Below are 63,598 nucleotides of genomic sequence, written 5' to 3'. Positions count from 1 at the left end.
GTTTTTCAAACAAAGTCATCACCGCAGCCATTGCTAGCTAGCCAACGCTACCAGCTAGCAGTACTATAGCAACTAAATACAATATAATTTTAGCCAGCTACATTCGTTCGCAGCGACGCCGTTTTTCAAACAAAGTCAACACAGCAGCCATTGCTAGCTAGCCAACACTACCAGCTAGCTGTACTGTAGCAGCTAAATACAATATATTTGTGCTAGCTAGCCAACGTTTAATTATTGCTGCGTTATGAAAGGAACTAGACACGGACACGAATTATCTGTTTAGTGTGTTAACACACTATTGGTAGTTTGTTGTAACCAAGTATTGGTGCTAAACTGTGTGTTATTGGATGCTAGCATGCTAGTTAGCTATGGCGTCATAGTTAGCTAGCTGAATAAAGTAAGTTGAGTCTATTCCTTGAAACATTGAACCGCTGTAGTTTACAACAATTCTAATTTCTAAAGTGGAAGTTGGGAGAGTTTTATTCGGGTGGTTCAGTGAAACAATTATAGTTTCTGAGGTGGAAGTTGGGAGAGTTATATTTGGGAGTTTTGGTGAGGGGAGGCCCTGCTCTCTCCTTTCCCAGATGTTTAGTTCATTTCATTCCGATCTCCTCTGCATTATTGTAGCCATCTGCTACAGCCTGTCAACTATGCCTCTGCCTATCCCTGTTCTCTCCTCTCCGCACAGGCTACACAAACGCCTCACACCGCGTGGCTGCTGCCTCTCTAACCTGGTGGTCCCTGCACGCACCACACACCTGGAGTTCCAGGTCTCAGGCAGCCTCTGGAACTGCCGTTCTGCTGCCAACAAGGCTGACTTCATCCCAGCCTATGCTACCCTCCAGTCCCTCGACTTCCTGGCGCTGACGGAAACATGGATTACCACCCTACTGCTCTCTCCTCGTCTGACCATGTGTTCTCGCATACCCCGAGAGCATCTGGTCAGAGGGGTGGTGGCACAGGAATCCTCATCTCTCCCAAGTGGACATTCTCAATTTTTCCCCTAACCCATCTGTCTATCTCCTCATTTGAATTACATGCTGTCACAGTCACTAGCCCATTTAAGCTTAATATCCTTGTCATCTATCGCCCTCCAGGTTCCCTTGGAGAGTTCATCAATGAGCTTGACGCCTTGATAAGTTCCTTTCCTGAGGATGGCTCACCCCTCACAGTTTTGGGGGATTTCAACCTCCCTACGTCTACATTTGACTCATTTCTCTTTGCCTCCTTCTTTCCACTCCTCTCCTCTTTTGACCTCACCCTCTCACCGTCCCCCCCTACTCACAAGGCAGGCAATACGCTTGATCTCATCTTTACTAGATGCTGCTCTTCTACTAATCTCACTACAACTCCCCTCCATGTCTCCGACCACTACTTTGTATCCTTTTCTCTCTCGCTCTCCTCCTACACTACTCACTCTGCCCCTACACAGATGGTAATGCGCCGCCGCAACCTTCGCTCTCTCTCTCCCACTACTCTCTCCTCTTCCATCCTATCATCTCTTCCCTCTGCTCAATCCTTCTCCCTCCAATCTCCTGATTCTGCCTCCTCAACCCTCCTCTCCTCCCTTTCTGCATCCTTTGACTCTCTGTGTCCCCTATCCTCCCAGCCGGCTCAGTCCTCCCCTCCAGCTCCGTGGCTTGATGACTCATTGCGAGCTCACAGAAGAGAGTTCCGGGCAGCTGAGCGGAAATGGAAGAAAACTAGACTCCCTGCGGACCTGGCATCTTTTCACTCCCTCCTCTCTACATTTTCTTCATCTGTTTCTGCTGCTAAGGCCACTTTCTACCACTCTAAATTCCAAGCATCTGCCTCTAACCCTAGGAAGCTCTTTGCCACATTCTCCTCCCTGCTGAATCCTCCTTCCCCCCCCCCCCTCCTCCTCCCTCTCTGTGGATGACTTCGTCAACCACTTTGAAAAGAAGGTTGACGACATCCGATCCTCGTTTGTTAAGTCTAATGACACTGCTGGTCCTGCTCACACTGCCCTACCCTATGCTTTGACTTCTTTCTCCCCTCTCTCTCCAGATAAAATCTTGCGACTTGTGACTGCAGGCCGCCCAACAACCTACCCGCTTGACCCCATCCCCTCCTCTCTTCTCCAGACCATCTCCGGTGACCTTCTCCCCTACCTCACCTCGCTGATCAACTCATCCTTGACCGCTGGCTATGTCCCTTCCGTCTTCAAGAGAGCGAGAGTTGCACCCCCTTCTCAAAAAACCAACACTCGATCCCTCTGATGTCAACAACTACAGACCAGTATCCCTTCTTTCTTTTCTTTCCAAAACTATTGAGCGTGCCGTCTTTAGCCAACTCTCTTGCTATCTCTCTCAGAATGACCTTCTTGATCCTAACCAGTCAGGTTTCAGGACTGGTCATTCAACTGAGACTGCTCTTCTCTGTGTCACGGAGGCTCTCCGCACTGCTAAAGCTAACTCTCTCTCCTCTGCTCTTGTCCTTCTAGACCTATCTGCTGCCTTTGATACTGTGAACCATCAGATCCTCCTCTCCACCCTCTCCGAGCTGGGCATCTCCGGCGCGGCTCACTCTTGGATTGCGTCCTACCTGACCGGTCGCTCCTACCAAGTGGCGTGGCGAGAAGCTGTCTCCGCACCACTTGCTCTCACCACTGGTGTCCCCCAGGGCTCAGTTCTAGGCCCTCTCCTATTCTCGCTATACACCAAGTCACTTGGCTCTGTCATATCCTCACATGGCCTCTCCTATCATTGCTACGCTGACGATACACAACTAATCTTCTCCTTTCCCCTTCTGATAACCAGGTGGCGAATCGCATCTCTGCATGTCTGGCAGACATATCAGTATGGATGACGGATCACCACCTCAAGCTGAACCTTGGCAAGACGGAGCTGCTCTTCCTCCCGGGGAAGGACTGCCCGTTCCATGATCTCGCCATCACGGTTGACAACTCCGTTGTGTCCTCCTCCCAGAGTGCGAAGAGCCTTGGCGTGACCCTGGACAATACCCTGTCGTTCTCCGCTAACATCAAGGCGGTGACCCGATCCTGCAGGTTCATGCTCTACAACATTCGGAGAGTACGACCCTGCCTTACACAGGAAGCGGCACAGGTCCTAATCCAGGCACTTGTCATCTCCCGTCTGGATTACTGCAACTCGCTGTTGGCTGGGCTCCCTGCCTGTGCCATTAAACCCCTACAACTCATCCAGAATGCCGCAGCCCGTCTGGTGTTCAACCTTCCCAAGTTCTCTCACGTCACCCCGCTCCTCCGCACACTCCACTGGCTTCCAGTTGAAGCTCGCATCTGTTACAAGACCATGGTGCTTGCCTATGGAGCTGTGAGGGGAACGGCACCTCCGTACCTTCACCTCCGTACCCTACACCCAAACGAGGGCATTGCGTTCATCCACCTCTGGCCTGCTGGCTCCCCTTCCTCTGCGGAAGCATAGTTCCCGCTCAGCCCAGTCAAAACTGTTCGCTGCTCTGGCACCCCAATGGTGGAACAAGCTCCCTCACGACGCCAGGACAGCGGAGTCACTCACAACCTTCCGGAGACATTTGAAACCCCACCTCTTTAAGGAATACCTGGGATAGGATAAAGTAATCCTTCTACCCCCCCCCCTCTTAAAAAAAAAAAAAATGTGTAAAGTGGTTATCCCACTGGTTATAGGGTGAATGCACCAATTTGTAAGTCGCTCTGGAAAAGAGCGTCTGCTAAATGACGTAAATGTAAATGTAAATGTACGGGTGGGTGCTGCTATGGTGACCAATGAGCTAAGATAAGGCGGGGATTTGCCTAGCAGTGATTTATAGATGGCCTGGAGCCAGTGGGTTTGACGACGAACATGTAGTGAGGACCAGCCAACAAGAGCGTACAGGTCACAGTGGTGGGTAGTGTATGGGGCTTTGGAGACAAAACGGATGGCACTGTGATAGACTACATCCAATTTGCTGAGTAGAGTGTTGGAGGCTATTTTGTATATGACATCACCGAAGTCAAGGATCGGTAGGATAGTCAGTTTTACGAGGGCATGTTTGGCAGCATGAGTGAAGGAGGCTTTGTTGCGAAATAGGAAGCCGATTCTAGATTTAACTTTGGATTGGAGATTCTTAATGTGAGTCTGGAAGGAGAGTTTACAGTCTAACCAGACACCTAGGTATTTGTAGTTGTCCACATACTCTAGGTCAGACCCGTCGAGAGTGGTGATTCTAGTCGGGTGGGCGGGTGCCAGCAGCATTCGATTGAAGAGCATGCATTTAGTTTTACTAGTGTTTAAGAGCAGTTGGAGGCTACTGAAGGAGTGTTGTATGGCATTGAAGCTCGTTTGGAGGTAAGTTAACACAGTGTCCAATGAAGGGCCAGATGTATACAAAATGGTGTCGTTTGCGTAGAGGTGGATCTGAGAGTCACCAGCAGCAAGAGCGACATCATTGATATACACGGAGAAAAGAGTCGGCCCAAGAATTGAACCCTGTGGCACCCCCATAGAGACTGCCATAGGTCCAGACAACAGGCCCTCCGATTTGACACATTGAACTCTATCTGAGAAGTAGTTGGTGAACCAGGCAAGGCAGTCATTTGAGAAACCAAGGTTATTTAGTCTGCCAATAAGAATGCGGTGGTTGACAGAGTCGAAAGCCTTGGCCAGGTAGATGAAGACGGCTGCACAGTACTGTCTATTATCGATCGCTGTTATAATATCGTTTAGGACCTTGAGCATGCTGAAGTGCACCCATGACCAGCTCGGAAACCGGATTGCATAGCAGAGAAGGTACGGTGGGATTCGAAATGGTCGGTGATCTGTTTGTTAACTTGACTTTCAAATACTTTCGAAAGGCAGGGCAGGATGGATATAGGTCTGTAACAGTTTGGATCTAGAGTGTCACCCCCTTTGAAGAGGGGGATGACCGCGGCAGCTTTCCAATCTCTGGGGATCTCAGACGTTACGAAAGAGAGGTTGAACAGGCTAGTAATAGGGGTTGCGACAATTTCGGCGGCTAGTTTTAGAAAGAAAGGGTCCAGATTGTCTAGCCCAGCTGATTTGTAGGGGTCCAGATTTTGCAGCTCTTTCAGAACATCAGCTGTCTGAATTTGTGTGAAGGAGAAGCGGGGGGGGCATGGGCAAGTTGCAGCGGAGGGTGCAGAGTTGGTGGCCGGGGTAGTGGTAGCCAGGTGGAAAGCATGGCCAGCCGTAGCAAAATGCTTGTTGAAATTCTCGATTATTGTAGATTTATCGGTGGTGATAGTGTTTCCTAGCCTCAGTGCAGTGGGCAGCTGGGAGGAAGTGCTCTTATTCTCCATGGACTTTACAGTGTCCCAAAACTTTTTGGAGTTAGTGCTACAGGATGCAAATTTCTGTTTGAAAAAGTTAGCCTTTGCTTTCCTGACTGCTTGTGTATATTGATTCCTAACTTCCCTGAAAAGTTGCATATCGCGGGGGCTATTTGATGCTAATGCAGTACGCCACAGGATGTTTTTGTGCTGGTCAAGGGCAGTCAAGTCTGAGGAGAACCAGGGGCTATATCTGTTCTTAGTTCTTTATTTTTTGAATGGGGCATGTTTATTTAAGATTGAGAGGAAATTACTTTTAAAGAACAACCAGGCATCCTCTACTGACGGAATGAGATCTATATTCATCCAGGATACCTGGGCCAGGTCAATTAGGAAGGCCTGCTCGCTAAAGTGTTTTAGGGAGCGTTTGACAGTGATGAGGGGTGGTCGTTTGACCGCGGACCCGTTACGGACGCAGGCAATAAGGCAGTGATCGCTGAGATCCTGGTTGAAGACAGCGGAGGTGTATTTAGAGGGTAAGTTAGTCAGGATGATATCTATGAGGGTACCCATGTTTACGGATTTAGGGTTGTACCTGGTAGGTTCGTTGATAATTTGTGTGAGATTGAGGGCATCTAGTTTGGATTGTAGGATAGCCGGGGTGTTAAGCATATCCCAATTTAGGTCACCAAGCAGTACGAACTCTGAGGATAAATGGGGGGGCAATCAATTCACATATGGTGTCCAGGGCACAGCTGGGGGCTGAGGGAGGTCTGTAGCAAGCGGCAACAGTGAGAGACTTATTTCTGGAAAGGTGGATTTTTAGAAGTAGAAGCTCAAACTGTTTGGGAACAGACCTGGATAGTATGATAGAGCTCTGCAGGCTATCTCTACAGTAGATTGCAACTCCACCCCCTTTGGCAGTTCTATCTAGACTGAAAATGTTATAGTTGGGGATGGACATTTCAGAATTTTTGGTGGCCTTCCTAAGCCAGGATTCAGACACTGCTAGAACATCAGGGTTGGCGGAGTGTGCTAACGCAGTGAATAACTCAAACTTAGGAAGTAGACTTCTGATATTTACATGCAAGAAACAAAGGCTTTTGCGATTACAGAAGTCAGCAAATGATAGCGCCTGGGGAGTAGGAGTAATACTGAGGGCTGCAGGGCCTGGGTTAGCCTCTACATCACCGGAGGAACAGAGGAGGACTAGAATAAGGATACGGCTAAAGGCTTTAAGAACTGGTCTTCTAGTGCGTTGGGTACATAGAATAAAGGGGGCAGATTTCCGGGCGTTGTAGAAAAGATTCAGGGCATTATGTACAGACAAGGATATGGAAGGATATGAGTAAAGTGGAGGTAAACCTAAGCGTTGGGTAACAATGAAAGAGATAGCATCACTGGAGGCACCAATTGAGTCGGTCTCCGCGTGTATGGGGGTGGGACAAAGGAGCTATCTAAGGCAGGTTTAGCTGGGCTGGGGGATCTACAGTGAAATAGTACAATTAGAAATAACCGAAACAACAATAAGCTAACCATATTGACATGGGAGAGAGGCATAAAGCAATCACAGGTGTAATTTGAGAGAGCTAAGACAACAGCTGGTAATGACGACACAGTTTGGGCTGAGGCTAAACATAAACAGGATGCTGTACCGTAAAAAGGAACAGTCCAGCAGACATCAGCTGTATAGCTGAGTTATCATAAGGTCCGGTGAACAGCAATAGGATAGTTCGGAGGTAGTTCGGGGGCTGCTAAAGCACTAGCGAGCAAGAGGCCACGGCTAGCGTGTGCTAGCGGGCCGGGGCTAGCAGATGGAATCTTCATGGTCGACGTCGTAACGGGAAGCCTGTTGTAACCACATCAGACGATTTCGTCGGCAGACCAGTCGTGTAGGATCGGCGGGGCTCCGTGTCAACACTAGGTGGTCCCGTCCGGTTGACAGAGAGGTAGATAGCCGGGAGATGGGCCTAGCTCAGGATGATTAGCCAGACCACAACGTCCATTTTGTTGCAGCTAGCTGGTAGCGATGAATCCGGAGTTAAAGGTCCAGTGATTCAGTGATTCCGGCAGAAAAACTGATATGTTCTGGGTCGATAACGCGCTGTGCAGACAGTGCAGACTGGCCGAATAATAGTCCAGACTAGAGCTGGCTGGTAGGTGGTGCAGGCCACGGACAATGGTGAAAAACCGCTAATGGTAGCTGATAGCAAGTAGCTAGTTAGCTGGCTACTCCTGTCCGGTAGACCTAGAGGTAGATAGCCGGGATATGAGCCTGGCTCTAGGCTAGCTCGAGGCTAACTGGTGCTTGCATCGGGGCCAGTGGTGATTAGCCAAACAGCAACATCCATTCGGTTGCGGCTAGCTAGTTGCGATCCGGTGATTCATGTCCAGTGATTAAATTATTCAGGCAGAAAAATCCAATGTTCTGGGTGAAATACCGCTAACTGTGGCTAATAGCAAGTAGCTGGTTAGCTGGCTAGCTAGTTTCAACTGGAGATTCTAGATAAAAGGTAAGTCAATAATAGAATCCGTTCCACATTGAGTGAGGCGGGTTGCAGGAAAGTATATTTTGTAGAAGGATGAAAAGTCTGATAGGGAAATATGTACGAAAAATACAAAAAAACAGGGTATTTACAGGCTATTTACAGACACACGACAAAAACAGGACTGCACCACTACTACTACTGCACTACTACGCCATGAAGGGCTTGTCATTAATGATTTTTTACTTGGTCTGTAACACCATGGGCCAAATAGGTGACTGTAAATTGCATTGTGTTGTATGATGCAAGAAACCACTTACACAATGCAATTAATTATTATTACCATACAGAGAATTAGACAATGTAGGCTACCCCTCTGCCTATTGGCTTATTTGCATATTCACGCCTGTCTCAAAATACAACACTGCCCCTTTAATTAAGACAAAAGCTTTTAACCTGACTAGCTTTTCAAAGACAACTTGAAAAGTAGCCTACACGTTTTTCGCTCTTGTAGGAAGCAGTAACTCCCCATTGCTGACCTATACTTACAGTGGAAGTCGGAAGTTTACATACACTTACTGTGAGGGAAAAAAGTATTTGATCCCCTACTGATTTTGTACGTTTGCCCACTGACAAAGACATGATCAGTCTATAATTTTAATGGTAGGTTTATTTGAACAGTGAGAGACAGAATAACAAAACAAAAATCCATGTAAAAAATGTTATGAATTGATTTGCATTTTAATGAGGGAAATAAGTATTTGACCCCTCTGCAAAACATGACTTAGTACTTGGTGGCAAAACCCTTGTTGGCAATCACAGAGGTCAGACGTTTCTTGTAATTGGCCACCAGGTTTGCACACATCTCAGGAGGGATTTAGTTCCACTCCTCTTTGCAGATCTTCTCCAAGCATTAAGGTTTCGAGCCTGACGTTTGGCAACTCGAACCTTCAGCTCCCTCCACAGATTTTCTATGGGATTAAGGTCTGGAGACTGGCTAGGCCACTCCAGGACCTTAATGTGCTTCTTCTTGAGCCACTCCTTTGTTGCCTTGGCTGTGTGTTTTGGTTCATTGTCATGCTGGAATACCCATCCACGACCCATTTTCAATGCCCTGGCTGAGGGAAGGAGGTTCTCACCCAAGATTTGACGGTACATGGCACCGTCCATCGTCCCTTTGATGCGGTGAAGTTGTCCTGTCCCCTTAGCAGAAAAACACCCCCAAAGCATAATGTTTCCACCTCCATGTTTGACAGTGGGGATGGTGTTCTTGGGGTCATAGGCAGCATTCCTCCTCCTCCAAACACAGCAAGTTGAGTTGCCAAAAAGCTCAATTTTGGTCTCATCTGACCACAACACTTTCACCCAGTTCTCCTCTGAATCAGTCAGATGTTCATTGGCAAACTTCAGACGGCCCTGTATATGTGCTTTCTTGAGCAGGGGGACCTTGCGGGCGCTGCAGGATTTCAGTCCTTCACGGCGTAGTGTGTTACCAATTGTTTTCTTGGTGACTATGGTCCCAGCTGCCTTGAGATCATTGACAAGATCCTCCCGTGTAGTTCTGGGCTGATTCTTCACCGTTCTCATTATCATTGCAACACCACGAGGTGAGATCTTGCATGGAGCCCCAGGCCGAGGGAGATTGACAGTTATTTTGTGTTTCTTCCATTTGCGAATAATCGCACCAACTGTTGTCACCTTCTCACCAAGCTGCTTGGCGATGGTCTTGTAGCCCATTCCAGCCTTGTGTAGGTCTACAATCTTGTCCCTGACATCCTTGGAGAGCTCTTTGGTCTTGGCCATGGTGGAGAGTTTGGAATCTGATTGATTAATTGCTTCTGTGGACAGGTGTCTTTTATACAGGTAACAAACTGAGATTAGGAGCACTCCCTTTGAGATTGTGCTCCTAATCTTAGCTTGTTACCTGTATAAAAGACACCTGGGAGCCAGAAATCTTTCTGATTGAGAGGGGGTCAAATACTTATTTCCCTCATTAAAATGCAAATCAATTTTTTTTTGGTTTTTATGGATTTTTTGTTGTTATTCTGTCTCTTGCTGTTCAAATAAACATACCATTAAAATGATAGACTGATCATTTCTTTGTCAGTGGGCAAACGTACAAAATCAGCAGGGGATCAAATACTTTTTTCCCTCACTGTACGTTGGAGTCATTAAAACTTGTTTTTCAACCACTGCACAAATGTCTTCTTAACAAACTATAGTTTTGGCAAGTCGGTTAGGACATCTACTTTGTGCATGACACAATTCATTTTTCCAACAATTATTTACAGACAGATTATTTCACTTATAATTCACTGTATCACAATTCCAGTGGGTCAGAAGTTTACATACACTAAGTTGACTGTGCCTTTAAAAAGCTTGGAAAATTCCAGAAAATGATGTCATGGCATTAGAAGCTTCTGATAGGCTAATTGACATCATTTGAGTCAATTGGAGGTGTACCTGTGGATGTATTTCAAGGCCTACCTTCAAACTCACTGCCTCTTTGCTTGACATCATGGGAAAATCAAAAGAAATCAGCCAAGACCTCAGAAAAAACATTGTAGACCTCCACAAGTCTTGTTCATCCTTGGGAGCAATTTCCAAACGCCTGAAGGTACCACGTTCATCTCTACAAACAATAGCACGCAAGTATAAACACCATGGGAGCACGCAGCCGTCATACCGCTCAGGAAGGAGACGCGTTCTGTCTCCTAGAGATGAACGTACTTTGGTGCGAAAAGTGCAAATCAATCCCAGAACAACAGCAAAGGACCTTGTGAAGATGCTGGAGGAAACAGGTACAAAAGTATCTATATCCACAGCAAAACGAGTCCTATATCGACATAACCTGAAAGGCCGCTCAGCAAGCCACTGCTCCAAAACCACCATAAAAAAGCCAGACTACGGTTTGATGAAACAAAAATAGAACTGTTTGGCCATAATGACCATTGTTATGTTTGGAGGAAAAAGGGGGTTGCTTGCAAGCTGAAGAACACCATCCCAACCGTGAAGCACAGGGGTGGCAGCATCATGCTGTGGGGGTGCTTTGCTGCAGGAGGGACTGGTGCACTTCACAAAATAGATGGCATCATGAGGAAGGAAAATTATGTTGATATATTGAAGCAACATCTCAAGACATCAGTCAGGAAGTTAAAGCTTGGTCGCAAATGGGTCTTCCAAATGGACAATGACCCCAAGCATACTTCCAAAGTGGCAAAATGGCTTAAGGACAACAAAGTCAAGGTATTGGAGTGGCCATCACAAAGCCCTGACCTCAATTATATTGGACATTTGTGTGCAGAACTGAAAATGCGTGTGCGAGCAAGGAGGCCTACAAACCTGACTCAGTTACACCAGCTCTGTCAGGAGGAATGGGCCAATATTCACCCAACTTATTGTGGGAAGCTTGTGGAAGGCTACCCAAAACGTTTGACCCAAGTTAAACAATTTAAAGGCAATGCTACCAAATACTAATTGAGGGTATGTAAACGTCTGACCCACTGGGAATGTGATGAAAGAAATAAAAGCTGAAATAAATCATTCTCTCTACTATTATTCTGACAATTCACATTCTTAAAATAAAGTGGTGATCCTAACTAACCTAAGACAGGGAATTTCTACTAGGATTAAATGTCAGGAATTGTGAAAAACTGAGTTTAAATGTATTTGGCTAAGGTGTATGTAAAATTCTGATTTCAACTGTATCTATAATTGAGCTAATAACTTGCTAACTGGCAAAGAATATCAACAAATGTGCGCACGCGTGGCTCTCACCTCTGATCTGAACTGATCTGAAAAGCGCATTCACTTGCAGGTGATTGAAAGACTGCTGGTGGGCTAACCTGCCAATAGAATTCTACTCAGTTGTGTTCTGGCTCTGCCTACAACAAAATCACTGACTCAATCTTACAAAGTTAGGTTTGTTTAGTTGCATTGAAGGGACTGATATAATGTTGATTCGATCACAGAATTTTTTTTGATCTATATAGTGCAAACTAATGGGGCGAACTCAGTGAAGTTCAATCTCTTGCTTCTCTGTGCGGCATGGCATAATCTTCTACCCGGCATTCCTGCATGTCCCCCCCACATTCTGAAGATGCAATTTTGTCCCCCCCAGTTTTATCATTGGAATGTGATACAAAATGAGTCAACGGTGTGCTTTAGGACCATGCGGATGCCTCCGAGCGGTCGGGTAGGCTGTTTGGAGTGTTTATCTGACTGGATAAAAATTACAAAAAAAGAATTAATATTTATGTCTCCCCCACTTCTAAAACCAAAGTTGCGCCCCTGGTTTCATGTATAAGGGTCAGACCTGGTTATACCAGGTGCTGTAAGCTTTTTGCTCCAGTAGAGTGCCCTGTTGTTGCATCAAGCAACTGAAACACATTTGAAATGTCCAATGCAGCCATTTGTATCTCAATATCAAATAATATCTGGGTAAGTACCTTACTGTGATTTCTTTCAATTAAAATGGTCAAAAAGAAACAAAAATAGCTTCTTAGCAAAGAGCAATTTCTCAAGCAAGAATTGTCTAGGACTGTCTGGGAGTGCAACCTGGTCTCAGAGCATTTCGTATTGTTCTGTTCGTAAATTCGAGACACTCCATTTAGAATGATGTTACATTTGGTATGATTACATAAGACAGCTGGTTACTTAAGGCAAAAACGAAAGTAGGGGGGTTTGACGGAGTGGATGGGAACTACACTGGACTTTGTGCAAACTGGAAACGGCATATCCTGAGGTTGCATTTATTGTAGCTGGAGACTTTAACAAAGCAAATCTGTGGAAAAAGCTACCGAAGTTATATCAACACACTGCCTGTAGTACTCGCGCTTCAAAAACTCTCGACCATTGTTACTATCCCTTCTGTGATGACTACAAGGCCCTCCCTCACATTCCCTTCAGCAAATCAGATCCCGACTCCATTCTGCTCCTCCCTTCCTATAGGCAGAAACTCAAACAGGAAGTACCCATGCTAAGGTCTAGTCAACGCTGGTCTGACCAATCGGAATCCATGCTTCAAGATTGTTTTGATCACGCGGACTGGGATATGTTCCGGGTTGCCTCTGAGAATAACATTGATGTATACACTGACATGGTGACTGAGTTCATCAGGAAGTGTATATGGGATGTTGTTCCCATTGTGACTATTAAAACCTACCCAAGCCAAAAACTGTGGATAGATGACAGCATTTGGACAAAACTGAAAGTCCGAACCACTGCATTTAACCACGACAAGATCACTGGGAATATGGTTGAATACAAACAGTGCAGTTATGCCCTTTGTAAGGCAATCAAACAGGCAAAAACTTCAGTACAGAGACAAAGTGTAGTCGCAATTCAATGGCTCAGACAAGAGACGTATGTGGCAGGGACTCCAGACAATCACGGATTACAAAGGCAAAACCAGCCACGTTGCAGACACCGACTTCTTGCTCCCGGACAAGCTAAACACCTTCTTCGCCCGCTTTGAGGATAACACAGTGTCACCGACTCGGGCCGCTCCCGAGGACTGTGGGCTCTCATTCTCCGTGGCCGACGTGAGTAAGACATTTAAGTGTGTTAACCCTAGCAAGGCTGCCAGCCCAGATGGCATCCCTAGCCTCGTTCTCAGAGCATGCGCAGACCAGCTGGCTGGAGTGTTTAAGACATATTCAATCTCTCCCTATTCCAGTCTGCTGTCACCACTTGCTTCAAGATGTCCACCATTGTTCCTGTACCCAAGAAAGCATGCTAGAACGTGCCAATAGGATCTCGCTAGCTTGTGCTTGGCCCTGCCCACCTCCATGCTTGTTCTGCCCACTATGATTAATTTGCTCCCATTGGAAACGACAGGTTGTGGTCTATCTTGGGTTAGTTATACAACATCTTTGGTATTATTCCAACCTCATAGTGTGAAAATAAATATAAAACATGGGAAAATCATGTTTTTGACTACCCTGGACCTTTAACCCGCAGTAAATGCGAAATATTTATGAATATTATGCAGCTTTTGTGCTGGCCTCCTTGATTTCCTGGTCAAAGCAAATCATTTTAAATGTGTGCTGTCTGCTAATGGTGGCACTTATGTGTATGCAATAGACCCCCACAGTGGAGGTGTCATAATACCCATAAAACCTAGTGGTCAAACAGTGAAATGGTTCCAATAGTTTTTCCACCATACATTTTTCCCATAGGGAATTTTAGACTGTTAAAATAAGGGTTGTGTTTCGTGTCGTTTTGATAACCATGTAAATCTCTCTCGGACAAGGTGACTGATCAATATATTCGGCTCTATTTACTCTCCGATTCGAAAATGCTAATTAGCATCAAAGTAAACATCATGCAAGACTACAAATCCCTGCAACCTCTGCACGTCAGAATTGACAGATCATAGAATTGTCAACTTAAAGAAATGTACCCAATTTATTCATTACTAAATGTAGCTAACATTAGATAGTTAATCCAGAGATTCTTACCTTTGCCTCGTTTCGGCAGTCTCGTCCAGATCACCATGGTATTTGTAGTTCTTTATGATAGCCACATTAGCATCTAATTAGCATTTCCTTTTCTTGCGGGTAAATACAGGCGAATATATTGATAAAAGTCACCTTGACCTCGAGGGTTATCAAAACGTCACACCATTGTAAGCCTACACCAAACACTGCCCTTATTTTAAATGTTTCTAAAATCTCCTATGGGAAAAATGAAAGGTGGAAAAACGATTGGAACCATTTCCCTGTTTGACTTCTAGGTTTTATGGGTATTATGACTCATGCTGTGGTACTCTATGGTGTTAGTGCATTATATTTATGTCCTCTACTTCTATACTGATCTGACAACACAGAGCAACACCACATCTCACACACATTGGTATCCTACACAACCTGGTCACTCCAACAATCCTTCCACCCAAAACGAGCTAACTTTGCAATTTAAAAACATAATAGTATGTCTAGCTCCACTTTATATATAGTATGCCTTTTCATGTTTTTTTCGTATTTGTATCCGCCAGAGGGCACACTTGCCTCAGAAATGTTTGGGCCAAATATATATGACTTCAACAGCAAACCGTACACTAGACCGTGCTGGACGCATGACGCTCTTTTCTGATCAAGCCAGTGAGGGTGAGGGGACTCCGTTGTCTTTGTGTCGAATTCGAAACTTCAATCCGACAAAATGATCATCTACAAGGACATCATCACTGGTATGGACAAATATCTCGTATGCCCATGAAATGATGTTGTCATGCTATCTATATTCAGAATCAACTGGGTTGGTCTTTAATGGCTCCCAGTGTTGTGAAATCAAAGGCAAAGGCCTTGCACAGGGCCACACGTAACCTCAGCTGTGTATGTTTTTACTATAAACTGTTTTACCATTACACACGCTGGGGCTTTTAATAAAGAAAAAGGCAACGTTTGGTAATGTAACCACAGGAGAATGTTTACTTATCGTGATGGCTATTAGCTAGGCCGCGCGCTTCCCATTATAAACAAAACAGGTGCAGCTAACGGCACAGGAGAAATGTGGATATTAGCTTGTTAGTTACCCAACCTGCAGCTACTTGTGTTCCATGCGCGGGCTGACAAATTTGACAGCTGTCAAAAGGCGCTGTCAACTAACAGCAAACGTTATCAATCACTCAATAGTTGAACTGTACATTCGTTGATTATCCACCCACTAACCATTTGCACACATACTATTATCTTAATGTTATGCTTCTAATCCAGTTATACTAGCTTTGTAAACCTAGCAGATCTTGCTAGTACCACAGCAGTAGCTGTAGCATATCTGTCAGCCATCTAACAAATAGGATTAGTGGGCAAGCTCAGCTATGTTAGCCGGCGGCAGCAAGCCCTGGCCTGGGGAAAGTCTGTTGAAGGCCTGAGGCTACCTGACAACAATGTAACCTTGTGACTGTGAACTATTATTGTGGTTTCTATTAATTCTGTTTTATTGCAGGGGATGAAATGTTCTCGGACATTTACAAGATCAAAGAATCACCAAATGGGATGTTATTCGAAGTTGAGGGAAAGGTGCGTCTCCACTGCAGGTATAAGCTCTCTGAGTTGTGGTGGTGAGAGGTGAGGTGTATTAGGATTTGGAGCCAGTTATTGACTTGGGTATCATCTTAACTCAATTAATAGTTTTTCAGTATGCCTGAGTTTACATAGACAAGTCCTATCAGATGGTCCTGAAGTAGAATAAGGTGTTTGACAGTAATGGGACCCAACCACTGAGTGACTCAGCACTCACTCTCCTTTCTCCTCCCACCCTGCCCCTTTGTATCTTCCTCCGGTCTTTCCCTTCAGATGGTTAGTAGAACAGAGAATATCGATGACTCTCTGCTGGGGGCGAATGCGTCGGCGGAGGTGCAGGATGACGGCTGCGAGTCCAGCACGGTCAGTGGAGTGGACATCGTCCTCAACCACAAACTGCAGGAGACATCCTTCACCAAGGACTCATACAAGGGCTACATCAAGGACTACATGAAGGCGTGAGTGTGTGTTAGTGACGGGTGTGTGCGCATGCATCCAGGCTAGCCCCATCAGACGCCCTGTATGCCCCTCAAAACTGTGATTGTACTTATGTAGATGAAAATGTCCCTATTTGACATTAAATGCATTTGTTGAAGGTGTGGGTGTGGGTGTGTGTGCAGGATCAAGGCTAAGCTGGAGGAGAACAACCCACACAGAGTGAAGCCCTTCATGGCTGGAGCTCAGGAGGAGATCAAGAAGATCATGGGCAACATGAAGAACTACCAGGTAACTAACTACTAGTTACAGCTATACATCTACTACTGCCTACAGCCCATTCAGCTACACATGCATTCCTCACATCACATCAACTACTTGTGCACAGCCAAGCTGTGATGATTGGAGGTCCAGGCCTATGAAACTAAACAGTTATGAGCTTGCAAAAAAAAGAAGACCTAGATTGGAGAAGAACCGTGTGGATGTAGTTTCACTGACTTCATTTCTCTTCACCCCCCTTACACTCGCTCTCTCTGTTCCCCCTCCCTCTGTAGTTTTTTACAGGTGAGTCCATGAACCCAGATGGTATGGTTGGTCTGCTGGACTTCCGTGAGGACGGCATCACTCCCTTCATGACATTCTTCAAAGACGGCCTTGAGATCGAGAAATGCGTGAGTCCCTTTATCCCAGTCTACTCATGTCTAATAACATACTAATTATGTTATAACTTAGAACCAGTCTACTCGTGTTATAACCACTGACCTTCCTCTCTCCTCGCTTTCACAGTAACACTCTGGACTAAGAACTTTGTTTCTATTGGCTGCTCAGCTGCATCTCACCTGACCCACGACCACCAACCAACCAGACGACTCCTCTGCATTATGTTTGGATTGAAAGCATTTCGTTACAATTATTGTATTATATCTGAGTGGAATGGAAGTATTACTTTAAAGTATTATATGATGCCCAAACCATGTCATGTCTATGGGGTTGACTGAAGGGGTATTGTGACAGTATTTTGCTGTTAATTCTGTAATTGATCTTACTGATTACTGTGTTAAACTCTGAGTATTGCAGAGGTTCTGTTAACTGGTATATTCAGGAAAACACAATCAGAACATTCAGATAGAAATGTATATATAGAGTAGAGCAGATATGCCTCTGTCATGCAGAATAAGGAATTGTGTCAGCTCTAATATGTTACATTTCTACCTGGGACATTATATATGTCACACACAGTTTGCTGGGATAATTTGTTTATCTCTGCAAAGGCAATTTTTCAGTCCATTGATTAGTTATTAATTCATTGGTTATTTATTGTTGATTGATTAACTCTCAGGCTTCCATTTGCTTGGTTTACAGTTACATTAGATGTGACACCCTTACTAAAAGTATTGGGATAGCTTAGGACTTCCTGATTTGAGTTGTGAAAAATAAAGCTGACACTGGGTAAAACATTTCCAGTTGTGGTGTTATTTTGTGTAAATTTAGATGCTACAATCATTGGATACATCAAAGATATTTGACGTTAGCGCCATTGGCCTTTTTGTTGAAAAGTTCATCTCTAAAGCTTGCTCTGTCAAGTAAGTAGGCCTACATATTTAGAGAAAGAAAATGTAAAATATGCAAATAGCAGTCGTTCCATTATTTTATGAAATCTTTATTGCACAATTGCAGCTTCTGTAAGTAAGGTGAAGGATCAAATCCAAAGAACACATCCAAAGTACAGTGTTGCTTTAAGGCAAGTGCTTCACATGGTATGGTTCATAGTGCAAGATCCCCACACCATCCTACATCTCTCTGGATCTCCTTTACATATGTCTATAGGAGAGGAAGTTTAGGGCTGGACTCTTCACAGTATATGTTCACACTGCTACTGCCTGCACCCTTATTCTGAAAACTAGAATAAGCATCTACCTGTCTACTTCTAGTGTCAAAAGCCATGTGTTGTAGTTGATAACGTCCTCTAGATGTCAGAAGTGGTTGGGTAACAGTTGATGCTTCTCCAGATAGAATAGATCTGTGTTCGGATTCTGTCCTACTTATTATGTGTGACTACTCAGGCCTCAGGTAACTATAGTTCACTTGGACATGCTTCAGGAGTATGCAAGCAGGCAGATACACACACACACTGCTTTTTAATATGTGATATGGCAGTGTTGTTACATTAGCAACATGGTTGGATACAGGTTTGAAGTTGTTGGTGACAGCCCTGTCTATCTGCTCGGTCAGATGCTGGGGCTTGGTAGACACCTCGATCTGTAATCTGTGGAGAGAGGGATACAGAGGAATATACATGATAACATTAACACACATACAAACACCTCGGAGTAAAGCAGAGAAATGAATGAAGATATAGGGTCTCATTGAGAGAAGCGTCCCAGCGGGTAGAGCAGTGGATGAAGACACAATGGCACACACTATGTTGTACAATGGTTGAATAGTGAATATAGCCTACTAGTATAATGCACAGGACTGTCACTACTGTACATATACAGACACTCAGGCAAGTATGCATGTTCTCAAACACACAGTGAGAGAGAAGAGTTGCTATAGCACACACAGAACAGTTACTATAGCAATCCCTGTCAACCTCAGCTACCATAAAACAGTTTGGAAGACATTTATTCCATTATTAGATATTCTCCTGGACTTAGATATGGCTACTGTTCCTCCACATCTACTAAACTCACTCAGAAAGGAAGCCAGGAGAAATAGCCCATCTATCAGTGATGCTTTATTTCACAGTCGCCTCATTATATTCAGTTGTATTGAATTTTGTTTCACTCACTTCTTCAATTTCATGTAGTTTTCACTGACGGCAGGTCTGCACTCTGCTCTCTGTACCACTATGCCCTCCAGACTGATCTTATCTGAAACAAAGGTAATTCAATCACATGCACACACAAATCAATAACAGAATGCTGGTTTTAATCAGATTGTATTCTTTATTTCAATACAACAGGGCTAAAAAGTGTTACTTAATATCCTTCAGCACTGGACTGAACATGCAGCCAAAATTATATTTGACTGAATTGAACCACGTGTCTTGTTAGAAACAAGGCCTTTTGCTGTTTGCTGATGTCAACGTTGTGAACAGAGTGCCCCATGGTGGCGGTGGGGTTATGGTATGGGCAGGCATAAGCTACGGACAACGAACACAATTGCATTTTATCGATGGGAATTTGAATATACAGAGAGACCCTGACAAGATCCTAAGGCCCATTGTAGTGCTATTCATCCGCCGTCATCACCTCATGTTTCAGCATTATAATGCACGGCCCCATGTCGCAAGGATCTGTACACAATTCCTGGCCTGCATACTCACCAGACATGTCACCCATTGAGCACGTTTGGGATGCTCTGGATCGACATGTACGACAGCGTGTTCCAGTTCCTGCCAATATCCAGCAACTTCGCACAGCCATCGAAGAGGACATTCCACAGGCCAAAATCAACAGCCTGATCAACTCTATACGAAGGAGACGTGTCCCGCTGCATGAGGCAAGGAGATGTGTTGCGCAGCATGAGGCAAATGGTGGTCACACCAGATACTTTTCTGATCCTCGCCCCTACCTTTTTTTCAAGGTATCTGTGACCAACAGATGCATAATCTGTATTCCCAGTCATGTGAAATCCATAGATTAGGGCCTAATGAATTTATTTCAATTGACTGATTACCTTATATGAACTGTAACTTAGTAAAATCTTTGAAATTGTTGCATGTTTCGTTCATATGTTTGTTCAGTGCTACAAGTGAACAAAAACTCAAGAGGTAGGCTATGTGTTTTCGGCTTTTTTACTGAACAATACAGTTAGGCCTAGTTGAAGACAGAATGCACATAAAAAGCTGACTGCCTGGCCTAAACAGTTGACCCATACAATTAAAATACTGTGTCTGTGTTTTATAAATGTGTTGTAATCCTGATCGAGAACAGGGCAATAACATTTCTGGAATCCAGCCTATTCATTGGGGAGTGGTTATAACCTTTCGTAACAGCTCAACTGGGGCCGCCCACTGGTCTGATGTGGGGGCGCATGCGCTCAAGTCAGCTCATAAGAGAAGGAGATGAACTGAACAATTACTTTTTTTTGCTAGAGCGTTTGAAGGAGCAACATGAATATCAAATACCAATTTGTAGTTATGGCTAGGCGAATACTGGTATGGAATCAGTACATACATATTTTATAGTTTATTTAGCTAGCTAAAATTTAGTAAAACAGTTGTAGCCTGCCAAGATATTGAGCAAGATGGCCAGCTAGCTAGCAACAGTCACAAGTGCCGTCTCCGAACCTAGCCAGTTTGTTACTAAACTTTTGCAACTTCTGAGTTGACAGAGATGGTGAGTCAAAAATGTACTTCAATAGCGGTGAGTCATTGGTGATACATTAAATATTGTAATGTGTGTGTTTGTACTAGAAAAAGGATGTGTTTTTGTTGGTTTGAGAACAACACCAGCTGGCTAACTGGCTTGTAGCTAACTGGCTTGCTAGCTCAGTGAGCGGGAGACGGACAACTCCTGAGTGCCCCCCTCCCCCACTGTACTGTGCGTTTTAGACCTGCACAGAGAGAGACTACACAGAGCATGCTTGTACAAGCTTTGCCTACAGACGTTTGTTTCAGTGTGTGTATATATACAGTGGGGAAAAAAAGTATTTAGTCAGCCACCAATAGTGCAAGTTCTCCCACTTAAAAAGATGAGAGAGGCCTGTAATTTTCATCATAGGTACACATCAACTATGACAGACAAATTGAGAAACATTTTTCCAGAAAATCACATTGTAGGATTTTTAATGAATTTATTTGCAAATTATGGTGGAAAATAAGTATTTGGTCAATAACAAAAGTTTCTCAATACTTTGTTATATACCCTTTGTTGGCAATGACACAGGTCAAACGTTTTCTGTAAGTCTTCACAAGGTTTTCACATACTGTTGCTGGTATTTTGGCCCATTCCTCCATGCAGATCTCCTCTAGAGCAGTGATGTTTTGGGGCTGTCGCTGGGCAACACGGACTTTCAACTCCCTCCAAAGATTTTCTATGGGGTTGAGATCTGGAGACTGGCTAGGCCACTCCAGGACCTTGAAATGCTTCTTACGAAGCCACTCCTTCGTTGCCCGGGCGGTGTGTTTGGGATCATTGTCACGCTGAAAGACCCAGCCACGTTTCATCTTCAATGCCCTTGCTGATGGAAGGAGGTTTTCACTCAAAATCTCACGATACATGGCCCCATTCATTCTTTCCTTTACACGGATCAGTCGTCCTGGTCCCTTTGCAGAAAAACAGCCCCAAAGCATGATGTTTCCACCCCCATGCTTCACAGTAGGTATGGTGTTCTTTGGATGCAACTCAGCATTCTTTGTCCTCCAAACACGACGAGTTGAGTTTTTACCAAAAAGTTCTATTTTGGTTTCATCTGACCATATGACATTCTCCCAATCCTCTTCTGGATCATCCAAATGCACTCTAGCAAACTTCAGACGGGCCTGGACATGTACTGGCTTAAGCAGGGGGACACGTCTGGCACTGCAGGATTTGAGTCCCTGGCGGCGTAGTGTGTTACTGATGGTAGGCTTTGTTACTTTGGTCCCAGCTCTCTGCAGGTCATTCACTAGGTCCCCCCGTGTGGTTCTGGGATTTTTGCTCACCGTTCTTGTGATCATTTTGACCCCACGGGGTGAGATCTTGCGTGGAGCCCCAGATCGAGGGAGATTATCAGTGGTCTTGTATGTCTTCCATTTCCTAATAATTGCTCCCACAGTTGATTTCTTCAAACCAAGCTGCTTACCTATTGCAGATTCAGTCTTCCCCGCCTGGTGCAGGTCTACAATTTTGTTTCTGGTGTCCTTTGACAGCCCTTTGGTCTTGGCCATAGTGGAGTTTGGAGTGTGACTGTTTGAGGTTGTGGACAGGTGTCTTTTATACTGATAACAAGTTCAAACAGGTGCCATTAATACAGGTAACGAGTGGAGGACAGAGGAGCCTCTTAAAGAAGAAGTTACAGGTCTGTGAGAGCCAGAAATCTTGCTTGTTTGTAGGTGACCAAATACTTATTTTCCACCATAATTTGCAAATAAATTCATAAAAAATCCTACAATGTGATTTTCTGGATTTTTTTCTCTCTCAATTTGTCTGTCATAGTTGACGTGTACCTATGATGAAAATTATAGGCCTCTCTCATCTTTTTAAGTGGGAGAACTTGCGCAATTGGTGGCTGACTAAATACTTTTTTCCCCCACTGTATATATATATATAACGTTAGTTACATTAATGTTTCTTTGGTTGGCATTAAGGTAAAAAGCCGGGCGACTGAGTTGTAATTGGATGAGAATATGATAGTGGATGTAGCTAAATAGCGTAGCTATGATGACTGGTACTAGCTAGTATGAATGCCATTTTGAGTTTGGATAGATAGCTAGGTTAGACCTCATCATTTTATAACTTGGCCCCTCCACATGCACTAAATCGATGTATTACTAGGCTATATAAAGTAAAGCTACTACCTGTGTGTGTACATTTAGCTACAGATTCATTGAACATGTTAGAATAGCTATACAGTTCAGTTGTAAACAAAGGGCATAATTGTCTAACATTGCGAGGTTCCGCTGCTGCTTCCAAAGCACTCAACCGGAAATGATGTAGCTCTCTTTTCCCACTCAAACCCGCTCCATCTAGATAGGCTCGAAGTGTTCTCAGTAGATTGCAGTGAACCATCCATATACTGTAAAAATCTGATAACTCCTGTGCTTGCAAGGTTTTGACTGCAAGACGCAGTCCACCTAACTACTGTTCGATTTGCTGTTTTAGACAAAACGACAGATATCCACATGCATCAACGTAGATCAAATGTGTAATGCATGTTCTACAATCTCTGGTAGCTGTTTTCCCCGGTTTTATCTTCTCGTCGTATTTTAATTTCCAAGCTTCCGATTGGCCGATCATGTATGTTGAGGAGATCACACGCGCTACAATGTATTCAGAGTATGAAACAAATAATTCAAATTCCTTTTCATCTCGCGCCCGCAGTTCCCATGTTATTTCAAATAGACTTAGAGAAATATGTGTGCGGATGTATGATAGTTTGTAACCGTCAACCAATTCATTGCTCTCCAGAATGGCATCCCTGGAGAAATGTGTGGTTCAGTTTCGCTTCTCTGCCTTTTGGCTAAGATCAAGTGTAGTATCTGTTCTGACGGCACCAGAGCCTCTCGCATCGACTATCTGTTTACCCGTGACTGCCCGCCAACTGATGCTAGAATAACCCCTGCTTTCTTCTCAGATCACGTAATGCTGACGTGCACCCTTTCACTAACTTCGGGTGTGACTGTAGGAAGAGGGCCCTGGAAACTGAACTGCTCCCTTTGAGAAGATGATAGAGTAGTTAGCCAGTACAGGGAGCAGTTCAGCCAGTGGCAGATGCTACAGGACTTCTTCGACACACGAGCACAGTGGTGGGAAATGGTGAAGGGTAAGACGAGGACCTTCTTCAGAGAGATAGGAAAGAGGAAAAGTAAAGAAAAAGATAGACGCATGTTGGGACTGCAGAGGCGACTGGAAAGGTATTTTAATCTAGTTCAACAGGGTTTTGATTTTAACCAGGAAATCAAAGAAGTTAAGAAAGAAATGGCATTTTTAGCAGAACAGAAGAGCAAGGGGGTTATTTTAAAAAGCAAAGAAAGGGAATTAGAAGAGGGGGAGAAGTGCACTAGGTACTTTTTTAAGAAGATAGTTAGCAAGGGTAGGTTAATGACAGGGTTAAAAGATAAAGACAGGGTTTTAAAAACAGACACAGGGGGAATAAAATAAGTAGTCAAGGATGTTTATGGGGAACTGTTTGGGGAAAAAGACGTGTGCTAGGAAACCATGGGGGACGTTTTATCATACATTGACAGAATTTTACCCAATACAGACAACCTAACAAAAGACCTGACAATGACAGAACTCGACAAAGGACTGAGACATTTTAAGAGGGGTAAATCACCGGGGGAGGACGGCCTCCCTTTGGAGTTTTATCTGACCTTTTGGGATGTTTTAGCTGACGAACTTCTGACTGTTTTTACTGACTTTGAACAACTCAACAGACTACCTGACAGTTTTAGAGTAGGAATCGTGACCCTTTACACAAGAAAAATGACAGGACTGACTTGAAAAACTGGAGACCGATTACCCTTTTAAATTTTGATTGTAAACTTTTTACCAAGGTTTTAACACTCAGAATGTCTTCTGTTTTAGGGGAGGCGATCCACCCGGACCAAGCCTGTGCCATTCCGGGAAGGAAAATCACGGACAGCCTAGTACTGATCAGAGAGGCCATCTGTTATGCGAGAGACAGAAACGTGCGGCTTATAGTCCTAAATTTAGATTTTGAGAAAGCTTTTGATCGGGTCTCGCACCAGTACCTCTTCAAGGTACTGCAAAAAATGGGGTTCCCTGAAAGGTTTCTAGCTTGGGTGGGATTGCTGTATGGGGACATCACCAGCAGAATTCTTGTAAATGGGCATTTGTCAAGAGCAGTGGGAGTACACTGCGGCTCCCCTCCTGTGTGTGGCTTGCATCGAACCACTGGCACAGGTCTTGAGAATGGACCAACGGATCAGTGGGGTGGGTATCCCGGGGAGTGGGGGGATGACCGCCAAGTGCGTTTTTTTACATGGACGATGTCAACATTTTATGCACTGACCTTTTATCTGTCGACAGGACTCTGGACAGGACTGACTGATACGGATGAGCCTCTGGGGCGAAACTGAACCGAAACAAGACAGAGGCCCAATTTTTCAGACCGTGGGCAGACTCAGACTTGACCAGACTACCACTGACAGTCAAAATGACGGACATAAGGGTTTTGGGGGTAACATTTGACAGGGAGGGAGGAGGTAGTGGCAATTGGACTGGGATTTAAGGGACTGTAAGACAGAGACTGGGTTTTTGGGGACTGAGACGGCTGACTTTTGAGGGCAAGGTTTTAATCATCAAGGCTGTGATCTTACCTGTGCTTTTATTAATCAGTTCTGTTTTTATCCCCCCACGAACAACTCTTTTAGCTCTGGACCGGATGTTGTTTTATTTCCTGTGGGGAAGCAAGTGGGAGAGGCTGAGGAGGGAGGTGGTGAAGAGGCCCAGGCTCAAGGGGGGGAAAGGCTTGCCTGACCTCTACTTGTTCCTGGGGAGCCGCTACACAGCGTTACATCTCACTCTCGCCACCTCCCCGGTCAGCAACAAGACCCAGGCCCTCGCACGGTTCTGGCTGGGGTCTTACCTCAGGTCCCTGAGGCTGATCCCAGTCGACCTGCGAGCCCCAGTCGCTTTCATGCTCTCCACACACTATGTCCAGCTCCAAAAGTTTTTAAGACATTTTAAAATGGAAAAGGAGCCTGTCACAGTTTTAACTAAACACCGCTCTCTTCTCTCTCTTGTTTGGCGCAACAAGGCCCATCCTGCTCTGCTGAATTGGCCCCAGGACCTGTCCTGGATGGTTGCCCATGAGATCCTCCCGGTCAGGGCCGTTATGCACTCCCGGGGCATGGCGAGGACATCCGCGTGCCCCCGACCAGGCTGCGGCCAAGACGAGTCGGTGAGGCACTTGCTCTGGGAGTGCAGAGCCGCAAGAGACCTGTGGAAGGAAGCAGGCCCCCTGATCTCCCCATGTTTGCCAGCAGGGGAAGACCTAACGACCCAGCTCGTGCTGTATGGGGTGGGCCGAAGGCCTATAACGCAAAAGGCCTTCACAAAGCTCTGGCCCACCCTCACGTGTCTGAAGGACGCATTATGGTCCTCCCACAACCTGCTGGTAGGAAAACAGGTAGAGACCACCCCCCAGGAAGTGGCTTTGGGTAGCCACGGAAGCCCTGGGGTGGTATGAACGAAAGGGGGCCTCGACCCCAGGCGAAGGGTCCCCCACAACACCCAAGGTCCCGGCGGCCACGGCCTGACAGCACTGCGGAGCCTAGGGCGATGCGCCTAGGGGAGGGGTCTCCTCTGGGCCCCGACGGATGGGTACAGAGTCGATTCGGAAGAGCAGGAGGAGGCTGTTTTTATAAGGACTCACCCCGTTCCTGTACAAAGGACCGAAGACAGCTTTTTAACAAAGTGAATTTTGACAGGCTTTCCATGTCTTTAAAATGTTTTACTTTGTTAAATCATTTATGCACATTTTAAATGGCTTTTTATAGATTGCCTTTTACAAGAAAGGGTACTTTTATGCATGATTGTTTTATTGTTTTAAATAAACAATTTGTACCTTTTTAAATGTAATTGTAATATAATGCTGGTTTTTATGCACTTTATGCCGTTTTTATGTGTGTAAATGAATTAAAAATGTGAGCTGTTTCAAAAGGAAATGTACAATAAAAACTTTTCCAAAAGTAAAAATCTGTTCTCATCAGTTTAATATCTGATACGTCCCCTATCTGGGGACCATATATTCAATTGATTTTTGGAACAGGGAGATGAGAAAAAATATATATATATCTGTTCTTATCAGTTTAATATCTGGGTCAATATCACCATAAGATGCCTTTGAGACTTCCCCATTTTCCCCCCCAAAAAGCTGAGATTTTCCATTGAACTTCATATTCATTGTATTAAGTATATGTTATGCTGTTAGAAATGCATATTGGTCAAGCTCCCACACTTTTTATAAATTAACTGCAAGCAGACAATTTACATGCAAACAGCAAAATATGTCCACCCTGTCATGGACAATTTCAAAGCAGAATAAATACATTGTAATTACATAGTGATTATAAAACGTACATTTTCAGAAAACTATTTAGTCACTTTCTCAACAATATATTTTAGTTTATGGGAAAAGTATTTGGATAATAATGAAATTATGGCAAACTATTTGTTTCTCTATAAAATCTGCGAGAGTTGCACTTTCTTTTCTAAATAAAATCTAACAAAAAAGATATCTGGTCAAACTTTCAAACAATACTATTTGGCCCTCATTTGTTTATAAAGGAATCACACAAAAGATTTTGCTAACTTGTGAAAATAATTTGTTGATTTTCATAGAACATGAAAATAACAGGGTGGACAGTGACATGACAGGGTGGACCCTGGCATTACAGGGTGGACACGTTGTGAAATGTCATTGAATGGCCTCATAAATGCAAGGAACAATGCAAGAAAATGATGTAAAAAATGCCTTTTCCCATGTAGGGGGAAATTACAAGTTGAACAGACTGTTTTTGATCCACTCTACCTGCATGCAGCCACTGAATAAAGATGCCCAAAATGAGACATTAATGTGGCCTTCTAGCGTTAAACTCTGTACATCATTCTGCACAGTGAAAGTCAAACATTCAACTGTAGAACAAGAAGAAAAAAAAAATTTAAGTGGAGAACAGTTGATTTGAAAAAAACAGAATATTACAGAAAGATCACTTGGACGCATCTCCAAACAGTCTCTCCCTTTCTGCAGAGACATGGCTCAGTTCTGCAGTTGCTGTTCCACATACTTCCATGCAGACACTTCAATCTGTACAGAGCGCTTGTTCAGAGCCTGTGGTTCTGGTATTAGGCAAAGTACCTGCCAGTCATGGTACCAACAGATGTCGTCCCGAAGACTTGGCCATTTGAACTTGTTTATGCCATGGCGTTGCATACACTTAACTTTCACACTGTGCCCTTCTACATCCATGATGATACCTGGGTGTGCTTCATTGTCATAATTAACGACGCACCACTCTCCAATGTGCTTTACCTCAATCATTTCTGGTCTCCTAGGATTATCTGGTGTCTTTCCACATGCTGGGGACTTGTCAGATGAAACAGGAACATTAGCTAGAGTGACCTCTTGAAGGTTAAAGCAGGGGCAGTCCAAAACACCTTCCTCCCTTTTACACAGACATGAAATGTCTCTGTATTTCATTTGGCCGGGTGTCAGACTGATAGCTTGGTGGATTCTCATAGTGCCTTTTATGGCAGCTATTGCAGGTACCTCAGGCTTTGATTCTGACTGTAGCAAAGCACTGGCCCTGTTTCTGGCTCTGGCTTGACTTTTTGCCTCTCTCCATTTCTTTCTTTTTGCCCTCTTCTCTCTCTCACTGAGCTCATTGACACCCTTCTTCTTTCCAGTCTCTCTGTCTTTTTTCCATTTGACCCTTTCTTTCTCAAGGTACTTTCTTCTTCTGTCTGGGTCAGCATCACGACGTTCCCGATATCTCCTTGCTATCTCAGCTCCTTTTGATCTCATTCCTTGAAAAAGACGACTCAAAATGTTCCCTTACACACTTTAATTGGCAGTCCCGGTAAACTAGGCTTGCATTATCAAACTAGGTTTCTTAAAGGGGCAGTTACCCCATAATGACAGGATGGACAGCAATTTCAGGGACACATGCAAAATGTTCAATATGATTATGAAAATACAATATACATGATCAAAATTACTTGTTTTATCAAATAACTTATTGTGGACAGTAAAACCATGTAAAAAAAAAAATGGATTTAGTATCATTTAACCACTTATTACATACACTGTAGTTAGCAGAGCAGTGTGTGGGACATGCCAAAATCACGTACATCCAATGAAAAAATTTTATAAAATGAAGGAAACACTTTTTTAGAGACTTATCATTCTACTGATATGTGTGCAAATGTTTGGCCACTTATAATAAGACCTCAGACTTTCATTATTCTGCTACATTTTCATGATGACTGAGTGAGTCTGATGAGGACACCAAAGGCACCTCATAGTGATATTGACTCATCTGATACCTCCCCTATCTGGGGACCATATATTAAATTTATTTTTGTAATAGGGAGATGGAATAGGGGCTTGCTCCGTCCACTCCACGCATCGACCTGGTATTGCAGTACCTCCAGGAACGGTGCACCCCCTAAAGTTGTCAAAAGAAATACAGTTTCATCTTCAGTTGGATTTCACGTGCTTTCTTTGCTCAGTTACTACTGAAAAGTGATGAGATTGTGCAAAACTGTCGGCCTACAGAACTTGTTATTGCAACAGTGAAACACAAGATTGGGCAACATAGCCTACGATTCACAAAATACAGCCAGCTAAGATACTCAGTATAAAAAGTATTATAAAGTACTATCAGCTAAGGTAGGTCAAAACAACCACGTATCACAGTCAGGCTATTTGGACTGTGGTTTCAGTATGTGCATGGTTTATGCATCAATTCGTGAAACACTTACTTTTAAGAAAAACTGTTCTCCCACTTACTATTAACAACCCAAGCTTTGTTACTGTAGCCTACTTCTCTGTCTTGTTCTGGATTAAGTAGTAGGCTACTGAGTCACTATCCCCCATTTACATTTTAGCAGACGCGCTTATCCAGAGCGACCTGCAGGAGCAATTAGGGTTAAGTGCCTTGCTCAAGGTCACATTGCAAGATTTTTCACCTCGTCTGCTCAGGGATTTGAACCAGTGACCTTTCGGTTACTGGGCCAAGGCTCTTAACAGCTCAGCTACCTGCCCTCCTCATATCAGATCTGGGGGTCGTATGCCACCCTGTGGTTGATGGTGTAATTGCAACATGGTTTACTGAGTACAGAACACAAGCATGAGAAAACGACTATGCTGATAATGCCTGGAATGCTGTGTTCCAGGCAAAATAGTGGGTGTCATTCATTTGGCTGTGTGTGTATGAACCTGATTTGAGCATTTTTTGTTACATCGCCTACTTTTGTGATATCAGACAGAAGTTTAGATTGGCTATTAAAAATACAACGTATAAATCATTTATACCGTGTTGCATGATGCGAAAATAGTCGGACAGTGATATAATCTAGTAAAACAACAGTCATCACTTTTCCACCACTCTGTCCGCAACTGCATTCGTAAACGTCATTAAACCCTAGTCGATGTGATAAGGTATTATCAGGCAGCCAAAGTGGTAACCCTCAGCCGAAAACGTTTGCACTCGAATGGCTCCCCCTCCACCGACACGTAGAACTCATACTTACCTGGCAAGGGAGACACCGTGATCAAGAAGGCGGTTCACCCAGGTTCAGCCATTGCACTACGGCTGTGCTGACCCCTGCGAATTTCCCAAATGTGGAAATCTCGATCGCATAATTTCTGGTAGTGGGGGACTGCGTTTGCGCTCTCCCCTGATAATTTGTGGCCCCCCAAAAAAGGTTTATCTAGTGGTAGTGCCATGATAGTTTGGGCTAGTATCGCATCTAATGGTGTGCTGTTGTGCCAATAGCATCATGTGCCCTATGCTTGTGTGTTCTGTTTTATTATGTGGCCCAAAGTCACAAAAATCCATAACTATTGGTGCTGAAAACAACTGAGGTTGCCGATGAGAATAACTTTTGAGAGTAACTATTTTCACTACACTCAAATATATGCTCTGGAATGTAAAGTATGGTTGTACCACTTTGGTTGCGCTCTATCTGCCTTTGTTACAAAGTAATAGCTATATTCCCTCTTTTTTTTGTTGAGCAACTGACACATTCACTTATAATGTGTACCGAGAGTTATTCCTTAATTTACGGCCATACCAACTTGACTCGCCTGATCTCGTCCGATCTTGTAAACTAAGCAGCGTCGGGCCTGGTTAGTACTTGTATGGGAGACCGCCTGAGAATACCAGGTGCTGTAAGCATTTTGCTCCAGTAGAGTGCACTGTTTGTTGCATCAAGCAACTGAAAAACATTTGAACCCGCAGCAAAGCAAACCGGGCATAAAATTAAACATACCTGCCAAATGCAGGTAGATTTAAGTATTGGCTTGTAGGAATGTGTATTTCAGCAGCCACGTTGGTGTGCGGTCAATTTTCAGGGCTCTACAGTGCGAGAGTTACATTCGCATTTGCGAATAAACATAGTCAAAAGTCAATCATGAGCACATGTGCGAGTTGCAATTTATAGCAAATGCAAAAGGTTTATGAGCCTTAAGGCCTTGCACAGGGCCACACGTAACCTCAGCTGTGTATGTTTTTACTATAAACTGTTTTACTATTACACACGCTGAGGCTTTTAATCAAGAAAAAGGGGGATGTTTGGTAATGTAACCACAGGAGAATGTGTACCTAACACGATGCAAAACAGGTGCAGCTAACGGTACTGGGGATATGTGGAACTTGTTAGTTCGTTAGCCTGCAGCTGCTCATGTTCCATGAGGCGCTGTCAACTAACAGCTGTAGCTCAGCTGGTAGAGCACGGCGCTTGTAACGCCAAGGTAGTGGGTTCGAACCCCGGGACCACCCATACACAAAAAAATGTATGCACGCACGACTGTAAGTCGCTTTGGATAAAAGCGTCTGCTAAATGGCATATTATTATATTATTACTATCAATCACTCAATGGTTGAACTGTACATTATTCGATTATCCACCCATTGACCATTTGCACACATACTATATTAGCTTAATGTTATACTTCTAATCCAGTTATATTAGCTTTATAAACATAGCAGTTTCTGCTAGTGTGTCTGTCAGCCGTCTAACAAATAGGATTAGTGGGCAAGCTCAGCTATGTTAGCTGGCGGCAGCAGGACCTGGCCTGGGGAATGTCTGTCTAAGGTCCGAGGCCAACTACCTGACAACAATGGAACCTTGTGACTGAACTATTGTGGTTTCTATTCATTCTGTTTTATTGCAGGGGATGAAATGTTCTCTGACATTTACAAGATCAAAAAATCACCAAATGGGATGTTATTCGAAGTTGAGGGAAAGGCACATCTCCACTGCAGGTATAAGCTCTCTGAGTTGTGGTGGTGAGAGGTGAGGTGTATTAGGATTTGGAGCCAGTTATTGACTTGGTTATCATCATAACTCAACTCATCGTTTTACACTATGCCTGAGTTTACATAGACAAGTCCTATCAGATGGTCCTGAAGTAGAATAAGGTGTTTGACAGTAATGGGACCCAACCACTGAGTGATTCAGCACTCACTCTCCTTCCACCCCCTTCCTATCTTCCTCTGGTATTTCTCCTCTCCTCCCCACAGATGGTCAGTAGAACGGAGGACATTGATGACTCTCTGCTGGGGGCGAATGCGTCGGCAGAGGTGCAGGATGACAGCTGCGAGTCCAGCACGGTCAGTGGAGTGGACATTGTCCTCATCCACGAACTGCAGGAGACATCCTTCACCAAGGACTCAAGGGATACATCAAGGACTACATGAAGGCGTGAGTGTGTGTTAGTGAGAGATCCAGGCTAGCCCTATCAATCCCCCTCTGCCCAGCAAAACTCTGATTGTATTTTTATTTTTTTTCACAGACAAACACATCTCTCTGGATCTCCTTTACATATGTCTATAGGAGAGGCAGTTTAGGGTTGGACTCTTTACAGTATCCATGTTCACACAGCTATTGCCTGCACCCTTATTCTGAAAACTAGAAGAAGCATCTGCCTGTCTAATTAATAATGTCCACTACATGTCAGTAGTGGGTAACAGTTTACGCTTCTCCTCCAGATACAGATAGAATAGAAATGCGTTCGGATTCTGTCCTACTTATGTGCGACTAATCAGGCCTCAGGTAACTATAGTTCACTCTGACATGCTGGTTTCCGTGTGAAGCACCCTGGAGAATGAGGGTTACAGTGGTGGAGTTTAACCAATCCTGGAGAAGGAGGGTTACAGTGGTGGAGTTTAACCAATCCTGGAGAAGGAGGGTTACAGTGGTGGAGTTTAACCAATCCTAGAGAAGGAGGGTTACATTGGTGGAGTTTAACCAATCCTGGAGAAGGAGGGTTACATTGGTAGAGTGTAATCTATCCTGGAGAGCTGAGCAGAACAGCTCGCAGTTTACACTCACCTATGGTAATGCAATGTGTGTGTGTGACTAACCACAGGTTGCTTGGCGACCTCCACCAGGTCTTTGATGTTGTAGTGCTGGTGTTTCTCGAAGGCGGAGAAGAGCATATCCATCACTTGCTGTCTGTCTGCCCTCACCATCCTACCCTCAGCCTTCTTCTTCTCATACTCCACCTACACACACAACACACAGCCCACAGAAAACCCACACAGGGGCAAGGAGGGAGCATGGTAGAAGTGCACACTACAGTGTTGATCCAACACTATAAAGATATTCATGTAACCTTCAGGAGTATGCAAGCAGGCAGATACACACACACACACACACACACACACACACACACACACACACACACACTGCTTTTTAATATGTGATATGGCAGTGTTGTTACGTTAGCAACATGGTTGGATACTGGTTTGAAGTTGTTGGTGACAGCCCTGTCTATCTGCTCGGTCAGATGCTGGGGCTTGGTAGACACCTCGATCTGTAATCTGGAGAGAGGGATACAGAGGAATATACATGATAACATTAACACACATACAAACACCTCTGAGAAAAGCAGAGAAATGAATGAAGATATAGGGTCTCATTGAGAGAAGCGTCCCAGCGGGTAGAGCAGTGGATGAAGACACAATGGCACACACTATGTTGTACAATGGTTGAATAGTGAATATAGCCGACTAGTATAATGCACAGGACTGTCACTACTGCACATATACAGACACTCAGGCAAGTATGCATGTTCTCAAACACACAGTGAGAGAGAGAAGAGTTGCTATAGCACACACATAACAGTTACTATAGCAATCCCTGTCAACCTCAGCTACCATAAAACAGTTTGGAAGACATTTATTCCATTATTAGATATTCTCCTGGACTTAGATATGGCTACTGTTCCTCCACATCTACTAAACTCACTCAGAAAGGAAGCCAGGAGAAATAGCCCATCTATCAGTGATGCTTTATTTCACAGTCGCCTCATTATATTTAGTTGTATTGAATTTTGTTTCACTCACTTCTTCAGTTTCATGTAGTTTTCACTGACGGCAGGTCTGCACTCTGCTCTCTGTACCACTATGCCCTCCAGACTGATCTTACAATACATGTTTCTTTCAATGACAGGCACAAGCACACACTTAATACTTAACCCTATTCAGCACTGGATTGGACTGAATCTGTTAAATATATGCAGCCAAAATTATAATATTTGGTTATTCTGTCTGTGCCACTTGACTAAATCAACATAGAACGAGGTGAAATAGGTGGCACCACCCGAACTGGGTACTCTACAGCCAACACTCCAAAACTCCACTCACCAACTGCCATTGGAATGCTCATCAACAGCTTGACATTTCAAAATGTAGTGATTCATCTGTTTGGGTTTTTCTTTGTCATGAAGTGTGTGTGTGTGTGTAACAAAAGTGTGTGTAACAAGGGGGCGGGGATAGGTTCACAAGATGGTATGAGACACTTTCATACAGAGATAAGGGGATGGATACACTGTCCAGCCTTCGCCCAACAAGCGTTCAAGAACAGCCAACAACCACTGAAGTCCAGTTGGTGTCCGTTGGCGTTAGTTGGCTAATCTCATGTTTTGTTCTACTGAAACAAAATGTTCAGTTTTCATTTGTTGGTGCTGTAAAAAATCTGTGCAACTTTCACCAGGTGGCTCCAGAGAAATCACTTTACAGTCCAATGTCACAGATCTCACTCACTCACTAATATCCATTACTCACTGTTTTCCCAAATGGACACAATTATGTGCAATTATTGCATGATAAGTGCTGGAACACTTGTCGGTGCATCTCCATAAACACGCCTACACACAAACGCATTTCTCAACTTCAGAGCAGCCTGCCTCCAACTATCCTGCTAGTTACCCACAGGCCACTGGCTAGGGTCACATGGGTCAGGATCGTATGGGAGAGAATAGTATAGATCTCCTCTCTCCTTATCTCAACTAAAGGCTCACTCTTCTTTTCACTCTCTTCCCATCTTCTCCCTCTCATTCTCTTCACTCAAGGCTCCCCCTCTCCTTTTCAATCCTCTCTCTTCCTGTCTTTTGTCTTTAAATCTATCCCCTACTCTATCCCCCTCTCACCAGACTGCTCATGCCTCTTCTCCTGTAGGACTGTACAAGACTGGGAGTGTTGAGGGTTTATGCCCGTTTAGCGTGGAAGGAATTAGGCTACAACTTGCAGGTCCCAAGAGACACTGGTATGTAGGAGAGCAAAGCTGCACATGCAGAGATGGAAAGAGAGATGAAGTGGAGCAGAAAGAAAGAGAGGAGTAGGAGTAGGAAGGCACAGTGAGAGGTGGAATGGCCACAGCACTTGTTGCTCAAGGCTGCCGAGCAAAGAGGGAGAGGAACGGGAGGAGAGAGAAAGAGAGGGAAAGAGAAGAAGCTTCCGCTCCCTCCCTCAAGCTTCTGCTCCCTCATCTTCTCCCACCATCTCTAACCACTTATTTGCTCCAAGGACCTTCCTTAAAGCCTGCACACACACACACACACTCTGCCCCCACTCCCACCACAACCTACTACTATTCCCCAGACACCTCCCTCTCTGTATCTGAATATTCCAGAAGAGAATGAAATTGTGAGCTTTCAGATTTCTCAAGCCTCTGGTGAATCTCAGATAGACTACCAAAAACCATCAGTTAGAAAAGTGGCTCTAAAGAATGTGTTGAAAACTGACAAAGGTGATAGTCAGATGATTGCGGTATTTATCCTTGAGGTGACAGCGACAAAGCCTTTAACACAGAGAGAGGGAAAAGAGATAGAGAAAAAAGAGGAAACCTGTTGACTCGATCGACTACTACTATCAGCCTGCGTACAGGAACAAGACAGACAGTCTTATGATCTCTCAGATTACACAGTAGTGTCTAACTGAATCCTATGTCAAAAACAAACAGCTCATGCACCTGCTCATCATTTATTTTTAAATGTTGTTTTATTTAAACAGGGAATCACACAATAAAAACATACAATATTTACACGCAATTTAAGAAAAGTAACTTACAAAACACACAAAAACTACATTTTAAAAAGCGTCTCAGACAGAAAAAACTCATAATGAATGCAGCTGCCACTCTATTGAAGCCATTGGACGCAGTTTATAATAGCACACTCCGCTTTATTATGGGCGATAGGTTCGGTACATATCACTGCATTCCTTATCACAGGGACAGCTAACTCTGGAGATCCCTTTGGTCTCCACTGAATTAGGTAGATCTGCGTAAAGTTTTCTGGAGATCATTACACAAGGTGCAAAAAAAACTTTACGCAGGTCTACCTAACTCAGTGAAGACCAAAGGAATCTCCAGAGTTAGCCATCCCTGTGATCGGGTCTGGTGACTCTTGTCTTTAATTTAAGTCTACAGGTCTACAGGCAAGTCTACAGGTCTCAGGCAAGGTTACCTTAGCACCTCTGCTACACACACACCTCATACATGACATCTATGTTCCTCAAGGCTACTGTTGCTATGCCAGCTTCACTGCAGTTTGTGTTACAGCTCTGTCTTGGCCAGTAACATTATGAATAATTCAACATCTTTAATGAAAAGAGAAAGTGATTTTACTGATGGGAATCCACAATACCGTTCTCATTACTTTGAGGAAATAAAAAAAGAAGAAATGAAATAGCTTCCGACATGAAGTTGAACAATTATCCAGGGTAACAATGGTGAGATAGGGCTGGGAAGGAAAGCAGTTCATCCACCCACCCACCATCTCTTCTCTGCTGTTCTTCCATTCGCTGTTCCACTGCCTCATTTGAAATTCTAATACAGGGATGATTCCACTAATAATATTATGATTAAAAAGCACCACGGTACGGTCAAGCCGCCTCGTTGATTGCTGACGTGCCTCTCAGACGTCACCATAGTGAGCTGTCACTCTGGGATCATAGGCTCATCAAACACTGTGCAACGTCACACACGCACCGGAAATTAACTGAACGGAAAGGGTTGCCAGACTGCCACACTGATTGTCCACAGGTACGTTCATTGAAGGGGATGAGTGAACGAAAGTCGGGCCTCCACCTCTGGAGACAAGAGAGAGGGGTTATTCTATTGGATAGGTTGTCTCTCTGTCAAGGGTGTGTGGGAATGTTCTACACCTGGATTCTGGGGTGATTGCTTGGTTTAATTACAATTTTAACAACGGCATACACACACCAAATCCTTCTGTATAACTGTGGACAACAACAGACCAGCTCCAAACAGACTTCACACTGAGAGAAAAGACAACCTAATTACACATCAATCTCACTGTTTACTGTAATGACACTTCTGCGCCCAAAGGAGAGAGTGATAGATAAAGGAAGAGAGACGAGGGGGTTGAGTATCATCATTGTCTGTCTGTGACAGCCCATCACCTGCAGGACACACACAATCTCTCTCTCTCTCTCAACTCTGGGAGCAAAACTGCCAAACACACACACCACTATTTGTTACAAGTGTCAGGCGAAGACATTGTCCAGACAGTTTGTCATGGGCAGCCCATGTAGAAACATTGTACTGTATTGATTTAAGCTCCTTGCTCCATGTTCTGGAGGCTAACAATATGAGTCTATGACTCACCATAATAATACACAAGGCCTTCATACACATCACAAGCCTCTCTTCCTTATAGAGCAGTAACAGAGACATAACCCTCAGTTTAGACCTAATTACCTTCCAGTCAACTCCCCAGGCTGTGGGTGGATACAGGAGCATGTGGATTAATCAAAGACCCTACAGGCTCAGACCCTGCCTGCCTGCATTCACCAGTAATTAGGCGCACACACACACACTTCTCTAAGGGGTTTAGTCTTAGGGTGATCTTAACCAACTGCATGTAATCTTGGAGAGAAATCAGGCCATTTGTGTAAATACACTTTAATTTACATAAATACCCACAATCTGCCCACTTATCCCCATCTCTCTATCACACTGCCAGCGAATGTGCCCACCATGCTGCCAGTGAATGCCCACCAAGCTGCCAGTAAATGCCACCCTGAACAGAGCTGTAAACATGGTTTGTAGTACACATCTGACTGCAGAAAGTCTCTACAGCAGAGATACTTTCACAACTACACTGTCTTTCACATTTACATTTACATTTTAGTCATTTAGCAGACGCTCTTATCCAGAGCGACTTAGTTAGTGAATACATATTTTTTTATACTGGCCCCCCGTGGGAATCGAACCCACAACCCTGGCGTTGCAAAAGGTTGCTCTATCAACTGAGCTACGCCATGCTCTATCAACTGAGCTACATCCCTGCCGGCCATTCCCTCCCCTACCCTGGACGACGCTGGGCCAATTGTGCGCCGCCCATGAGTCTCCCGGTCGCGGCCGGCTGCGACAGAGCCTGGATTCGAACCAGGATCTCTAGTGGCACAGTTAGCACTGCGATGCAGTGCCTTAGACCACTGCGCCACTCACATCACCAGGTTCCTAGGATTACACTGCCTGCCACCTCCCCCCCTCTCAGTCTGAGGGCTGGGGTTGGGGAGAGAGGTTTGTTATCGGAGTTCCCTGCCACGACAACCTCCTGTGTCTGTGTGTGTGTATATAGGGTGTGTGTGCGTGTTCAGGGGCCTCCTGTGGTCTCACGTGGGGAAGCACAGCTGGGGAGCTTTTTCATCAGCGGGAGGAGAGGGCTAATTACTAAGACTGGGAGATAGAGAGAGAGAGAGGGAGAGAGAGAGGGAGAGGGGTAGAGAGAGAGATATAAGAAAGAGGGAGGCTGGAGGAGAATGAGAAAGGGGGAAGAGAAGATGGCGAGGGAAAGGGGAAAAGACAGAGGGGGAAAGAAAAGAGGGGGTGTAGAGAGGAATGAGAGAAAGAGGGGAAAGAGATGTAGAGAGTAAGGAGAGAGCGGCAAGGAGAGCACCTGCCACCCTTTCAACTCGTCGCTTTCTCTCTCTCTACACACTCCCTCTCCTCCCACCCTGTGACGGAGGGCGGCCCCCCTCTTTCTCCAGCAGAGATGCAGAGAGAGAGAGAGAGGTAAGAGGGAGGGAGAGGGAAGAATGTAAGAGGGAGGAGAGAGAGAAAGGGAGAGGTAGACTCATTCTGCTACCAGTGCGCGCTGCGCTCCTCTCTATGCCAGTACCTCTCCGAGTCGCTCCCACACACACTCACATTGTTACTGCACGCTACACACACTTATCCTGAGGACCACAGACAAAGAGACTGTGCGGTTGTTGAGCGGGAGCGGCATGGAATGGAACCTCAGAAGGATGGACAGTGAACTTAGACAGATCAACTCAGACCTGCTGCAGCCCAGCAAGAGCATCAAAAAGCCCTCCTCAGGAACCATCACCCTCAACGTAGGGGGCTTTCTGTATGCCGCGCACCGAACCACCCTCAGCCGCCACCAGGGGTCCGTGTTAGAGGAGCTGGCCAGTGGCAAGAAGACCGTCCAGCACACTGACTCCATGGGCAACCCCTTCATTGACCGCGATGGCCCCGTGTTCCGACACATCCTTAACTTCCTGCGGACCGGAGACCTGCAGCTGCCCGACGACTTCAGAGAGGCGGGCCTTCTGAGACGGGAAGCAGAGTTCTACCGCCTCAGCGGATTGCTGGAGGCCATTTTGGAGTGGGAGGGGATGCGGGCAGCGCAGCGGGAGCCCGCCTTCCTGGAGGTGACTGACGAGAGGTCGCAGGGCTTCAAGGTGTACTGCAGTGACCCCACTTTCATTGACAAGGTCAAAGGTCGCCTGGTTCAGATCTCAAAGAGCCGGCTGGACGGCTTCCCGGAGGAGTTTGAGGTGTCGTCCAACGTGATCCAGTTCCGCCACTTCATCAAGTCGGATCCGGGCTCCAGGCTGGTGCTGAAGCAGGACAGTACCTTCCTGTGTACCCTGGAGTGTCTGAAGCTAGAGACGGTGATGCTGGCCCTGAAGGCTGGCTTCTCTATCATCACCTCTCTGGACAGCAGCAAGGGATCTGTGGTGGCCGCAGAGGCACTGCACTTTGTCAAGTAAGAGAGGGAGGAGAGGGGAAGAGAATGGACAGGGAGGTGGAAAGAGAAGGGAAGAAGGGGAGAGAATGGGGCAGGTTACAGGCAGGTAGAGAGGGGAACAAGAGGGAGGAGAAAGAACACACCCTCTCAGAGGAACAGTCTCCTACTGGATTGCATCAAGCTGCTTTTTCCATCCTGGCTGCTCCCCCTTCAAACCAGCCTTTGTGTGCACAGTGAGGTATTACAGTGTGTGTGTGTTCAGTGGCTGTGTTTAGTTGCTGTGTTCTAGTTTTTAGTTGTGTGACCAAGCCTTTTTCTGGATCCTGAGGGAAGCGGTAGAGTGGAAGAGTGTACTGACTGCCATACTGACTGTTGCTGATTATTGGACAAAACAATTGTTTTATTCCAGAAACTTCTCACACATAGCCTGACTGGATGAGAGGGAGGTCAATGTGCTTTGCAGCAAAGATACACAGAGGGTTTAGACCCAAGGGTTCAAATCTAGCATGATGTATGTGCAGTGAAGATTTTCAAATCAGAAACCAACTTTGTGATTGTTTGATTGCTAGTGCTGTGAGTGAATAAGTGACAATGTGTGTTCTTTTGGATATGTGAATGTTTTGTTTTACACACAATAAAAGTAATGAATATTGTCAGTCATTACAGTGCCTTGCAAAAGTATTCATCCCCCTTGGCGTTTTTCCTATTTTGTTGCATTACAACCTGTAATTTAAATTGATTTTTATTTGGATTTCATGTAATGGACATAGACAAAATAGTCCAAATTGGTGAAGTGAAAAAATTAAATAAAAACTTGTTTCAAAAATTCTAAAAAATTAATAACGGAAAGGTGGTGCGTGCATATGTATTCACCCCCTTTGTTATGAAGTCCCTAAATAAGATCTGGTGCAACCAATTACATTCAGAAGTCACATAATTAGTTAAATAAAGTTCACCTGTGTGCAATCTAAGTGTCACATGATCTGTCACAATCATCTCAGTATATATACAGTGGGGGAAAAAAGTATTTAGTCAGCCACCAATTGTGCAAGTTCTCCCACTTACAAAGATGAGAGAGGCCTGTAATTTTCATCATAGGTACACGTCAACTATGACAGACAAAATGAGAAAAAAAATCCAGAAAATCACATTGTAGGATTTTATATAAATTTATTTGCAAAAAATGGTGTAAAATAAGTATCTGGTCAATAACAAAAGTTTCTCAATACTTTGTTATTTACCCTTTGTTGGCAATGACACAGGTCAAACGTTTTCTGTAAGTCTTCACAAGGTTTTCACACACTGTTGCTGGTATTTTGGCCCATTCCTCCATGCAGATCTCCTCTAGAGCAGTGATGTTTTGGGGCTGTCGCTGGGCAACACGGACTTTCAACTCCCTCCAAAGATTTTCTATGGGGTTGAGATCTGGAGACTGGCTAGGCCACTCCAGGACCTTGAAATGCTTCTTACGAAGCCACTCCTTCGTTGCCCGGGCGGTGTGTTTGGGATCATTTTCATGCTGAAAGACCCAGCCACGTTTCATCTTCAATGCCCTTGCTGATGGAAGGAGGTTTTCACTCAAAATCTCACGATACATGGCCCCATTCATTCTTTCCTTTACACGGATCAGTCGTCCTGGTCCCTTTGCAGAAAAACAGCCCCAAAGCATGATGTTTCCACCCCCATGCTTCACAGTAGGTATGGTGTTCTTTGGATGCAACTCAGCATTCTTTGTCCTCCAAACACGACAAGTTGAGTTTTTACCAAAAAGTTCTATTTTGGTTTCATCTGACCATATGACATTCTCCCAATCCTCTTCTGGATCATCCAAATGCACTCTAGCAAACTTCAGACGGGCCTGGACATGTACTGGCTTAAGCAGGGGGACACGTCTGGCACTGCAGGATTTGAGTCCCTGGCGGCATAGTGTGTTACTGATGGTAGGCTTTGTTACTTTGGTCCCAGCTCTCTGCAGGTCATTCACTAGGTCCCCCCGTGTGGTTCTGGGATTTTTGCTCACCGTTCTTGTGATCATTTTGACCCCACGGGGTGAGATCTTGCGTGGAGCCCCAGATCGAGGGAGATTATCAGTGGTCTTGTATGTCTTCCATTTCCTAATAATTGCTCCCACAGTTGATTTCTTCAAACCAAGCTGCTTACCTATTGCAGATTCAGTCTTCCCAGCCTGGTGCAGGTCTACAATTTTGTTTCTGGTGTCCTTTGACAGCTCTTTGGTCTTGGCCATAGTGGAGTTTGGAGTGTGACTGTTTGAGGTTGTGGACAGGTGTCTTTTATACTGATAACTAGTTCAAACAGGTGCCATTAATACAGGTAACGAGTGGAGGACAGAGGAGCCTCTTAAAGAAGAAGTTACAGGTCTGTGAGAGCCAGAAATCTTGCTTCTTTGTAGGTGACCAAATACTTATTTTCCACCATAATTTGCAAATAAATTCATAAAAAATCCTACAATGTCATTTTCTGGATTTTTTTTCTCATTTTGTCTGTCATAGTTGACGTGTACCTATGATGAAAATGACAGGCCTCTCTCATCTTTTTAAGTGGGAGAACTTGCACAATTGGTGGCTGACTAAATACTTTTTTCCCCCACTGTACACCTGTTCTGAAAGACCCCAGAGTCTGCAACACCACTAAGCAAGGGGCACCACCAAGCAAGCGGCAACATGAGGACCAAGGAGCTCTCCAAACAGGTCAGGGACAAAGTTGTGGAGAAGTACAGATCAGGATTGAGTTATAAAAAAATATCCGCAAAACTTTGTACATCCCACGGAGCACCATTAGATTCATTATTGAAAAATTGAAAGAATATGGCACTACAACAAACCTGCCAATAGAGGGCCGCCCACCAAAACTCACAGACCAGGCAAGGAGGGCATTCAATCAGAGAGGCAACAAAGAGACCAAAGATAACCCTGAAGGAGCTGCAAAGCTCCACAGCGGAGATTGGAGTATCTGTCCATAGGACCACTTTAAGCCGTACACTCCACAGAGCTGGGCTTTATGGAAGAGTGGCCAGAATAAAGCCATTGCGTAAAGAAAAAAATAAGCAAACACAAGGCATGTGGGAGACTCCCCAAATATATGGAAGAAGGTACTCTGGTCAGATGAGACTAAAATTGAGCTTATTGGCCATCATGAAAATGCTATGTCTGGCGCAAACCCAACACCTCTCATCACCCAGAGAACACCATCCCTACAGTGAAGCATGGTGGTGGCAGCATCATGCTGTGGGGATGTTTTTCATCGGCAGGGACTGGGAAACTGGTCAGAATTGAAGGAATGATGGATGGCGCTAAATACAGGGAAATTCTTGAGGGAAAACTGTTTCAGTCTTCCAGAGATTTGAGACTGGGACGGAGGTTCACCTTCCAGCAGGACAATGACCCTAAGCATACTGCTAAAGCAACACTTGAGTGGTTTAAGGGGAAACATTTAAATGTCTTGGAATGGCCTAGTCAAAGCCCAGACCTCAATCCAATTGAGAATCTGTGGTATGACTTAAAGATTGCTGTGCTCCAGCGGAACCCATCCAACTTGAAGGAGCTGGCGCAGTTTCCCAGTGGTTAGATGTGCCAAGCTTATAGAGACATACCCCAAGAGACAGGCAGCTGTAATTGCTGCAAAAGGTGGCTCTACAATGTATTGACTTTGGGGGAGGGGGGGGTGAATAGTTATGCACGCTCAAGTTCTGTTTTCTTGTCTTATTTCTTGTTTGTTTCACACCAAAAAATATTTTGCATCTTCAAAGTGGTAGGCATGTTGTGTAAATCAAATTATACAAACCCCCCAGAAATCTATTTTAATTCCAGGTTGTAAGGCAACAAAATAGGAAAAATGCCAAGGGGGGTGAATACTTTCGTAAGCCACTGTACATGATTATCTTGAATCTTGTTAAATATTACAGACATATCATATCTGCAAAATGGTTTGGAATATGTTTTCCACAAGACATGGAATTTGTGTTCATTCTATTAAATAGTACAATGGGACTTGGAAATACACTGCATTCGGAAAGTATTCAGACCCCTTCCATTTTTCCACATTTTGTTACGTTACAGCCTTATTCTAAAATTGATTAAATTAATTGTTTTCCTCATCAATCTACACACAATACCCCATAATGATAAAGCGAAAACAGGTTAAGAAATGTTTGCAAATTTATAAAAACAACAACTGAAATACATTATTTACATAAGTATTCAGACCCTTTGCTATAAGACTTGAAATTGAGCTCAGGTGCATCCTGTTTCCATTGATCATCATTGAGATGTTTCTACAACTTGATTGGAGTCCACCTGTGGTAAATTCAATTGATTGGACATGATGTGTAAAGACACACACCTGTCTATATAAGGTCCCACAGTTGACAGTGCATGTCAGAGCAAAAACCAAGCCATGAGGTCGAAGGAATTGTCCATAGAGCTCTGAGACAGTATTGTGTCTAGGCACAGATCTGGGGAAGGGTACCAAAAAATGTCTGCAGCATTGAAGGTCCCCAAGAACACAGTGGCCTCCATCATTCTTAAATCGAAGAAGTTTGGAACCACCCAGACTCTTCCTAGAGCTGCCCCCCCGGCCAATCTGAGCAATTAGGGGAGCAGGGCCTTGGTCAGGGAGGTGACCAAGAACCCAATGGTCACTCTGACAGAGCACCAGAGTTCCTCTATGGAGATGGGAAAACCTTCCAGAAGGACAACCATCTCTGCAGCACTCCACCAATCAGGCCTTTATGGTAGACTGGCCAGACGGAAGCCACTCCTCAGTAAAAGGCACGAAAGCCCGCTTGGAGTTTGCCAAAAGGCACCTAAAGGACTCTCAGACCATGAGAAACAAGATTCTCTGGTCTGAAGAAACCAAGATTGAACTATTTGGCCTGAATGCCAAGCGTCACGTCTGGAGGAAACCTGGCACCATCCCTACGGTGAAGCATGGTTGTGGTAGCATCATGCTGTGGGGATGTGTTTTAAGTAGCAGGGACTGGGAGACTAGTCAAGATTGAGGGAAAGATGAACGGAGCAAAGTACAGAGATCCTTGATGAAAACCTGCTCCAAAGCGCTCAGGACCTGACTGGGGCGAAGGTTCACCTTCCAACAGGACAACGACCCTAAGCACACAGCCAAGACAACGCAGGAGTGGCTTCGGGACAAGTCTCTGAATGTCCTTCAGTGGCCCAGCCAAAGCCCGGACTTGAACCCAATCGAACATCTATGGAGAGACCTAGTAATAGCTGTGCAGCAACGCTTCCCATCCAATCTGACAGAGCCTGAGAGGATCGGCAGAGAAGAATAGGAGAAACTCCCCAAATACAGGTGTGCCAAGCTTGTAGCGTCATACCCAAGAAGACTCGAAATTAGCAAACATTTCTAAAAACCAGTTTTTGCTTTGTCATTATGGGGTATTGTGTGTAGATTGATGAGGGGAAAAACAATTCAATCAATTTTAGAATAAGGCTGTAATGTAACAAAATTTGGAAAAGGCCAAGGGGTTTGAATACTTTCCGAATGCACTGTATTTATTTGCATCAATATTTTGACAGCTTATTAAGGCAAATAGATTTGACCATAGGGCTTTAATAGAATAGACAAGTAACTAATGCTATAGTCATAGAACTATAATAGAGTTAACTACTTCTACTTTCCTTATTAACTCAGAGCAGTTACCTCTAGCCAAACCCTCAACAGACCGGTTAATGTCGAAAACACTGCCTATTTAAAATAATCCGAATTTAATCAGAATTCCAATATTAATCTAAGACTCTTGTTTCCCATTTCTTGATTTTTATGATCTAACATTTCTTATAGGAAGTGATCACTGGTAAGTGAGATCAGTGAGTGACAGTTGTGCTGGTGTGTCTTCTACTCCCCAGAGTTTGGAGACTGTCGATATTTTAAGAAGTGGGTCAGAAAGGCAGTTCAGTAAACGCTGCTCTCTTCCCTCAAGGTGGACCTCTTTTTAAATCCATGTCTCAATGTTTTACATTTGTAGTACTATCAATTACTTCACTTTCAATTTGGGCCATGTCTACATTTGACAACAAGACTAAACATATTTCATATTTCATTGTGTAGTTATTTTCCAAAACTCTGCTAAAGGGGTTGTTGTTGAGCAGTGGGTAGGTACAGTATTCTATTACATTGTTGTACAGAGCGCAAGTGGTAGAGTATGATATGGTGTCTCTCTGCCTAACCAGACACATTCCCTTTAGTTTGGACTTAGATAGAGTTAGGCTACTTGGTATTCCCCTGCCTCCCAGTGCTAATTGCTGTACCATCTTGTAATTAATCTCTGCCAGAACCCTTCTGACACAAGGAAACAGATGGTGCGAGACTAGAATATTAGGAACTAAAATAAGTAAACTCAGTCTATGCTTGAAAAACAGTAGCTGTAGTGTTCAGCACATATGGAGTCGCCCACCTCGACTCAGCCTGTGTCTCAAACACCCCAGAAACCATATGTTGCAGCCAGGGCTCTAAATTAACATGATTCATTGGTAGCACTGGTGCTCCCAATTTAAAAAAAAGTTAGAAGCACAACAAAGTCTAGGAGCGCCAGATATATTATAGCATATTGGGCCTACATGAATTCTAGCTTCTTTTGAAGCACATGTTGTGCTCTAGAACCTAATATTTAACCCTGTAAAGATATTTGTTTATTATAAAAAGCTAAAATGTTGATACAAAAACAAGAACAGTCAGACTGAGAACAGACTTGGTTTCCACTAATGCAATGCTGCTGAAATGGTGGGAGTGTTTTTCCCGGGGCATTCAATTAGTTGGGGCATGGACTTTACAAGGTGTCGAAAGCGTTCCCAGCAATACGTAAAACAGCAATGTTCCAACATTTAGTGGAAAGCCTTCCCAGAAAAGTGGAGGCTGTTATAGTAGCAAAGGGGGGACCAACTCCATATTAATGCCCATGATTTTGGAATGAGATGTTCGACGAGCAGGTGTCCACATACGTTTGGTAGTGTATATAGTGTAGTGTATGTATATATATATATATATATGTGTAACCTGTGTGTATGACTTTTGATCGAATATCAAGTAATTACTGAATATTCAGCCAGATGTCATAGCTGGACTACATTGATTGTAAAAAAAATATATATAAAAAAAGATCTAGCCATTTCCTACTTTCTATGCTATTATCCCATATATTTGCTAACAATTCTCCATTTGACAGCAATATACTTGGGGAGTGTTACCTTTTTCATATTATAATATGCAAACATGGCATTGCAGTTCATACATGAAGTCAGATGTCCACTGACTGTTACTTTATCTCCATTACAATAGCTGAAGACAATGTCATGTGCTAATTTATGACCACCGCAGACTGGTTTTACGCTGAATCTGATACTTCTAAGAGGGAGGGGTCTTCATCTTCTTTACACCTCAGGGTCTTGTAAACTCCAACTTGTACACTCCAACTTTCTTGAGAGGCTTGCCTGAGAGGCTTGCCAATGATTTAGGTGGATTCCAGCTATTTTCTAAATTTGTTATCACATTGCCTAAGGATACAACATTGAAATATTTTCCTGATATGGTGAACCTCGTAAATAGTCACTACACAACACACAGAGCATGTACTGCAAACACACTCCTTGGACAGATGACTATCATATTGCTTCTCTTCCTTCTTTCTCTCTCTCCCTCCATCTCTCTCTCCCCTGCCGTAACTCTTCTTCTTCTCCCTGGCCCAGCTCCAACCAAGCTGTCAGACGGAGGCCCCATCTCAGCCCGGGCATTGACGTCAGGCACGCGTGGGGCGCTTGTGTATGGCATCTGCCAAACGATGAGGGCTGTCAGCCCCTCTGTCTGTCTGTCAGTGAGTAATTGGCACACATTTGAGCAGACATGCAGGTGGCAGTCTCAGCTCTGTGGTACCTTTTATTTTCCCCCCACAGGACCCCCGAGGGGCCAGTTTGAGCAGTGGTCCTGCTGCTCCAGGCTGCTCGTGTATACATTATGGGCAATATCCTGCGCTCCTCCACAAACTTTAAGTGCTGGAATAAAATATAATTGGCAGTCTGGAGTCGTGTGTTATGGCATACATTCATTTTCAGATTTGAACTTTTTTTTTCATGCACGGAAGGGGGATATTTGGTGTTTGTTTATAACAGATGGCATTTGTTCTGTGGTCTTCCTAGCTAGCTAGTACCTCCTGCAGTACGCCAGACAAAATGCAGGAGCATATGTGATACAGCGGGGGTGTTTGTCACGGTGCAAAAGCCCAATCCCAAGCAGGTTGTAAATCCAGGTCTGTCTCAAGTCCCTCTGTCTAGATCCCTGTCGTCCTGCTAAACCTGCCTTTTCCCCCTTTATAGAGATTTGCTGCTGCTGCTTTAAGGCTGATTACCTGTGAGACTCAAGGCAGAATTAGGCACCAGAACGCTGCATGGGGATTCTGGACAGTTCAGGCAGGTCACACACCATGCAGATAAAATCCTTACCTTTGGAAGGACTTTTGGTATAACTTTTTTTATTTAACTATCAAGTTATTTCTGCACCAGTATCAGTACAGGCATGTGCTCTTACTTTGAATATGGTCTTATTTTGAGTATACCGTGTATGGTGCATGTCCGGTTCCATATCTAACAATTCTGTAATATTATCCATTTATTTGCACAAAGCACCAATTATATGCTTTAATTATGTATTAGTGCAATCCATGGAATAGAAATGTCTGTTCATGAAATCACACAAAACCATTGACCTGAATTAAAAGTTGCATGAGTCCAGAAGAAGCTCCTCGAAGAGCCACTTGGCAAAGTGCAGATTCTGAGAACATTAGCTATAGACTTACAATGAAGAGCACTCCTGTCTGTAGAGAGAGATGCATTGATATGTCAGCACTGAGCAATACAATGTCAAATAAACAGTGTCACTCCATTTCTATGGCCTCCTTTAAAAAAGCCGGGATTCCTGGGTGTCCTCCCAAATATTCCTGAATGTATTTCTCAGAGGACGTATAAATCATAATAATTTTAGTTATAAGTTATAAATCATTTTAATATTCCCATGACATGAAGAGAACCTGGTAGGAACTAATTTGCTTGGACATGAAATACACCTCGAGATTTAACACTAGCTAACTTGGGTAAGCTTCTTTTTTACGAGTGTGTATGTTCTTGGAACTTCATCTATTCAAAATAATTTAGGGGAGCTGAGATGTGGGTCTTTTGCCATTCACTTCAGGGCAGAAACCAGTATACTGGAGACAGAAATGTTATATACTGTACATGCTGTACCATAGACATGTATAGCAACACTAACAAAACGTTCTCAAAGGATAATAGCTAGTATTCAGCTCCTGCCGCTCTAATTGTTGGCAAATATCCAAGTTGTGTTGGATACAATGGATTTAAGAGGGTGAAGATGCTGCCATAACAGTTACTTAATCCAACTAATAGGTAGCTAAATCCTATTGGATCCATAAATATGTTCTGGCGCTAATAATTAAGCTCATACAGCATCTACACCATACACAAACTGGCGTGTATTATAGATTACATGTATTCTCAGTGAAACAATAAAACTCCTCAGGTCCAATGTTTACTAGAAGTGTAGCTTAAATCTCATTAGTATGTAAATGGTAGCATAGTGGGTCAAAACAACGAGACCCTGTGGACTTCCACTCAGCATAATGTGGCCCTCCCATCGACAGCCACTGGAGCCAAGGAGAGGAGTTGTTGAAGAAGCCAGAATACCGCCGGCCTCCCCGCTGATTCCTGCCGGCAATCAACAACCTGGCGAGACCTGCGAGGGCTGCCTGGAGGTCAATACATGATTCACACACTTATCAACTAGTCTCCCAATAGCTGCCAGACCGTTATGTTCTCCTTGCAAATTGCGAGGAGTACGAGCATGCAAGGAGACACTGAGTGCTCTTGTCTTCCTCTCCCTGCCTCTCCAGTGACCTGAGTGGTCCTCACAGAGCCACATCCCCAACGACCCTGTCTCCCAATGCAAGAGTCAGGCCCATTTATATGCTATTCCACTGCAGATGTGCATCTTATTTCCATTGCATGCCATGAAGGCAAAAAAGGTCCAAGCTGAAAAAGTCCTACTTTTTTCTCTATCCTACAAATTAAGATGACTGCTGGGCAGTGGTATGTTGATATCTTAAGGCCGCTGTAATCGTTCTCATCCTGTCAGTGAATGCTCTGCTATGTGCATAACGGAGCCTTAAATTGGGAGGCGGTGGTGAAAGGGGTTGGCAGGAGGGGCCGCTGTTCACTATTCCCATTAATCAAATGATTTTTTTACGTAACGTTGTAATTGTGCTCCAAGGGCAGGAAAATGTGAATGCTTCCTAATGTGGAACACATTTTGGGATGCCGGGCAGCAATCTTGTTGTTCCCCCCAATGCCATTTCCATCTATTTCAACAGGGGAGATGGGGTTTGCTGGTGTCTGGAGTAGGCTAGTGCACCATGGTGGAACTAAAAGACTGAATCAAGTGGCATGACCAAGTCTCCCTGTGGGGCCAGAGCTACAGAGAAAAGAGATTATAGACTCACAATTAATGTCCTTCACAAGACCCAACTGGAATACGGCACCATAGACATTCCATTCTGAAAGGGATGTCGACCTGTGCAAAACAGGACAAGTGCATAGAAAGTACAGACATGGGAAGGTGGTCCCCATTCTTTTGTACTGTGAGTGACACTTGAGATCTAATGGTTCAGAAAAGCTCCATAGGACTCCAATTTCATGATGAAAATATATATAGGAAGATCCCTTGGAAATAATGAGCAGGTTGTGAGAGGGGCGGCCATTATGGAAATGTGTCATAGCACTCACAGGGTGGCTGCTACAGAACGTGGCTTTTCAGCACCTACAAATTACTTCTGTAGCCTATCTATTTTTGTGAGCATAGACTCACAGTTGCTTTTGCCACTGTGCCTTTAACATTTCACGCCCCTGAAGCTTTTATGAGCTGGCCAGTGATCCCGCGTTATCGATTAATTTCATTTCACCCAATCAAAAAAAAAGGCATGTCGTTGCCTTCGGAATGTCGACTGCACTCTGATACACTCCCCTCATTTTTCTGCTTGATTAATCAATAAATGCCCTGCAATTTTGCCCAATTAGTTTCACACTCTTCCCATCGATTAAACAGAGTAAAAACATATTCCATTTTGATGTCCATCAGAGGAAGTCCGATACCTCATCAGGTGGTATTGATCATTCCCAGTCTCCCTGACTGAGCTCCGTGTGGATGACCTCCATCATTTGGGCTCACGGCTGGTTGCCGGACCCCAGACAAGGGGTACCGTCATGGGCTCCCCTATGGTGCCTTATGCCCCCATCCCTCCATTCCCTTCATCACCTCCAGCTCTTCCCTCCGTGGTGTAATAGGATCATTGCGAACTCCTGCTGCTGATAATGTAGGTGAGAATCAATCCTTGGTGTCAGGATGCATCTCATCTCTCAGGTGTTAGATGACCGCTAATGAGGTCAGGCGCTGTCAAAGTCCAGCCCCCTGCAGCGAGAGATACACTGGAGGGCAGAATGAGCAGACCGTATAAGGAAAACAAATAGACTCTCCGGTCCATCCGCCACCTGTTATGAGCTGAGTATGATGAGGTAGATTTTTATTTATTTATTTATTTATTTCACCTTTATTTAACCAGGTAAGCCAGTTGAGAACAGGTTCTCATTTACAACTGCGACCTGGCCAAGATAAAGCAAAGTATTGCAATAAAAACAACACAGAGTTACATATGGGGTAAAAAACATAAAGTCAGAAATACAACAGAAAATATATATACAGTGTGTGCAAATGTAGCAAGTTATGGAGGTAAGGCAATAAATAGGCTATAGTGCAGAATAATTACAATAGTATTAACACTGGAATGCTAGATGTGCAAGAGATTATGTGCAAATAGAGATACTGGGGGTGCAAAAGAGCAAAATAAATAACAATATAGGGATGAGGTAGTTGGGTGGGCTAATTACAGATGGGCTGTGTACAGGTGCAGTGATCGGTAAGGTGCTCTGACAACTGATGCTTAAAGTTATTGAGGGAGATAAGAGTCTCCAGCTTCAGAGATGTTTGCAATTCGTTCCAGTCATTGGCAGCAGAGAACTGGAAGGAATGGCGGCCAAAGGAGGTGTTGGCTTTGGGAATGACCAGTGAGATATACCTGCTGGAGCGCAGACTACGGGTGGGTGCTGCTATGGTGACCAATGAGCTAAGATAAGGCGGGGATTTGCCTAGCAGTGATTTATAGATGGCCTGGAGCCAGTGGGTTTGACGACGAACATGTAGTGAGGACCAGCCAACAAGAGCGTACAGGTCACAGTGGTGGGTAGTGTATGGGGCTTTGGAGACAAAACGGATGGCACTGTGATAGACTACATCCAATTTGCTGAGTAGAGTGTTGTAGGCTATTTTGTAAATGACATCGCCGAAGTCAAGGATCGGTAGGATAGTCAGTTTTACGAGGGCATGTTTGGCAGCATGAGTGAAGGAGGCTTTGTTGCGAAATAGGAAGCCGATTCTAGATTTAACTTTGGATTGGAGATTCTTTATGTGAGTCTGGAAGTTGAGTTTACAGTCTAACCAGACACCTAGGTATTTGTAGTTGTCCACATACTCTAGGTCAGACCCGTCGAGAGTGGTGATTCTAGTCGGGTGGGCGGGTGCCAGCAGCGTTCGATTGAAAAGCATGCATTTAGTTTTACTAGTGTTTAAGAGCAGTTGGAGGCTACTGAAGGATTGTTGTATGGCATTGAAGCTCATTTGGAGGTTTGTTAACACAGTGTCCAATGAAGGGCCAGATGTATACAAAATGGTGTCGTCTGCGTAGAGGTGGATCTGAGAGTCACCAGCAGCAAGAGCGACATCATTGATATACACAGAGAAAAGTGTCGGCCCAAGAATTGAACCCTGTGGCACCCCCCATAGAGACTGCCATAGGTCCAGACAACAGGCCCTCCGATTTGACACACTGAACTCTATCTGAGAAGTAGTTGGTGAACCAGGCGAGGCAGTCATTTGAGAAACCAAGGCTATTTAGTCTGCCAATAAGAATGCGGTGGTTGACAGAGTCGAAAGCCTTGGCCAGGTCGATGAAGACGGCTGCACAGTACTGTCTATTATCAATCGCGGTTATAATATCGTTTAGGACCTTGAGCGTGGCTGAAGTGCACCCGTGACCAGCTCGAAACCGGATTGCATAGCAGGAGAAGGTACGGTGGTATTCGAAATGGTCGATGATCTGTTTGTTAACTTGGCTTTCGAATACTTTCGAAGGCAGGGCAGGATGGATATAGGTCTGTAGCAGTTTGGATCTAGAGTGTCACCCCCTTTGAAGAGGGGGATGACCGCGGCAGCTTTCAATCTCTGGGGATCTCAGACGTTATGAAAGAGAGGTTGAACAGACTAGTAATAGGGGTTGCGACAATTTCGGTGGCTAGTTTTAGAAAGAAAGGGTCCAGATTGTCTAGCCCAGCTGATTTGTAGGGGTCCAGATTTTGCAGCGCTTTCAAAACATCAGCTGTCTGAATTTGTGTGAAGGAGAAGCGGGGGGGCATGGGCAAGTTGCAGCAGAGGGTGCAGAGTTGGTGGCCGGGTTAGTGGTAGCCAGATGGAAAGCATGGCCAGCTGTAGCAAAATGCTTGTTGAAATTCTCGATTATTGTAGATTTATCGGTGGTGATAGTGTTTCTAGCCTCAGTGCAGTGGGCAGCTGGGAGGAAGTGCTCTTATTCTCCATGGACTTTACAGTGTCCCAAAACTTTTTGGAGTTAGTGCTACAGGATGCAAATTTCTGTTTGAAAAAGTTAGCCTTTGCTTTCCTGACTGCTTGTGTATATTGGTTCCTAACTTCCCTGAAAAGTTGCATATCGCGGGGCTATTTGATGCTAATGCTGTACGCCACAGGATGTTTTTGTGCTGGTCAAGGGCAGTCAAGTCTGAGGAGAACCAGGGGCTATATCGGTTCTTAGTTCTGTATTTTTTGAATGGGGCATGTTTATTTAAGATTGAGAGGAAATTACTTTTAAGGAACAACCAGGCATCCTCTACTGACGGAATGAGATCTATATCCATCCAGGATACCTGGGCCAGGTCAATTAGGAAGGCCTCCTCGCTAAAGTGTTTTAGGGAGCGTTTGACAGTGATGAGGGGTGGTCGTTTGACCGCGGACCCATTACGGACGCAGGCAATAAGGCAGTGATCGCTGAGATCCTGGTTGAAGACAGCTGAGGTGTATTTAGAGGGTATGTTAGTCAGGATGATATCTATGAGGGTACCTATGTTTACGTATTTAGGGTTGTACCTGGTAGGTTCGTTGATAATTTGCGTGAGGTTGAGGGCATCTAGCTTGGATTGTAGGATGGCTGGGGTATTAAGCATATCCCAATTTAGGTCACCAAGCAGTACAAACTCTGAGGATAAATGGGGGCAATCAATTCACATATGGTGTCCAGGGCACAGCTGGGGCTGAGGGGGTCTGTAGCAAGCGGCAACAGTGAGAGACTTATTTCTGGAAAGGTGGATTTTTAGAAGTAGAAGCTCAAACTGTTTGGGCACAGACCTGGATAGTATGATAGAGCTCTGCAGGCTATCTCTACAGTAGATTGCAACTCCACCCCCTTTGGCAGTTCTATCTAGACGGAAAATGTTATAGTTGGGGATGGAAATTTCAGAATTTTTGGTGGCCTTCCTGAGCCAGGATTCAGATGGATTCAGGTGAGTTGTAATGGCCACTTGGAAGGGCCCAATTAAGTGTATGGTATGTTTCCTAAGTACACCTAAGTGTGTGGTAGGCTATGCAAGGTTTGTCAATTGTCTTCATCAAATGGGCAACATTCACTCTATGCCATTTCCATCAAAAAGGACCCATGAGCACCAACATGTGAAGTTTATAGGAGCATACCAAATTGGGTGTCAAATGAAAGCTAAGAGTCTATAGTTTTGGGAAATTAAGGCATAGATGCATTATTTCAACCATTTTCCATCTTTAAAATAAGGCATAAGTAAAGGATTTGATTTCTGTATAAACAGATGGAAATGGAGTCTTAGAAAACATCTACCAGAAAAAGTCTTAAAAGGTATCAGAAATGCATCAAAACACAATCATATTGACATATAGACCCCTGCCAACTAATATCAACACTTAAATGTAGTTTTGGAGAAAGTGTTTACCTTCTGTAAGTTTAAGAAATATTGTCGTGTGCTTTGCAATTCCGTTACCAAAAACCCACATATCTTTAAAGATATTTTCTAATTTATCTCCCTCATGAGGAGTGAGGATAATGAAAGTTCACAGAAGTAACAAGTTATGGTAGACCTACCAATTAGTTATAGTGTTTGAATTATTAAGTAATTACAACTCGTAATTCCGTTACCAAATGGGTAACGGAATTACCAAGAAATCAGTAATGGAATTACTGCAACTGAATTGGTGTCACGGTTTCGGCCGAGGCTGCTCCTCCTCCTGGTTCGGGCAGGCTTCGGCGTTCGCCGTCCCCGGAATATTAGCTGCCACCGCTCTATGTTTCTGTGTTTGATTGCTTTTGTCTGTCTGTCACACCTGTGTCTGTTTGAGTGTTGATTACGTGTCTTATAAGTTCCTTGTTTTGCTCTATGGTAATTGTGTGTTGTTATTTTCCGTTGCATATTTTGTATATGATACGTGTTTGTTTTCCGTATCATTTTTCTATGTTTAGTGTTTTACGCGTGTGCGTAATTTTCCCTCGCCTCTTCGTGTTATCGAGGTCGGGGTTTATACCATTGCATTTGAGACTATTAAAGTCTTGTTGGACTAAACCTCTGCTTCCTGCGCTTGACTCCTCCACCACATCCACAACGGTTTATCACAGAACAACACACCATCATGGAGTCAGCAGGATCAGCGGCGGCACCCGAATCCCTGCTGGACCGGATCGATTTCCAGGACGCCATGATCCAGCGACTCGGGACCGCCATGGACGGGGTGTCCAACGCCCTGCGCCGATTGGTGAACTCTGAGGTGGCCAAGGACCCTTACAACATCACCTCACCAACGGCCAGTCCTCCTCTCTCAGTACCGGAACCCAGTGGCATTCGGCTCTCACTCCCGAGGGCATATGACGGTTCTGCAGCCGGGTGTCAGGGATTCCTCCTGCAGGTAGAACTGTACCTTGCCACTATACACCCGGCGCCCTCGGGATACGAGCGTCTCCGCCCTCATCTCCTGTCTCTCCGGCAAGGCGTTGGAATGGGCCAGCGCCGAATGGGGGGAATAGACGCCGCTACCATCACCTACGCGGAGTTCTCCCGCCGCTTCAGGGCTGTCTTCGATCATCCCCCTGAGGGAGAGCGGCGGGAGAGCGTCTATTCCACCTCCGACAGGGGGAAGAGGAGCGCACAGGAGTTCGCACTGGAGTTCCCGGACACTAGCGGCGGATGCGGGGTGGAATGAGAGGGCCCTCATCGACCAGTACCGATGTAGTCTACGAGAGGACGTTCGTAGGGAGCTGGCCTGCAGGGACACCAACCTGTCGTTTGACCAGTTGGTGGACATTTCCATCCGTCTGGATACCCTGCTGGCTACCCGCGGACGTCCCGAGTGGGGGTCGTCCAGTCCACCCTCCAGCACCCCCGAGCCGATTCCCATGGAGCTGGGGGGTGCTGGCGCTAGAGAGAGGAGGAGAGGGAACCCGAGGGGGGCCATCCCCTGCACCACCTGCGGTCGTGGAGGACACACTGCGGCCAGGTGCTGGGGAGGGTCCCCTGGGGGAGGTGACAGCAGGCCACGCACTGGGGAGTCATTTCAGGTGAGTAGGCGCCCCACTCACCCAGAGCTCTCTGTTGGTCACATGAGTATTCCTGTAAGGTTTCCACAGGTGGCACCTCATTCCCAGCATAAGGCGCTAGTAGATTCAGGCGCAGCTGGGAACTTTATTGATCGGGCATTTTGTAGTAGGTTAAGGATTCCCCTTCGGCCGGTAGACAATCCATTTCCTGTCCACGCATTAGACAGCCGGCCGTTGGGGTCGGGCCTTATCAGGGAGGTCACAGCGCCACTGACTATGACGACGCAGGGGGGTCATGAGGAAATCATTCAGTTCTATCTGATTGACTCTCCTGCGTACCCAGTGGTGTTGGGTCTTCCCTGGTTAAGCACCCATGATCCTACCATAGCGTGGCAACAGAGGGCTCTTATGGAGTGGTCTGCCCAGTGTGTAGGGAGATGTCTAGGTGTTTCCATAGGGGCGACCTCGGTAGAGAGTCCGAACCAAGTGCCCGCACTGCGCATTCCCCCAGTATGAGGATTTAGCACTCGTGTTTAGCAAATCGAGGGCAGCACGGCTACCTCCTCATAGACAGGGGGACTGTGCGATAAATCTCAGACCGGAGCGGCTTTTCCCCGGAGTCATGTGTATCCCCTGTCTCAAGAGGAAACTGCGGCTATGGAGACATACATAGCCGAGTCCTTGGCACAGGGATACATACGGTTCTCTACTTCCCCAGTCTCCTCGAGTTTCTTCTTTGTGAAGAAGAAGGACGGGGATTGCGCCCGATGTATTGATTATCGTAGTCTCAATCAGATCACAGTTAAATACAGCTACCCACTTCCACTGATTGCGACGATGACGGAGTCATTACGCGAGCGCGGTTCTTCACAAAGTTGGATCTCAGGAGCGCGTACAATCTGGTACGCATTAGGGAGGGGGATGAATGGAAGACAGCATTTAGCACCACCTCGGGTCATTACGAGTATCTCGTCATGCCATACGGTTTAATGAATGCTCCTTCAGTCTTCCAATCCTTTGTTGACGAGATTTTTCCGGGACATGCATGGGCAGGGAGTAGTAGTTTACATTGACGACATCCTAGTGTACTCTGCTACTCGAGCCGAGCATGTAGCCCAGGTACGCCCGAGTGTTGAGGCGACTGTTGGAGCATGACTTGTATGTCAAGGCAGAGAAATGCCTGTTTTTCCAGGGAGTCCGTCTCCTTTTTGGGTTATCGGTTGTCCGCGTCTGGTGTGGAGATAGAGGTAGACCGGGTATCGGCCGTGCGTAATTGGCAAACTCCAACCATTGTAAAAGAGGTGCAGCAGTTCTTGGGTTTTGCTAATTACTACCGGAGGTTTATTCGGGGGTTTTGGACAGGTTGCAGCTCCCATTACGTCCCTGCTAAAGGGGGGTCCGGTTCGCTTGCAGTGGTCGGCTGAGGCGGACAGGGCATTTGTCAAACTTAAGAACCTGTTCACCTCGGCTCCTGTGCTGGCGCATCCGGATCCCTCTTTACCATTCCAGGTTGAGGTAGACGCGTCCGAGACTGGTATTGGGGCAGTTCTATCACAACGGTCCGGCACGCCACCTAAACTCCGCCCCTGTGCGTTCTACTCTAAGAAGCTCAGCTCGGCGGAGAGTAACTATGATGTCGGGGACAGGGAGCTGTTAGCCGTAGTCCAGGCCCTAAAGGTGTGGAGGCATTGGCTTGAGGGGCTCAACACCCTTTCCTCATTCTGACGGATCACCGTAACCTGGAGTACATCCGGGCAGCTAGGAGATTGAACCCTCATCAGGCTAGGTGGAACATGTTCCTAACCCGGTTCGTTTTTAAGATCACATACATCCCTGGGTCCCAGAATGGTAAGGCAGACGCCCTGTCCCGGCGGTATGACACAGAGGAGAGGTCCAACGAGCCTACTTCCATACTGCCGGAGTCCTGTTTGGTGGCTCCGGTGGTGTGGGAGGTCGATTCAGAAATCGAGCGGGCACTGCGTGCCGACCCTACTCCCCCGAGTGTCCTGTGGGGGCGGACGTACGTTCCGCTCAAGATTCGGGATCGACTTATTTATTGGGCTCATACATCACCCTCCTCTGGACATCCAGGTATTGGCCGGACATTGCACTGTCTTAGCATGAAATACTGGTGGCCAACGTTAGCCAGGGATGTGAGGGTTTATGTCTCCTCCTGCTCGGTATGTGCCCAGTGTAAGGCGCCTAGACATTTGCCCAGGGGTAAGCTACATCCCCTGCCCGTTCCACAACGACCATGGTCCCACCTATCGGTGGATTTCGTGAACAGACCTTCCCCCTCCCAGGGGAATACCACCATTTTGGTCGTTGTGGATCGGTTTTCTAAGGCCTGTCGTCTCCTTCCCATGCCGGGTCTCCCTACTGCCCTACAAACCGCTGAGGCCCTATTCACCCATGTTTTCCGGCACTATGGGGTCCCCGAGGATATTGTGTCTGACCGAGGTCCCCAGTTCACTTCCAGAGTTTGGGGAGCGTTCATGGAACGGTTGGGGGTCTCGGTAAGCCTTACCTCGGGTACCACCCAGAGAGTAATGGGCAGGTGGAACGTGTCAACCAGGATGTGGGTAGGTTTTTGAGGTCCTATTGCCGGGACCGGCCGGAGGAGTGGTCGAGGTTCATCCCCTGGGCAGAGATGGCCCAGAACTCTCTCCGCCACTCCTCCACCAACTTAACACCTTTCCAGTGTGTTTTAGGTTATCAGCCGGTCCTGGCACCGTGGCATGAGAGCCAGATCGAGGCCCCTGCGGTGGACGAGTGGATTCGGCGCTCGGAGGAGACGTGGGACGCTGCCCATGTCCATCTGCAGCGTGCCATCCGTCAACAAAAGGCGAGCGCCGATCGCCACCGCAGTGAGGGACCGGTGTACGCACCGGGAGATCGAGTCTGGCTCTCGACTCGAAACCTGCCCCTCCGCCTGCCCTGCCGGAAGCTGGGTCGGCGGTTTGTGGGGGCCCTTCAAAGTCCTGAGAAGATTGAACGAGGTGTGTTACAGGTTACAACTGCCAATTGAGTATAAAAATATTAACCCCTCGTTCCATGTGTCTCTTCTCAGGCCGGTGGTAGCTGGCCCACTCCAAGAAGATGAGATAGGAGAGACCCCTCCGCCCCCTTTGGACATCGAGGGGGTCCCGGCGTACAGGGTCCGGACCATCCTGGACTCGTGGCGCCGGAGGAGTGGTCTCCAGTATCTCGTGGAGTGGGAGGGGTACGGTCCGGAGGAACGGTGCTGGGTGCCCAGGGGGGACATACTCGATCCATCCCTCCTGACTGAGTTTCACCATGGGCATCCCACGCGCCCGGGTCCGCGTCCTCCTGGCCTCCAGCCGCGCGTCAAGGGGGGGGTACTGTCACGGTTTCGGCCGAGGCTGCTCCTCCTCCTGGTTCGGGCAGGCTTCGGCGTTCGCCGTCCCCGGAATATTAGCTGCCACCGCTCTATGTTTCTGTGTTTGATTGCTTTTGTCTGTCTGTCACACCTGTGTCTGTTTGAGTGTTGATTACGTGTCTTATAAGTTCCTTGTTTTGCTCTATGGTAATTGTGTGTTGTTATTTTCCGTTGCATATTTTGTATATGATACGTGTTTGTTTTCCGTATCATTTTTCTATGTTTAGTGTTTTACGCGTGTGCGTAATTTTCCCTCGCCTCTTCGTGTTATCGAGGTCGGGGTTTATACCATTGCATTTGAGACTATTAAAAGTCTTGTTGGACTAAACCCCTGCTTCCTGCGCTTGACTCCTCCACCACATCCACAACGGTTTATCACAATTGGCTACAATGGGAAATCATAATAGTCACAAACCACAGTTGGGTCACCTGCTACTGTCTTCCCTTCCACTGGCATACTGTTATGTTCAGCTCATAACATTTTCTTTGTATTTTTGTTATCTGGTGGTCAAACCAAGAGTGTTAAAAGTCTGGACACCCCTCCCTCTCCCTCTCTCTCTCGCTCCACCTCTCTCTCTAACTCTCCAGTTAATGCCACCTCTCCTAGCTCTTACTGACACCTACCCATAAGCCCCATCTCTTTCCATTTACTGTAACCAGCATCCTCACCCACTGACCACCGACTGACACCGGACGTCCATGGACAGTCCACCCTGGCCTTGATGTTCACCTCCACAGACGGACCGGACTGGACCAAATCTGAACCTATCATAGACGTATGTTTCGCAAGTTTGGATAGTACAGTACAGTACATAAGTGAGTACAGTACAATACAGCACAGTACGGTGAGTAGAGCATAGTAGAGTACAGTACAATACAGTAAAGAAAAATATAGAACAGTAGAGTACAGTAGTATATTGTACTGGACTCTACTGTACTGAACTATATTGTACTTTACTGTACTGAACTCTGCTCTGCTCTGCTGTATTGTACTGCTCGGTACTGCTCGGTACTCTACTGTGCTCTGCTGTGCTGCGCTGGGATGTCCAAACATGTGAAACATGAGGAGAATAACATTAATATCCATAATGACACCCTATTCTTTCTGTGGACATCTTTTTTAATTTGGAGCAGATATTTAACAGAGTTTTTGGAAAACGTGGTCACATAAAAACCTGAGGGAGATTTTACTGTAATTATGTTACCAAAGTTTGCATCTGCACACACTGTAAAACTTGTCTGTAATTTCAACAGTACAACACTGTAGAATGCACAGTAAAATACTGTGAATGTGTTTTACAACATTAATGCTGTAGATTGCACTGCATTATGGGTAAAATGCTGAAAATACTGTTATTAGCCACCTGTAAAAATGTATCTAACATACTGTATTTCTTTACAGTTTATGCCTACTGTATATTCAAATTATCAGTTTCAGTCGCCAACCTCATGCTGTCTGGTGAGACACATGAAGCTCAGACTGTTTTAGTAAATATCTTCTTGAAGCGGAGGTGAAGTGGAAGAATATTTTCAGCATCTGCTGGGTTGTTACCTTGACATGTTTCTAAGTATCTTTATTGCTAGCCAACATTGAATTACTGCATGTGTTCTTAGCTAACCTAGCTAGCTAGCTGGCTAACGTTTGCTAGCTAGCTATTTAGCCAGCTCAAGTTGACACAAGCAATTTTGGTCTGCTCTAAATTGCTAGTAAATATCTTGCTGTGCAACCTAGAAAAAAATCACCCAGATAATAATAGTTGTGATGATAGAGTCTGCGGTACAGCAAAGCCTAAGTGCCATAGAGAATAAACTGAGGGCAGGTTAGTGACCGATATGTTTTCACCATTACTACGGAGAAAATGGCTTCTTTCTAGCAGTTCAAAAGATATGACCCATATTACCGGCCCAAAGTTTTTTTAGTATTGACGGGCCGCATTTTAAACATAAACCAGGTCCTGGGCCATAAACCAAAACCAGAGCAAAAACCAAGCCAACAGGTGTGCCTTGAGACTTCCGGTAGACAAGATGGCGTATTGAATACACAGCGGTGCGAATCACCTCAAGATAAAAACATAATATTCAATATTAGTAAGTTAGACTAAATATTAGCACTTCATATATTCGTGGGTAATAACATTCAATCTGGAAAATAACACAAAACAAATCATAAGGCTAGAGAAAAGTATCGACAAATATTACAACAACAAGCAACACTCAAACATGAATGAGGATAAATGAGGAGAATCAATCTCCAAGAGAAAACGCGACTCCTCGACTGATAAAGATGATTTATGCTTTTCACCACTGGGACTGGTAAGTGTGGAAAGTGATCTGTTGAAGTCGATAAATGACAAACTAGGCGTACTAGAGTTGGTCAGTAATGATGTAAAAGAGTTGAAGGCGAGTCTTGAAATGAGTGATGAAAAAGCTGCGATAATGGAGAACGATACAAAACAACTTTCTGAGAGAAGCCTTACTAGACATACAAACTAGATTGATGAGAGAAAATGTTGTACTTACGGGTATCCAAGAAAAAGAAGGAGAGGTTACCGAAAGAATTGTGAAGGACTTCTCGCTTACAGCGCTTCAAATCCCACTCGAGGCTGTCGATAAAATCCAACTCGAACGTGTACACCGTTTCGGACAAAGAGGACAGAGATATGAACATCCAATCGTTGCCATATTTGCTTTCTTTAAGGATAAAGTAATGGTTAAAAGCCTAGGTAAAAGACTTGCTGGTACGAAAATAGGCATGAATGATCAGTTCCCGAGGGAGATTGCAGAACGGCGCTAAGTTCTGTACCCAATCTTCAAGGAAAATAGATTAAAAGGGAAGCGTGTTGCTCTCGTTGTCGATAAACTGTATATTGACAACCAAATATTCCGTGACACAAAGACTACTCCATGGCTATTCTGAAAGTTCTAATAGAGGAGTCGAATAATGGAACACCCAATACTAGCCATAGTAGGGATTGTAATAATAAAGCACATTTATAGTATTTATAGTATTTTATAAAGGGATAAGACAGTATTACAAGAAAAGATAACAAGCAAAATAATACATCTTCAAATACAACTAATTAGAACACAAGTACTCAATCAACATAGTGGAGATAAAAACATAGCAAACAGAAGACATAGAAGGCAGAGTATGTGGGTATGAGTGGATGTATTGTGATGGAAGGTGTGGTGTGCGTTTTTGTGTTTGAAAATGTGTGGCGTTAAGTGAGTGAGAAAGGAAATGGTTGCATATCCCAGAACCAATGTGTGTCTGTGAGCAGGGGTTGTGAGAGAGAGCTTTCAATTTTGTGCAGATGAGGGATATACATTTTAAAAGTATACATCTAATCAATTTTTTTATTGTCCTATCATGATGGAACGATCCCCAACCCTATATCCTAGACATCCACCTGACCGACCCATACACCAAAGAGAAGTCCCCATCTGTTTTATGGCCCTGCTGTGAGTTGCCTATATGCAGCCAAAACAGAAAAATAAATGCGGTCAGAGACCTACTTGAGCAGCACCGCCCGCTCAAGATTCTGAGCC

The 63,598-nt window shown here is 45.0% G+C and overlaps 2 protein-coding genes, 1 non-coding gene and 5 pseudogenes across 5 annotated transcripts; all 8 read left to right on the top strand.

Moving 5' to 3' along the window:
* Nucleotides 1–14,785: 14,785 nt before the first annotated feature.
* LOC121572831 (translationally-controlled tumor protein homolog) lies at nucleotides 14,786–17,652 on the top strand. Of its 3 annotated transcripts, none has more exons than XM_041884863.2 (6): nucleotides 14,786–14,923; nucleotides 15,682–15,755; nucleotides 16,032–16,216; nucleotides 16,379–16,484; nucleotides 16,748–16,864; nucleotides 16,980–17,652. In XM_041884863.2, exons 1-6 carry the CDS (start codon nucleotides 14,896–14,898, stop codon nucleotides 16,980–16,982), a joined length of 513 nt encoding a protein of 170 aa, XP_041740797.1. In that variant the 5' UTR covers nucleotides 14,786–14,895; the 3' UTR covers nucleotides 16,983–17,652. The 3 variants fall into 3 exon arrangements, with proteins under 3 accessions (XP_041740797.1, XP_041740796.1, XP_041740798.1); XM_041884862.2 differs by having other exon boundaries at nucleotides 16,355–16,484; XM_041884864.2 differs by lacking the exon at nucleotides 14,786–14,923 and having other exon boundaries at nucleotides 15,687–15,772; nucleotides 16,355–16,484.
* Nucleotides 17,653–23,340: 5,688 nt separating this feature from the next.
* On the top strand, nucleotides 23,341–23,461 carry LOC121573111 (annotated as a pseudogene).
* A 3,080-nt stretch (nucleotides 23,462–26,541) lies between these two features.
* On the top strand, nucleotides 26,542–26,722 carry LOC121573110 (annotated as a pseudogene).
* A 2,186-nt stretch (nucleotides 26,723–28,908) lies between these two features.
* On the top strand, nucleotides 28,909–29,036 carry LOC121573109 (annotated as a pseudogene).
* A 1,077-nt stretch (nucleotides 29,037–30,113) lies between these two features.
* Nucleotides 30,114–30,271, top strand: LOC121573105. The gene has a single exon (XR_006001982.1). It is a non-coding gene; the product is annotated as a U1 spliceosomal RNA (small nuclear RNA).
* A 379-nt stretch (nucleotides 30,272–30,650) lies between these two features.
* On the top strand, nucleotides 30,651–30,768 carry LOC121573104 (annotated as a pseudogene).
* A 991-nt stretch (nucleotides 30,769–31,759) lies between these two features.
* LOC121572526 lies at nucleotides 31,760–32,300 on the top strand (annotated as a pseudogene).
* A 6,628-nt stretch (nucleotides 32,301–38,928) lies between these two features.
* On the top strand, nucleotides 38,929–40,559 carry LOC121572833 (BTB/POZ domain-containing protein KCTD4-like). The gene has a single exon (XM_041884865.2). It carries the CDS (start codon nucleotides 39,133–39,135, stop codon nucleotides 39,901–39,903), a length of 771 nt encoding a protein of 256 aa, XP_041740799.1. The 5' UTR covers nucleotides 38,929–39,132; the 3' UTR covers nucleotides 39,904–40,559.
* Nucleotides 40,560–63,598: the final 23,039 nt, after the last annotated feature.

Source organism: Coregonus clupeaformis, chromosome 29, assembly GCF_020615455.1.
Source record: "Coregonus clupeaformis isolate EN_2021a chromosome 29, ASM2061545v1, whole genome shotgun sequence".
NCBI lineage: Eukaryota > Metazoa > Chordata > Actinopteri > Salmoniformes > Salmonidae > Coregonus > Coregonus clupeaformis.
The sequence above is the reverse complement of the archived record's forward strand: the minus strand, read 5'-3'. Positions and strand labels throughout refer to the sequence as shown.

What these genes read in the sequence shown, in the direction of transcription:
- LOC121572831 (XM_041884862.2), top strand. Translation starts at nt 14,896, where the DNA reads ATGATCATCTACAAGGACATCATCACTG. An exon ending in ATCAAGGACTACATGAAGGC is followed by an intron (nt 16,217 to 16,354) that starts GTGAGTGTGTGT and finishes CATTTGTTGAAG; the next exon opens with GTGTGGGTGTGGGTGTGTGT. An exon ending in GCAACATGAAGAACTACCAG is followed by an intron (nt 16,485 to 16,747) that starts GTAACTAACTAC and finishes CTCCCTCTGTAG; the next exon opens with TTTTTTACAGGTGAGTCCAT.
- LOC121572833 (XM_041884865.2), top strand. Translation starts at nt 39,133, where the DNA reads ATGGAATGGAACCTCAGAAGGATGGACAGTGAACTTAGACAGATCAAC.